This window comes from Bufo bufo, chromosome 1, assembly GCF_905171765.1.
Source record: "Bufo bufo chromosome 1, aBufBuf1.1, whole genome shotgun sequence".
NCBI classification, from domain to species: domain Eukaryota; kingdom Metazoa; phylum Chordata; class Amphibia; order Anura; family Bufonidae; genus Bufo; species Bufo bufo.
This window is the reverse complement of record NC_053389.1, coordinates 95,296,843-95,368,931: the sequence shown is the minus strand read 5'-3', so window position 1 is coordinate 95,368,931 and position 72,089 is coordinate 95,296,843.

Below are 72,089 nucleotides of genomic sequence, written 5' to 3'. Positions count from 1 at the left end.
AATAAGGCCTTATATGTGTTGCTGTGGAACAACAGGTCCCATCATGTCCTCCCAGACATCAGTTACCTGTGTGCTGCTGATATCTGCAGATAAACTATATCCAGAAGCTTTCATTACTCGTGGCTTTACGTTAGAAACATAGGGAAAAAAAGATCTTTTACAGGTTCTCTCTGCATGGCTGAGCGGTGAATAATGTAGGAAGACCCGGGCCCCCTCCCAAAGCCTTAGTTAAAAATTATTCAATGAAAAATTCCTGGCCTGGAAAGCAAAGAGAGAACACTACTGTACCAGGCAAAGATTTTCACCAACAATCCATACCCCGGCCAAGGCGAGAGATAACAGACGCTGACAAACTCTCAGTGAATAACAGCTCGTTACTAGCGAAACAGCCACTACTCCGAAACTTGCTGAGAGGATCCTAATATCACTTTATGGAAATCAGGCCTCACAATGGAGTCACTCACCTCCCGGGACACTGCTGGAAATAAGGTAATCTTTACACCGTGTTATCAATATCTAATAGATCATCAGAAAGTCTTATGTAACTGCAGATAAAGTCGATCGGATCAGTTCCCTGAGATGCCTAGAAGGCCTTTATATCGCCACGTAGGCTGTGTGGTAGTATACGCCGGGCCTCGTGTATTGTGTCGCAAGTTAGACACTGCTGTAAGGGAATCCTGCACTCCGCATTTATCATATATATATATACATGTAGGCCTCATTCAGACGGGCATAGTGTACCTGTCTTTAGCTATATGTATTCTGGATTAACACCCAGCCCCCTCCTCATGGTTCTACTATACGGTGCAGCAACATAGGGCTCAGTCTTGAGGGTGTATACTTGCACGTATACAATATAATACCTAAAACAGTCTAAAATCTAGCTTCCCTGACTGTGGTAGTGTACTCCAGGGGGACATGCCATGTTTCTGTGGGGTCCTTGCTGTTCTTTACATAGGCAGCACATTGACTGAACATAGCCTCAGAAGCTCCTTTATCCCCCCCCCCCACCTACCACATGCTAATACTAGTGTCTTCTCACAGGTCGTTGTGTCCCTCAAGACACCAGGGCCCAGGTGCGACTGCTGCCTCTGTATCCCTAGTAGCGAGGTCCCTGTTAATTTGTTTGAATAGTGGGTAGGAATGTCATGTTAATATTGCTTACCGTGGGATTTTACATATGACATTGGTTTCCGCACGTCAGACCATGAGTCATTCATTTTTGGAAGGTCACCTTGCACGTTATTATATTTGCAGATAATTACTATTTTTGGACTTTTGTGCAGTAACCACCTTATAGTGAAGATACCTTAGATGCATGCCGTATTAAACACTTGTACATTTACAACATTGGATGAATGTGCTGTAATTATAGCAAAGATAAGTGACCTGTATAGTGTATGTCACATGTGCCTTGAAGGGGTTTTCTGGTTTGCATCCACACCTTATAAAATTAGTCGCTGTAATTTTGTAATGTATTTCTTTTACATTAATGGCTCCTGTGTTCCATTGTGGGCTGTGGTCATATGACCATGTCCATGCAGCTCTTTCCTATTTTCTGTGATGTCGTGTCCGTGGGCGTGTCAAAACTGGAAACGGGGCAGTGATAGGGGAGTGTCTATGTAACTAGCTGGGCATTTTTAGGGGCGGTGTTGGAGCTATGGCAGAGAATGGAGATGGTCATCAGGGGTTTGGTTGGATACAGCAACAGAAAGTGCCACCTGTAGGATGGAAACAAGCCAGATGGATTTATTGATATGGTAAAAACGGATCAGGAGCATCTAAATAAAAAAAAAAACATGGGGAAGATGTACATGAGGTAAGCAATTATATAAGCATAAATCTTAGTCCATAGTAATCCAGGAAAACCGCTTGAAGGCCTCATGCACATGAGAAGTTTTGGTCTTAGTCCAATCCGCATTTTTTGCGGTTTGGAAGCAGAGACATTTATTTCTATGGGACTGCATTTCTATGCACTGATGTCATTGCGCCTGCTGAGCAGAGCCACAAACAGCACAAACTAGAGGAGACCTGTACAGTGATATGTTCCATTGGTTGTGGGAACAGAGCTATGTATTCCTTTGTTATGGATGTTGTTTCTGTGTGGGACACTAAGAGGGCATTATACTGTATGGTTGCCCTAAGGGGGGTATTATACTGTGTGGGGGCACTAAGGCATCCATTATACTGTGTGGGGGCACGAAGAGGATATGTGGGGATACTAAGCGGTTTAATATTGTGTGTCGGGGCACCTCTGTTCCCCTGCTTACCGCCGAGGTCTAGTGTGCCGTGTTAAGCGGTGATCTGCGGCCGGTGCTTCCCATCCTGGGCTCTGTCTCTGTGGGTGCTGTAGTTGTGGGATCCACTCCACAGTTTGCTCTCAGCCCTGGTCACAGCATGATTGATGTTTGTTTCCTGCAGCACTTCCTTAAGCCCGGCGCGCGTTACTTCCTGGACTTTATGGGTTAGGTCATGTGACCTCGCTGACCTATCCTAGCCCTCCTGCGCATATATAAGTGGCTCAGCCCCCTTCCCAAATGCCTCTGTGTCAAGGGCCTTGTGCCCTGCTAAGGTTCCTGTTTTCAGCTTGTGTTCTTGTGTCCTTGACTCGTATCTGTATTCCTGGACTCTGCTACCTGTTATATCCCTACCTGCTTGCCTTGACTTTCCTGTTGCCAACCCGATTTCCTGACCTGTACCTGTGCCGCCTGCCCTGACCTTTTGGCTATCTGACTACACCTCTGCCTCATCCTTCGGTCCTGCACCTCTGGTACCTTTCTCAGGTACCTCCTGGTCCTCCTGGACCAGCTGCTTTGTGTGCCTATCCTCCTCAAGAGGTAGTGACCTGGTGTTCCCCTCGGGAAAGTCTATCCCTACCATCAGGGGTACTGTGAAGATCCAGGGGTTCACTAAGACAGCGCCCTTAGAGGAGGTAGGACACGTGGCACAGTGGGTTCGCACCAGCTGGTTCGTGACACGGTGCCTTCAAAAATTATTCATGCCCATTCAACTTTACCACATTTTTTCACATTACACCCGCAAGCTTAAATTTATTTTATTGGGATTTCATGTGATAAACCAACACAAAGTAGCAAGTATGTTTAAAGTGAGAAGAAAATGATATATGGTTTTCAAACATTTTTATAAATAAAAATCTAAAAAGTGTGGTGAGCATTTGTATTCAGCCTCCTGTACCCTAATACCCCTAAATAAAATCCAGTGTGACCAATTGCCTTCAGCAGTCACCTAATTAGTAAATAGAGTCCAGCTGTGTGTAATTTATTATCAGTATAACTACAGCTGTTTTGTGAAGGCCTAAGGTTTATTAGAGAATGTAATTGATCAAACAGAATCATGAAAACCAAGGAACACACCAGACAGGTCAGGGATAAAGTTTTGGAGAAGTGTAAAGCAGGGTTAGGTTGTAAAATAAAATATCCCAAGCTCTGAACATCTCACATAGCATTGTTCAATCTATCACCCAAAAATGGAGTATGGCACAGCTGCAAAACTACCAAGACATGACTAAACCTAAACTGACAGCCATGGCAAGGAGACTACTTATTAGAGAAGTAGCTGAGAGGCACTTGGTCATTCTGGAGTTAGTGCAGAGATCCACAGCTCAGGTGGGAGAATCTGTCCATAGGATAACTATTAGTCGTGTTCTCCGCAAATCTGGCATTTATGGAAGAGTGGACATTTTTGAAAGCAAGTCATAAGAAGTCCCTTTTTCAGTTTGCCCCAGCCATGTAGGTGCACAGCAAACATGTGGAAAAAGGTGCTCTGGTGAGATGAGACCAAAGTTAAACTTTTTTGCCGAAATGCAAAACGATATGTGTGGCAGAAAACTAACACTGCACATCACCCTGGACATTCCATCCCTTTGAAACATGGTGGTGTAGCATCATGCTGTGAAGATGCTTTTCGTTAGCAGGGTCAGGTAAGCTAGTCAGAGTTAATGGGAAGATGGATGGCGCTAAATACAGGACAATCCTGGTGGAGGCTGCAAAATACTTGAGACTGGGGTGGTTCTAAACATACAGTACAACCAGAGCTACAATGGAATGGTTTAGATCAAAGCATCTTCATGTGTTAGAATGGCCCATTCAAAGTCCAGACCTAAATCCCATTGAGAATCTGTGGCAAGACTTGCATCCAATCTGACTGAGCATGAGCTATTTTGCAAAAAAAGAGTGGGCAAGAATTTCAGCCTCTAGATGTGCAAAGCTGGTAGAGACATACCCCAAAAGACTTGCAACTGTAAATGCAGCAAAAGGTGGTCCTACAAAGTATTGATTCGGGGGGGGGGGGGGGGGGGGGGGGTGAATACAAATGCACGCCACACTTTCCAGATTTTTATTTATTAAAAACTTTGAAAATCTTGAATCATTTTCTTTTCTCATCTCAAACACTTGATACTTTGTGTTGGTCTATCACATAACATCCAAATAAATTACATTTAAAGAGGACCTTTCACCGATTACCCTATGAACTAACTATACAGATATGTAGAGCGGCGCCCGGGGATCTCACTGCACTTACTATTATCCCCGGGCGCTGCTCCGTTCTCCTGCTATGCCCTCCGGTATCTCCGCTCACTAAGTTATAGTAGGCGGAGATACCAGTCCCTAAGTTATGGTAGGCGGAGTCTGCCCTAGCGCTGGCCAATCGCAGCGCAGAGCTCACAGCCTGGGAGGTTATTTTCTCCCAGGCTGTGAGCTCTGCAATGCGATTGGCCAGCGCTAGGGCAGACTCCGCCTACCATAACTTAGGGAACGGAGATACTGGAGGACATAGCAGGAGAACGGAGCGGCGCCCGGGGATAATAGTAAGTGCAGTGAGATCCCCGGGCGCCGCTCCACATGTATGTATACTTAGTTCATAGGGTAAGAATCGGTGAAAGGTCCTCTTTAAGGCTACTTTCACACTTGCGTTGTTGTTTTACAATATTGATATCCGGCGGAGGATCTCAATACTGTTTAGTCCTCAACATGCATTGTGAATGGAAAGAGATCTGTTCAGGATGCATCAGGATGTCTTCCGTTCCGGCATCATTCCATTTTGTGACACGAAACCGTTGCAAGCTGCAGTTTTGTGTCTGGTCATAAAAACGGAAAAAAACGTATCCGGCACTGAAAACAATGTAAGTCAATGGTGACAGGTTTTTTTAGGAGCCTAAAAAAACGGATCCGTCACCCATTGACTTTCAGTGTATATAGTGACCTGTTACATGTGCGCTTGGCAGCTGAAAACATCTGTGTTGGTCCCATGTTTATATGTGCCTTCAGCTGCCAAGCGCACATGTAACAGGTCAGACAGTTTCATAGGGACTAATCTGCTGACAGATGCCCTTTAACTGCTTTACACCTATCTAGGGCTTTCAGCAGTTTTGAGTGGTCAAACTGCTGACAGTCTCCCTTTTTTTAATTGCTAGTTTTGAGGGATCGAAACTGCTGACAGCCTCCCTTTAATTGCTTGTTAGGCAGTAAGTAATTAATCAGCGCAGCATTACGGATTTATTAAGATGAAAACTGAGTGAACATGCACTCTAAGTGTGCCTTAACTGATACTTATTAGGGTACTTTCACACTTGCGGCAGAGGATTCCGGCAGGCATTTCCGTCGCCGGAACTGCCTGCCGGATCCGTCAATCCGGACGCAAACGGATGCATTTGTCAGAAGGATCCGGATGCGGATCCGTCTGACAAATGCATTGCAATACTGGATCCGTCTTTCCGGTTGTCATCCGGAAAAACGGATCCGGTATTTATCTTTTTCACATTTTTAAAGGTCTGCGCATGTGCAGGCCGCAAAACCGGATCAGTTTTTCCAGAACACTTGGGGCCGGATCCAGCAATAATGCTTTTCAATGGAAAATAATGCATTCCGGCAAGTGTTTAGGATTTTGGGCCGGAGAGAAAACTGCAGCATGCTGAGGTATTTTCTCCAGCCAAAAAACGTAAGAGGGACTGAACTGATGAATCCTGAACGGATTTCTCTCCATTCAGAATGCATTAGGATAAAAGTGATCAGTTTTTCTTCCGGTATTGAGCCCCTGTGACGGAACTCAATACTGGAAAACAAAAACGCTAGTGTGAAAGTACCCTTACTTCCCAAAATGATATAGCCATGCATTGTTTCAGATGGGAAAATTCCCTGCTCTGGCACAAAATGATCTCATCTAGTATCAGGTGCTGAGGAGAAGGGCTGATGTCACACATCCCTATAGCCGATCAGTGTGAGACACACCTGGGAGACTACGGTGACTCTGCAAAACGGAAGTGGTGATGTTTATTCAGGGAAAATCAATAGGATTACATTTTAACTGAACAAGCTTTGCACTGCCAGTCTGTGACTTCTCTGGCCTAGATAATATTTGATGGCTGGAGTGGGAAACTGACATGAGCTGGCTACGTCTCCTAAGAACGCTGGTGACATGGACGACTAACTACCTGCCACTGTAATGAAGATCTTCTAAAATACTAGTAAAATGAAATAATTAGAGATGAGCAAACAAAGTGGAATTCGATCCGAATTTCAGGAAAAATTTGATTTGCATCGTATCCGAATTTCCTCACGCTTCGTGGTAACAAATCTCAAATCTTTTCCTAAAATGGCTGCTGCATGTGTTGGGACATGGAGCAAGGAACTCTGGGAACCAGGGATCACCCACAATGCCATGCATGCAGTCAATCAGCAGCCAGCCAGCCAGCCCTGTGATGTCACAGCCCGATAAATATCCTCAACCCTCTTGGATTCAGCCATTTTCCAGTGTACTTAGTGCAGGGAGAGAGACGTCAGCAGGCGCTAGGGAAAGTGCTAGGAAATACTTAATTGCGCTGAAAAAAAGATTTACAAGTTCAGGGAAAGGATAGGGAGGCATCATCCACGCTATAAAAGGAGAACAGGTTGCAATGGGAGCGTTTCTATTACACCTTGCTGCACTTATTGGGGATCCAAATTGCTTTTAGGTTGTTTGCACTATATGACACATCACTAATTCCAGCAAACCTTGCTTGTGATTGGGGTGCAAGTTCTGTGATACAGCCATTTACGGGGTGTATTAATAGGAAAGATGCGTACATCCTATTAGCTGTTCTGCGTTGATTTTAAATTGTTTTACTTTTTTTGGGGGGGGGGGTGTATTAATAGAAAAAAAAACAAAAAAAACTAATATATATAATAGAAAAAGTAAGGCAGCACCAACCTAGAAACAATACTGCGGGTGCAAGCTCAAAAGGGCAAGCTTACCCAAAAATACAGTCCAAAAAATAGAGCAGCACTCCAGGATAATGTGGAAAATAGTGGTTTATTCACCCATTGGTGACACAACGTTTCAGCTCCAACATGAAGGCTTGAGAAAGGCTTCATGTTGGAGACGAAACGTTGCGTCACCAATGGGTGAATAAACCACTATTTTCCACATTATCCTGGAGTGCTGCTCTATTTTTTGAACTATAAATATATATATATATATATATATATGTCATAAATGCCGTTCGGCGGTGAAGTTACATTGTACTACAGCCATTTATGTGGTGTAGAAAAAGAAAATATACGTACGTCCCATCACCCGTTCTGCGGTGAATTGTGATTGTCATATTTCTTATTTTGGGGGTGTAGAAATAGGAAAAATAATACGTCTTAATTGCCTTTCTGCAGTGTAAATTTAGAGAGGCAGTCTGACACTGCTAGATTTATCACAGTAGTTGATGCCGGATGATAAATATGGCGCTCCGTTAAACTGCTAGTCTAGCTTTACGCTACATCTTTGTAGGCTTAGTCTATACACAAAAGTGCCCCAAATATTTGGTGCATTTTTTGGAAGCACAGTGTTACCTCTAAGCCATATCTCTTTCCTGCTAAGCCATGCCCATTTGTTTGACAAGACTCAAAAAGTGTCTAGCAATGTCTAAAACAATAAATGTGGTATAAAGCCTGTTTATAATTTTTTGCCACAAGTTGAGCCCATTTCTGGCCCATGAGTATATAGAAACTGCAGCACTCAGTGATCCATAAAAGCAATCCTTTATTTCATCTACTAGGACAGACATAACAGAAATAGACCAGTTTCACAATATGCATGCTTCATTGTGGCCCTGATAGAGGAAAGCCCAACATAGGCTCCTAAGAGGGGTGTCCAGTAGATTACAAGTTTATATATAAGGGACAGAATGGGACAAAAAAGCATTATTCACCCCAATGATCCACTTTCTTTGACATTGTAAATTCTTTGATAATCTTCTCCTGAAGGGTGATGACCGCTGCTGGGCATTTGTACATCGGTCCATCACTAATTAGACAATAATGGCATGGGCAATTGATACACCATTGCTGCCTATGGTGGAAAAAAACCATTTAAGAGAACATTATGATGTACCTCAAGTTACTGTCTTTTTTCTGCTACATGCAAAAATACTCCAAATCATATGCACATAAGACTCAGATGGAGGTGTATAGGTCTGATTTCAGATGGGTTTTCTATGGGTGCATTTGAGGCGACTGCCTTTGGGGACATCTGAGGTAGAACATCTGAGGTTATGGGTGGACACCTCTGGCCAAGGCTGCATTCACACGAACGTATTTTCAGTCTGTGTCCAATCCGTTTTTTTGTGGATCGCACACAGACCCAATCATTTCTTTGGGGCAGCAAAAAATGTGGACAGCACCAGATGTCATCCATGTGCTGTCCACACATGGTGGAGCTGCAAATTATAGTACTTTCAACACATGGTGGAGCCGCAAATTATAGTACATGTCCTATTCTTGTCCGTTTTGAGGACAAGAATAGGCATTTTTACAATGGGGTCAGCGAAAAGTACGGGATACACATGGAAAGCATCTGTATTTTGCGGCTCTGCGATTTGTGGACCGTAAAACGGATATGGTTGTGTGAATGTAGCCTTAGACCTTTATTGGTGAACATCTGTTGCCAGTGCACTTAGAAAGGGTATGTGTGGTTGAGACACTTTAGAGGGACCTGTGTCACAGGAACTTAAGTGGGACTGACTGTGGCTGAGGCATTCAATGAGTTGTTCCGGGACACTAATTTATCATCAAACCACAGAATAGTAAAGGAAAGATGCAAACACACCTTAGCTATCAAATGCCAGTGGAGAAATAATGAAAGCATAAGATATCATAATACATCAATATGACATCATAATAATTTAATTATAACATTATAAGGAATCATTATGATATTATAATACACACATACATTATATCCTCTGGATGGGACATCAGTATCTGATCGGTGGGGGTCCAACACCTTGGTCCCCCACAGATGGTCCCCCACAGATCAACTGGTTAAGAGGGCACCAGCTCTTGTAGTGTCACCTTGGCATTGTCTCAGCCCACCAAGCACACTAAGCACACTATTGTACATTGTATAGTGGCTGTACTTGGTATTGCGCTCTGCCCCATTTACTTCAATGGGACTGAGCTGGACCTAGGCAATGTGACCGATGAATGTGATGTCGCTTGAAAACCATTACAAAAGCCATATGGCGGTCCTTCCCTTCTGAGCTGAGGTGTGCCCATATTCAGGAAAACAATTTGTGGGGTGCTTTTTCTCCTGTTTCCTCTTGTGAAAATTTAAACTTTGGTGCTAAAGCAACATTTTATAGGAATAAATGAAATTCATTTTCACTGCTAAATTACTACAGAATTTTATGAAATGCCTGTTGGGTTAAAGTGCCCATTATACCCCTCGTTAAATTCTGTGAGTGTATAGTATCCAAAATGGGGTCACTTTTAGGGGGTTTCCACTGTAGGGGTACCTCAGGGTCTCTTCAGATATGACCTGGTGCCTTAAAACCATTCCAGCAAAATCTGCCCTCCAAAAACCATATGATGCTCCTACAGTTCTGAGCTCTGCCATGTGCCCAAACAGCAATTTACAACCACATATGGGGTGATTCTGCAAATTGCAGAATCAAGGTAATAAATATTGTGGTTTGTTTTGCTGCTAGCTCTTGCTGTGTTACAGGAAGAAATTGATTGAAATTAAAAATCATCAAAAAAAAATTATGAAATTGTATCTAATAACTGCTTCTCAGCATAATTAATATGGCAATATATTGTATGCCTACCCCCATGTTGCATACTATACATGAGGCATTGGTATACAATTTGATCAAAAAGCATAGGCCCACTCACCACGACAAGGTTGCCTCCCTGAGTGAGAACCTACTCTAAATTTGGCGTGGTGACCACCGGCGCCGCAGCACCGCACCAACAGGCAGCGGGACCCAGTAGTCAAACAGCACCCTCACTGTCTGGCAAATCCACCCTGGCACTGGGCCCCACCAATCCACCAGCACAGCACCAAAGCAACAATGGCCATGTTAACATGGTGCAGTGCTGTGCGGGGGCCATTGTTTCTTTGGTGCTGTGCTGGTAGATTGGTGGGGCCCAGTGCCAGGGTGGCTTTGCCAGACAGTGGGGGCACTGTTTGGCTGCTGGGTCCCGCTGCCTGTTGGTGCTGTGCTGCGGCGGCGGTGGTCGCTGCGCCAAATTTAGAGTAGGTTCCCACTCAGGGAGGCAACCTTGTCGTGGTGAGTGGACCTATGCTTTTTGATCAAATTGTATACCAATGCCACATGTACAGTATGAAACATGGGGTAGGTATACAATAAATTGCGCTGAGAAGCGATATTAATTATGCTGAGAAGCAGTTATTAGATAAAAGCATAGTACTGTGGTTGTGCAATCCAGTTTCACTCTCACATTTTACAAAAATATTAAAATTACATACAATGTAAACTTTTCAAATGTGGAGCCCAAACATAATAAACTGTTGTATAAAAATGCAGTATAAGTGATGTAATTGTGTCACTTCATTATATTATGGAACCGCAATATAGGGCCAAATAGTAATACTAAACATAAGAAATATAAGTTCAAATAATGTCCATTTAAAGAGGCTCTGTCAGCATGATCAACCCTATTAAACCAGGCATGCTGCCTTTTAGGACTCATCCTGCTGATTAAAATGATACCTTTCTTTTGTCTGTATTCTAAACAGCTGCAGAGATATTTTTGTTTTCATTCGTATGCAAATGAGAACATTGTCGCATTAGGGGGCTTGGCTAAATCCTTGGGGCACTGCTTTTGTAACACCCCCTGTGCTCTGCACACTCCCCCCTCCACATGATTGACAAGGCTAGACATCAGCATGCTGAGGGCAGATCTGTGTCCTAGAGCTGTGTTCTAGCATGTACACATCATATTCACTGCATACTATAGCATTATCATAAATGAGAAGAGTGGATTTCTATGTTTAGAAAGCTAGTATACATATTACTGCTTTATTCACAGGAGCAATATGTGGTTGTTATGAAATTAGATTTCTAAGTATAGAAAAATATTCTTCTCTATGTGCAACCCATAATAAAAGGCTATGGCCTTACTATATTGAGAATAGTGTTCTTATGCTTAAAAACCTAAAACATATTACTGGTTTCATTATGATCATTTATTGTGCCTGTGAATGAGGCAGTAGTATATATATTAGCTTTCTACACATAGAAATCAACTCTTCTCATTATATAAGTAGTGTATATGATATGTACATGGTAGGACACAGCTCTGCCCTCAGCATGCTGATGTCTAGCACTGTCGATCAAGGGGCGGGGGAAGTGTGCAGAGCACAGGACATGTTACAAAAGCAGTGCCCCAAGGATTCATCCCCCTCCTGTGGCTCCAATTTTCTAATTTGCATATGAATGCAAACACAGATATCTTTGCATCTGTTTAGCATACAGACAAAAGAAAGGTATCAATAATCAGCATGATGAGCCCTATCAGACAGTATGCCTGGTTGAATAGGGTTAATCATGTTGACAGAGCCTCTTTAACCATCTCAGCCCCTATAGCTTAAACACCCTTAAAGACCAGGCCACTTTTTACACTTCTGACCTACACTACTTTCACCGCTTATTGCTCGGTCATGCAACTTACCACCCAAATGAATTTTACCTCCTTTTCTTCTCACTAATAGAGCTTTCATTTGGTGGCATTTCATTGCTGCTGACATTTTTACTTTTTTTGTTATTAATCGAAATTTAACGATTTTTTTGCAAAAAAATGACATTTTTCACTTTCAGTTGTAAAATTTAGCAAAAAAAACGACATCCATATATAAATTTTTCTCTAAATTTATTGTTCTACATGTCTTTGATTAAAAAAAAAATGTTTGGGTAAAAAAAAAAATGGTTTGGGTAAAAGTTATAGCGTTTACAAACTATGGTACAAAAATGTGAATTTCCGCTTTTTGAAGCAGCTCTGACTTTCTGAGCACCTGTCATGTTTCCTGAGGTTCTACAATGCCCAGACAGTACAAACCCCCCACAAATGACCCCATTTCGGAAAGTAGACACCCTAAGGTATTCGCTGATTGGCATAGTGAGTTCACAGAACTTTTTATTTTTTGTCACAAGTTAGTGGAAAAAAAATTTTTTTCTTACAAAGTCTCATATTCCACTAACTTGTGACAAAAAATAAAAACTTCTATGAACTCACTATGCCCATCAGCGAATACGTTGGGGTGTCTTCTTTCCAAAATGGGGTCACTTGTGGGGTAATTATACTGCCCTGGCATTCTAGGGGCCCAAATATGTGGTAAGTAGTTTGAAATGACCGGTGAAATCCTAAAGGTGCTCTTTAGAATGTGGGCCCCTTTGCCCACCTAGGCTGCAAAAAAGTGTCACACATGTGGTATCTCCGTATTCAGGAGAAGTTGGGGAATGTGTTTTGGGGTGTCTTTTTACATATACTCATGCTGGGTGAGAGAAATATCTCGGCAAAAGACAACTTTTCCCATTTTTTATACAAAGTTGGCATTTGACCAAGATATTTATCTCACCCAGCATGGGTATATGTAAAATGACACCCCAAAACACATTGCCCAACTTCTCCTGAGTACGGAGATACCACATGTGTGACACTTTTTTGCAGCCTAGATGCGCAAAGGGGCCCACATTCCTTTTATGAGGGCATTTTTAGACATTTGGATCCCAGACTTCTTCTCACGCTTTAGGGCCCCTAGAATGCCAGGGCAGTATAAATACCCCACATATGACCCCATTTTGGAAAGAAGACACCCCAAGGTATTCAATGAGGGGCATGGCGAGTTCATAGAAATTTTTTTTTTTTGGCACAAGTTAGCGAACTTGATTTTATTTATTTTTTTCTCACAAAGTCTCCCTTTCCGCTAACTTGGGACAAAAATTTCAATCTTTCATGGACTCAATATGCCCCTCACGGAATACCTGGGGGTGTCTTCTTTCCGAAATGGGGTCACATGTGGGGTATTTATACTGCCCTGGCATTCTAGGGGCCCTAAAGCGTGAGAAGAAGTCTGGAATATAAATGTCTAAAAAATTTTACGCATTTGGATTCCGTGAGGGGTATGGTGAGTTCATGTGAGATTTTATTTTTTGACACAAGTTAGTGGAATATGAGACTTTGTAAGAAAAAAAAAATTATTTCCGCTAACTTGGGCCAAAAAAATGTCTGAATGGAGCCTTACAGGGGGGTGGGTGATCAATGACAGGGGGGTGATCAATGACAGGGGGGGTGATCAGGGAGTCTATATGGGGTGATCACCCCCCTGTCATTGATCACCCCCCTATAAGGCTCCATTCAGATGTCCGTATGTGTTTTGCGGATCCGATCCATGTATCCGTGGATCCGTAAAAATCATACGGACATCTGAATGCAGCCTTACAGGGGGGTGATCAATGACAGGGGGGTGATCAATGACAGGGGGGTGATCAATGACAGGGGGGTGATCAGGGAGTCTATATGGGGTGATCACCACAGTCATTGATCACGCCCCTGTAAGGCTCCATTCAGACGTCCGTATGCGTTTTGCGGATCCGATCCATCTATCAGTGGATCCGTAAAAATCATGCGGACGTCTGAATGGAGCTTTACAGGGGGGTGATCAATGACAGGAGGGTAATCAATGACAGGGGGGTGATCAGGGAGTCTATATGGGGTGATCAGGGGCTAATAAGGGGTTAATAAGTGACAGGGGGGGTGTAGTGTGGTGCTTGGTGCTACATATTGCTGAGCTATCTGTGTCCTCTGGTGGTCGATCCAAACAAAAGGGACCACCAGAGGACCAGGTAGCAGGTATATTAGACGCTGTTATCAAAAAAAAAATCACATCTCCAGCCTGCCAGCGAACGATCGCCGCTGGCAGGCTGGAGATCCACTCGCTTACCTTCCGTTCCTGTGAACGCGCGCGCCTGTGTGCGCGCGTTCACAGGAAATCTCGCGTCTCGCGAGAGGACGCGCCGGCGCGTCCAGGCGGAATCAATCAACCACCTCCAGGACGCGTCGCTGCGTTCGGCGGTCCGGAGGTGGTTAAGCTTTTTTACGTGACTTGAATAGCAGTGAATGTGAGCTACAGCAAGCACTGTGACTCAGGAGTTATGCAAAGGACATAGCACACTGTGTTATACTATTTATGTTGCTCCTTTTCAATGCTATGGGATGGGAGTTACTGAAACAGCGTAGCCGAGCCCACTCAGGCGTTTCCTGAACTCTCCCCACTCTGGAAGCCACTTAGGAGGTTTGTTCCGATCTTGACCATGAGAGGCTGAGATGGGAATAATGCTTTATTTGGCATACTTCTGGCTGGCATACACTAGGTAGGTTATGTCTGTGAAGGTTCTCATTTATCCAGGTCATGGTATATCTGTAAAGAATAAATCAAGGCAACTGGACTTACTGTAGATTTCTTGAAAACGTTTCACTCGTTCTTCCAACGAACTTTCTCAATTGATAATTTTTAGGGCAGCCATAGATGTGGTGCTCATGAATCATCTCAGAGAGATAATCAGCCCATCTTAAAGATGTAAACAGCCATTTCTGGGTATATACAGTATGTGCTGATTTTACAAGTATAATCAAATTTATGTAGCCACAATTTCCTCACCCAATTACTGAACCAAAGCTCGACTCCCTTTCAGAAAAGATAAACTTGCTGGCAACAAAATGTGTTTTTAGCTTAGAAAAGTTTGTTTGTGGGCAACAGACCAAGAGCCGTCATCATGGGAGAATCGAAGTGCATGGCATCTGTATGTGATTTCATTCCTTAAGTACTCACATCTTCTCAGCAGCTTTACCTGCAGTGACCTTGAATGAAAAAAGTACAGTAGGATGAAGGGGAGGATAACAGAGAATTCGGGTCAGGGTTGGCGGCTGCCTAGAGATACACACACTGTGAGGTACTGCTCATCCTGTAATGACAGGCTCGTACAATGGATTATTTAATACAGTAGATTATTTTTGAGTCATGTTGTGTGTCACATTTATAATTTATTACGAGGAATATATTATGGATGGCGTGAGGTGGAGTAAATGCCACAGGCAATGCATACCTTTCCACATACGTGTTTTCCTAGGAATTCTGAGTTGCATAAAACTATGTATGTAATTACACGCTGTTCAGTTTTATAGGAACTCCCACATCATAACCGGGCAGTCTTCATTCAGCTAGAACCCATGGAGACACAAGTCACATAATACTCTAAATAAATAAATAAGAAGACACCCAAACATATATTTGGATAAAAGGCCATGTTGCTTTATTTTGGGGTTACCAATAAAATTGCACCAATAAAGGCAACACGACTAGAACAAGGGAGCTGGTCCTGATCTTCTTCAACTGACAGTTACTAGTGGTGATGTCCCTTCTTTTAAATCCCTAGATTTCCTGCCGCCAGAGGATCCAGCCAATCAGCTGAGAAGAATTCTCCCCCCTCAAAACATCTGGACCAATGGACAGCTGAAAACATCTGGAACCGTCGTTAGGCAGAAGAACCGAGACCGGCTGGAACTGGATTCACCTCAGGTAAGACCTGTGAACACAAAACACAAACGTGTGTGTGTGGGGGGGAGAACATACAAACCACCAAGTAGCCACAACATTAAAACCACACTAAGCCCCAGTGACTGTGTCCCCATGCGTCCCCCAAGCTATATGCTCTGGGGGGGCCCCGTACATTTTTCAGGTACCCAGTAGGGGAATGGATCATTTATCTGGAGTCAGTTTTGCTTGAGTCTGCATTGGCGTACATTGTGCCATATTGATCAAACTGTGCGCAATGTTTGTTGAATTGGGGAATCTTAAAAGGGTATTCCAGTTTTTATTTATTTTTATTTATATCTTATATTTCTTATATTAGGCGGTTGACCCCTATATGCAGTAGAATGCTATAGCCCATGTATTAGTCCTGTGTAATATATCCATGTCCTAACTGAAACATGGTGTAAGTAATGTGACACTCTTCACATCATATAATCCCTGACATTCAGTAAGCAACAGTATAACATGACAAACGTGCTGGATCAGCACACATCCATGTGATAAGTAAATAGAACTAGTGGTAGAGTCATGATTTCTTTGTGGTTATTACAGTAACTACATTATTGTGTATTTACATGGCTGCCTGTCTCTAGGTGATGTTGCAAAAAAATGTCTGCCTGTCTCTATTTGATGTTGTTATGTGGTTAATAAAGTTTAGTGTTAAAAAAAAGCACACGACACACAGATCTGTATCTACACAGACACTGACAGACATGATGAGATACTGCAGGTAGTAATTGTTTTCTGCTCCTCAATACATTACTATTTACCTGTTAGATACCGGGGAAGTTAACTGAAATCCAGGTAACATGATACTTGTGAGGGTCACATGACAGCTCACATGACTGATACCATATGTTTAGGCTCCATTCAGACATCCGCAAATGGGTCCACATCCGTTCCGCAATATCGGGAACGGGTGCGGATCCATTCATTCTCAATGGGGCAGAACGGGATGCGGAGAGCACACTATGTGCTCTCCGCATCCGCATTTCCGGAGCGCGGCCCCGAACTTCCGGGCCGCGGCTCCGCTAAAAAATAGAACATGTCCTATTCTTGTCCGCAATTGCGGACAAGAATAGGCAGTTCTATGGGGGGTGCCGGCCAGGTGTATCTCAGATCCGCAATACACCACGGACGTGTGAATGGACCCTTAGTCCTATCCAGCTCTCCTATGGATGCATTTTACAGGCCTAAAATGGCCCGTACCATTTTTTCTACTACTGTGCAGAATTTAAAATTTAAAATTATTCAACATCCTATTCTCTAAATAAATAAATCTAATCAGTAAAACTGGAATACCTCTTTAAGGATTGGCAATTTTTTTTATTTTTTTTTTGACCTCCACATTTCAAAAGCAATAACATTTTATTTTCTTGTAGGGCAAGTGTATTTTGGCATTATTTTGGGGTACATCTACTGTACTCTACTGTATAACTTTAAAAAAATTCAAATGCCTGTGGAAAAATAACACAATTTCACCATTGTTTTTAGTGTTTTGTTTTTACAATGTTTACTGTGTGTAAAAAGGACATGTTAACTTTATTCTGCGGGTCAGTATGATTATGGCAATATCACATTGATATTGTTTTTGTTATTTTATTATTATTTTACTATAAAAATAAATGAAAATGCTTTTTAAAAAATAAATTTAAAAATTCCCTTGTGTTCCCATATTCTGACACCCATAACTTTTTAATTTTCTGCTGATGAAGCTTTTGGAGCGTCACCCACAATGCTAGGGAGGCTCGTCCCTATCCCCGCCTGCCATTGGCTGCTCTCCCTGACACTGGATGTTTTCATCTACGCACGGGGAGAAGTGTTTTGCACACTCTTGGCATTCTCTTGATGAGCTTCAAGAGGTAGTCCCCTGAAATGGTTTTCACTTCACAGGTGTGCCCTGTCAGGTTTAATAAGTGGGATTTCTTGCCTTATAAATGGGGTTGGGACCATCAGTTGCGTTGAGGAGAAGTCAGGTGGATACACAGCTGATAGTCCTACTGAATAGACTGTTAGAATTGGTATTATGGCAAGAAAAAAGCAGCTAAGTAAAGAAAAACGAGTGGCCATCATTACTTTAAGAAATGAAGGTCAGTCAGTCAGCCGAAAAATTGGGAAAACTTTGAAAGTAAGGGCTATTTGACCATGAAGGAGAGTGATGGGGTGCTGCGCCAGATGACCTGGCCTCCACAGTCACCGGACCTGAACCCAATAGAGATGGCTTGGGGTGAGCTGGACCGCAGAGTGAAGGCAAAAGGGCCAACAAGTGCTAAGCATCTCTGGGAACTCCTTCAAGACTGTTGGAAGACCATTTCAGGGGACTACCTCTTGAAGCTCATCAAGAGAATGCCAAGAGTGTGCAAAGCAGTAATCAAAGCAAAAGGTGGCTACTTTAAAGAACCTAGAATATGACATATTTTCAGTTGTTTCACACTTGTTTGTTATGTATATAATTCCACATGTGTTAATTCATAGTTTTGATGCCTTCATAGTCATGAAAATAAAGAAAACTCTTTGAATGAGAAGGTGTGTCCAAACTTTTGGTCTGTACTGTATATATAACACTATTACATATCAAAAGTTTTCCCAAGTTATAGTGCCAGTTTAAGTCCAGCATAATTTACAATCTACACAATCCCTACAGGCTGTTGACAGCTTTATAAATGCAGTGTGAACTGCAGTCTATCTTGTTAGACCAAACCTGGCAAGGAACTGTAAAGTGCCAGTGTAAACTTGTGGTCTGCTAAATTGTCCTCTAAAATCTTACACCTTAAAGGGAACGTATGAAACATTTATTAACAGTACATTAATAGAAGATAAAATAAAAGGTAAGATTTATCATACCTCCTGTGCTAGAACTGTAGTTAAAAAAAAGCCACACATTTTTGCCCATTCTCTGCCACGCATGGCACTTTTCCAAAAAGTGGGAGTGGCACGTCGAGGAGGGGGCAGGATCTACATTTTCTGGTGCAAGTAATGTCTGAAACCCATACCTGCTCCTAGCTGGCATAGTTTTCCATTTGTGGCACATGAGCCAGCTGAGCTGCACCAGGATGAGTAAGCGACGTGCCTCTTAATAATTTTGGTGCACTCAAGATCAAAACTGGAGTTATAAGTGCCAGTCTTGATAAATCTCACCCAATGTCTTTACAACTTTGTAACTTTGTACATTTATATTTTTTTAAAAGATTAGAGGTACACACTTCCTTCCTGTTGTGTGTATAGACCTTGTAGCATAATGTGTGTGCTTTATGATGAAACTAGAAATGTCTGGGCCCCAATTTTTTAAATGCCTACCCACAGTGGCTAGTGAAGACTCAGCCATGTAAAAAATACGCATATAAAATTCTTACTAGCACTGTACAGCTAGAGGAGTCAAGAGTTTACTTCACAGTATGTGGTACTTCACAGTAGAGATGCCCCGTTAGTGCCCCCACACAGTAGTTATTCCCCCTATGTGCCTCCTTCACAGTAGAGATGCCCCGTTAGTGCCCCCACACAGTAGTTATTCCCCCTATGTGCCTCCTTCACAGTAGAGATGCCCTATTAGTGCCCCCCATAGTAGTTATTCCAACTTAGTGCCCCCTTCATAGTAGAGATGCCCTTTGTGCTCCAACATGATGGAATGCCCTCTTAGTGCCCTCATCACCGTTGTTATGCCCCCTTTGTGTCCCAAAACAGAAGTTATGCCCCCTTAATGGCCCCATACAGTAGTTATTCCCTCTTTGTTTCCCCTTCACAATACAATGCTTCGTTAGTGCCCCCTTCACAGTAGAACTACCCACTTAGTGCCCCCACACAGTGGAATGCCCCATTTATGCCCCACACAGGAGTCATGTCCCCTTAGTGCCCTCATACAGTAAAATGCTCCCGTTCAGTAGTTATGTCCCCTTAGTGCCCCCACACAGTAGTTATGTAATGATGTCCCGTTATAACCCCCCTTACAGTAGTGCTGGTCTCTTGGTGCTCCCCTTACAGTAGTGCTGGTCCCTTAGTGCTCCCACTACAGTAGTGCTGGCTCCTTAGAGTTACCCTTACAGTAGTGCTGGTACCTTAGTCATCCACTGCGCCCACACTGCCTATTGTCACCTTCTGTGACAGAAATTAGAAGATCTGAGAGACTGACTGCACGTGAGGTTAACTGACAGTCTCTTGATTCTCAGTGTTGTGGTTTGGTAATGACCACACCTCTTGTCAGGTGCAGCCCGTGGTGATTACTGCATTCCTTACTTAGTTTGGTCTCACACTTCATACCATGCGGTTGATATTCTCTGCTTGGATTTGGACGAGTTGGTGTGTGGACCTTACCTGTGTTCCTGCTCATCCATTTTCTATAAGATAAGTTGTACTGCTCTTTGTATTTGGTTGTTTCCCCTGTGCTTGTTGTTACTAGGCCTCAGGGAGACGCTGGGTCGTTCACCTAGGAAAGAACCAGTAGTCTCATTCCCTGCCATTACCTAAGGCTCCTGGGGTCTAGGTTCCGGCGTATGTATTTTCCCACCTTCAGGGTCTATACATACTGACAGGAGTCAGGGCCAGATTTAGGGGCTTCCTAGAAGGTGACCTTTTCCCTCTGCCTAGCCTTGAGGCCTAGTTCTGTGTCCCTCCCCTCCCCTGTAATTGTGACAATTTCAACCGACCAAAAAACGCCATTTTGTTAGGATCAGTGCAGCTATGGATCCTATGTCTGCACTGGTAGGACAGCTGCAGGGTCTGTCTTTGGAAGTAGCTGACCTCCGCACGACCGTCTTGCAGATTCAGAGAACACAGGCGGCTGGTTCCGGTGGTGAGTACCAGGCCTACCCTGAACCTAAGGTTGCCCTCCCGGACAGATTTTCCAGGGGTATTAAACTGTATTAAACTGAGTGTACCTTAGCTTTGAAAATAAAACGTAACTTTTCTTTTTTCTTTTATAATAAATGAGACACAAATTCTCTAAAAAGTTCTTTAGTCACTTCCTTTGTAGGAAGGAGAGAGGATCATGTAATTACAGTTGGCCCTAGTGTCCTTCTCATTTAATTGTGGGGGGGGGGGGCACCATTTAGGATTTTCTATGCTCGAGTGCTCAATCTTACAGTCTGCTGACCCTAATCAACTCGTCTAGTCAGGGAAATTACTGACAGGCTGTAGTCGGAGCACTCGCCCTGAGAAGGACGACCCCCAGCCGCTGGAACCTCGGGCCTGATCTAAGAATCCCTTATTCTCCTATCTTATTACAAGCACCAAAAGTATCATCTGACGCTTTTCGCCAGTCAGTGGCTCATCAGGGAAAAAGGTTTAGTGCTATGTAGCGCATCTGTGCAGTGGCAACGCTACATCATAATTAAGGCAGTGGCAGCGCGTGTTTGAAATTGCCTCCTTTTTATTGCCCTAACCACACCATAGTCCCAATGAGCAAGGGGGGCGCAGTTGAGCCCTCCACTACTCCTCAGCTGCGTCATCCAACCTTAGGAGGCGGGGGAAGGGTCCCGTGGTACAGCACACGGCTATCCCGATCCGCCTACCGCTCCTCTTCACTTCCGGAGGTAACGCGCTGTGTGGGAGTGTTCGTTGCTATGGGGATCTATAGACGGGTCCCCGACTAGGTTTCTGCCGCATGCTTTTATTTACATGTTGTTTCTGAAGTGATTACGGGGTGACAGCGCTGATTCTAGATGACCGCACTGGGCTACAAGTTTATGCGCAGCGCTGTCATCCTACATACTTAAGGATCTCTAAATGACCCATTGGGGCTTCGGATCCATTGGCAACAGCACTGTCACCCTGCATATTTGATGGCATATTAATAATGCCTCTTGTAATCCATGCATTACTCTGTAGTACTGAATACAATAAAATATTGTATTCTCATGGGGCTATCATATGGTTCTTTCTTATTTTTTAACAGAGACTTTTTTTTACAGTATGTAAATGATTATTACCTATTGATTACAGTAAGTCTACTGATTCTTTCGCTTATTCATTTACAGGTGACCAACCACACCTTTTAGTTGGGAGGGTAATTGCTTATGACTATCTATTTTGCAAGCATTTCAAGATATAGACAAAATAAAATGAAAGAGGACAGAGTAGTGTGAGGCCCTTATGTTTTATAGGCTCTAATTAGGTCTCACACTATAAAAATGGTTTATATGACAGATACTCATTTAGTCCATTTGGTGTTACTGATTTTAACCTAAATATCCATTTCGCCTCTCCCCTCAAGATTATATTGTTCCAATCTCCTCCCCTCCTTGGTTTTGAGATGTGTTGTATGCCTATGAATTTTAAACACGTAGCGTTAGCTCCACGTACCTGGGCTATATGTCTTGCCACTGACGTGTCTTTCTCTTTATAGATGTCATTAATGTGGTCCCTTATGCTCCGTCTGAACTCCCTTTTGAAACCCAGTGCGGTCATTTAGAATCAGCGCTGCCACCCCGTAATCACTTTAGAAACAACATGTAAATAAAAGCAGGCGGTGGAAACCAGCGGCTGGGGGTCGTCCTTCTCAGGGCGAGTCCTCCGACTACAGCCTGTCAGTAATTTCCCTGACTAGATGAGTTGATTAGGATCAACAGACTGTAAGATTGAGCCCTCGAGCATACAAAATCCTGGATGGTGCCCCCCCCCTTTCCACAATTAAATGAGAAGGACACTAGGGCCGACTGTAATTATATAATCCTCTCTCCTTCCCACAAAGGAAGTGTCTAAAGAACTTTTTAGAGAATTTTTGTCTCATTTATTATAAAAGGAAAAATAAAAGTTATGTTTTATTTTTAAAACTAAGGTACAATCAGTTTAATACAGTTGAGACCACTGAGGATTGAAAAGTGAGGTCGCACCAAATTCACCACCTCACACTGTGCTTTATTTGATTTTCCGTGGGTAGCGACAATTTCCTTCGGTTCAGGGAGTCATGTAAATTGTACTTTAGGCTGCGTCCATACTCTTCTAGGGATGAGAGTCAACGTGTGTGTGTATGATCATTTCATTGCTTAAAGGTCACGCCCAGTCTTGGGCTTTATCTCTGCCGACCGGATCACAGTCCCTCCAGTCGGTAGATTAATTTTTTAGAGCCTTGGGTCTTATTTACGATGACCCGGATCGGATCTCTCAGGCCGAGACCAAATTACGTGGTTTGCGGCAGGGAGAGCGCTCCGCGGAGACCTATTACTCTGAATTTAGGAGATGGTCTACGGATACGTAGTGGAATGATTCTGCTCTCAGTTTGTTCATATGCATGGTTTGACAACAAATGCATTAGACAAAAATATTTTGGTGTTTGCAATTGATTCCGCTCCACTCACTCAAAAATATTTATCACAAATTGTGCAGGACATCCGTTTAAAGGTGGGTGATTTTCATCAAGAATCCATCTCGTGTTTTGTGCTGGAGGGTCTGCCTGCTGTGGGGGTGCTAGGTTTACCATGGTTAAGTAAACATAATCCTACCATCGATTGGCAAGCGAGACAGATTCTTGATTGGAGTGATTATTGCATAGACAACTGTCTTAGCACATCGCTTTCTGTTGTAACCACTAAAGCTGTACCTTCCTTTATTTCTGATTTTGCTGATGTATTCTCTGAAAGTGGAGACCAGGAGGTACCCCCACATCGAGAGTATGATTGCCCTATCAACCTTATTCCCGGAGCTAAATTGCGCAAATCTCGGTTGTATAATCTTTCTGAACCCAAAAGAGCAGCCATGCGAGAGTATATCACCGAGAGTTTGGCTAAGGGACATATTAGAGCTTCCAAATACCCAGTTAATGCAGGGTTTTTCTTTGTTAAAACTCTTAGGCCATGTCTGGATTTCCGTGAGCATAATCGCGATCCCTATCACCTTCCTTTGATCCCAGATTTATTTAATCAGATTGTCGGTGCCAAGGTGTTCTCTAAGTTGGATTTGAGGGGGCATATACTCTGGTAAGAGTGAAGGAGGGGGACGAATACAATATGACCTTTAATACCCCTGAAGGTAACATAGTAACATAGTATATAAGGCCGAAAAAAGACATTTGTCCATCTAGTTCGGCCTGTTATCCTGCAAGTTGATCCAGAGGAAGGCAAAAAAAACAACTGTGAGGTAGAAGCCAATTTTCCCCACTTGAGGGGAAAAAAATTCCTTCCTGACTCCAATCAGGTAATCAGAATAACATCCTGGGTCAACGACCCATCTCTAGTAGCTATAACCTGTAATATTATTACACTCCAGAAATACATCCAGGCCCTTCTTGAACTCTTTTAGTGAATTCACCATCACCACCTCCTCAGGCAGAGAGTTCCATAGTCTCACTGCTCTTACCGTAAAGAATCCTCTTCTATGTTTGTGTACAAACCTTCTTTCCTCCAGACGCAGAGAATGTCACCTTGTCACAGTCACAGGCCTGGGGATAAATAGATGATGTTAGAGATCTCTGTACTGACCCCTGATATATTTATACTTATTAATTAGATCTTCCCTCAGTCGTCTTTTTTCTAAAGTGAATAACCCTAATGTTGATAATTTTTCAGGGTACTGTAGTTGTCCTTAGTTGCCCTCCTCTGTACCCTCTCCAGCTCTGCTATGTCTGCCTTGTTCACAGGAGCCCAGAACTGTACACAGTACTCCTAAAGTGGTAGGACTATGTTCTCATCACGGGCATCTATGCCCCTTTTGATGCAACCCATTATCTTATTGGCAGCAGCTGCCTGACACTGGTTTTTACAGCTGAGTTTGCTGTTCACTAAAATTCCTAGGTTATTTTCCATGTCAGTGTTACCGAGTGTTTTACCATTTAGTATGTACGGGTGACTTGCATTGTTCCTTCCCATGTGCATAACCTTACATTTGTCATTGTTAAACCTCATCTTCCACTTATCTGCCCAAGCCTCCAATCTATCCAGATCCATCTGTAGCAGTATACTGTCCTCTTCCGTGTCAATTACTTTACACAGTTTAGTGTCATCTGCAAAAATATTGATATTTTACTGTGCAAGCCTTCTACAAGATCATTAATAAATATATTGAAGAGAATAGGGCGCAATACTGACCCCTGAGGTACTCCACTAGTGACAGTGACCCAATCTGAGTGTGTAGAGTTAATAACCACCCTCTGTTTTCTATCACTGAGCCAGTTACTTACCCACATACAGACATTTTCTCCCAGTCCAAGCATTCTTATTTTATATACAAACCTTTTATGCGGTACAGTGTCTAATGCTCTGGAGAAGTCCAGATATACGACATCCATTGATTTGCCGCTGTCAAGTCTAGAACTTACCTCCTCATAGAAACTGATTAACTTAGTTTGACATGACCGATCCCTCATGAAGCCATGCTGATATGGCATTATTTGCTTATTTTCCTTGAGGTACTCCAAGATAGCATCTCTTAGAAAACCTTCAAACAGTTTACCCACGACAGATTTTAAACTTCCCGGCCTATAGTTTCTGGGCTCTGTTTTTGGACCCTTTTTGAATATTGCCACTACATTTGCTACAGTATGTGCCAAAGCTGTGGAACACTCCCTGTCAGTTTAGAGTCCTTAAGTATCAGAAATAAGGATCTGGCTATGACATTACTTAATTCTCTTAGGATTTGCGGGTGTATGCTATCTGGTCCTGGCGATTTGTCTATTTTAATCTTTTTAAGACGCCGCTGTACTTCTTCCAGGGGTCAGACAGGGCACTTTTAATGGGGAATTAACTTTTACATTCTGCATTTTATCTGACAGTTTATTTTCTTCAGTGAATACAGTGGAGAAAAAAATATTTAATAGCTTTGCTTTCTCCTCATCACTCTCTGCAACTGCCCCCTCATTACTCTGTAGAGGGCCGACACCTTCAGATTTATACTTTTTACCATTTATATAATTGAAAAACATTTTAGGGCTAGTTTTAGCTCTCTTTGGCAATTACTGTAATCTCTCAGTCTCTAGTTTGGCAGCTTTTATTTGTTGTTTACATATTCTATGTTTTTCCTTTATAGTTTTTCAGTGCTTCCTCGCTTACCCTCCTGTTTTAGTGATTTAAATGCTTTCTTATTGTCATTTATTGCTTTCTTTACAGTTCTATTTATCCACATTGGTTTTTTCTTGTTCCTTAACCTTTTCTTCCCATAAGGTATGTACCTCTCATAATTAGATTTTAGGATGCTTTTAAAAATATCCCATTTTGTGGCTGTATTTTTATTTTTGAGGACTTTGTCCCAGTTAGTTAGGCCTATGGCCTCTCTTAGTTGGCTAAATTTAGCTTTTTTTAAGTTTGGTATTTTTGTTTCTCCCTGAAGAAACACTCTTTTGTGGTCACTATTACTTCATGGTCGCTATTTCCCAGGTGTCCCCCGACCTGCACATCTGTTGTTCTGTCAGTTCTATTGGTTAATACTGAGTCTAGTATGACCGTCTCTCTAGTCTGGTCCTAAACCAATTGGGAAAGGTAATTGTCTTTGGTTATTGCCAAGAACCTGTTTCCTTTATGAGATATACAAGTTTCAGTTTCCCAGTCTATATCTGGGTAGTTGAAATGCCCCATAATAACCACCTCATTATGATTTACCGCCTCGTCTATTTCATTTAGTAGGAGATTTTCTGTGGACTATTAGTAATTTATTATTGTTTTTGCCTGCATGTATTTCTACCCACACTGACTCCACATGTTCATGTCCCTCACTTATATCTTCCCCGAGTGTAAGCTTTAGACAGGACTTTACATAAAGGCCTCCCCCTCCCCCTCTCTGGTTTTGGCGATATTTTCTAAACAGACTGTAACCCTGTGCATTAACCGCTATCGTCCAGCCATGTCTCAGTTATTCCCACTATGTCATAGTCCTCCTCACACATTACTAATTCCAGTTCCCCAGTTTTATTAGTCAGGCTTCTGGCATTAGTATACATACATTTAAGAGGTTTATGTATATTTTGTACCCTACACTTTTCCTTCTGAGCTGTTCTAGTCCCTTCTTCCATTTCTACCCTTAGTCCCATTACCTTGCCCCAGGTCTCTATCTGCACTATCTTCCCATCCTATAACATAATTACCCTCCCCCAGTCCCTAGTTTAAACACTCCTCCAACCTTCTAGCCATCTTCTCCACCAACACAGCTGCCCCCTCCCCCATTGAGGTGCAGCCCATCCCTATAGAGCCTGTAGCCAACAGAAAAGTTGGCCCAGTTCTCCAGGAACCCAAACCCCTCCTTCCTACACCAGTTCTTGAGTCACTTGTTAACCTCCCTAATCTCCCGCTGCCTTTCTTGTGTGGCTCGTGGTACCGGCAATATTTCAGAAAATACTACCTTTGAGGTCCTTGCCCTAAGCTTTTGACCTAAATCCCTAAAATAATTTTTAGGACGCTCCACCTACCTCTAACTTTGTCATTGGTTCCGATATGGACTATGACCCCTGGATCTTCTCCAGCCCCTCCCAGTAATCTGTCAACCCGATCCGCAATGTGTTGAACTCGAGCGCCAGGAAGACAACACACCGTTCGACGATCCCAATCTTTGTGACAGATTGCCCTATCTGTACCTCTAATAATTGAGTCATTTTGAGAATTTGGTCATGCCTTTTGGGTTGACCAATGCTCCTGCTGTTTTTCAACATTTCATCAATGATATCTTTCATCATCTGGTAGGCAGGTTTGTGGTGGTGTATCTGCATGATATTTTAATTTATTTCCCCGACATGGAGAAGCATTAGGATCACATGAGACAGGTCTTACAGATCCTTAAGGCAGAATAAATTGTATGCTAAGATGGAGAAGTGTGCATTTGCGGTTCCGGAAGTGTAATTCCTGGGTTGCCTACTCTGATCTTCGGGTTTGCGTATGGATCCGGAAAAAGTCTAAGCTGTGTTGGACTGGGATCGAACCGAAAATCTGAAAGCGCTCATGCGATTTTTGGGGTTCACCAACTACTACAGTAAATTTATCTTAAATTACTTGACTGTTGTTAAACTATTAATAGATATGACTAAGAAAGGTGCGGATTTCTCAGTCTGGTCTGATGAGCAGTCTTGTCGCAGGGTCCTTCACCTAGTAAATGGCACCCATGTGCTTTCTTTTCTAAGAAACTCTCGGCTGCTGAAAGAAATTATGACGTAGGCAATAGAGAATTGCTGGCCATTAAGTTGGCTTTTGAGAAATGGCGTCATTGGTTGGAAGGAGCGGTTCATCCCATTACGGTAATTACTGATCATTATTCGGAAGATCCTGGTCCTATCTTGTCTGAAGGGGTAGTAATATCTGCTCTTTATCCCGACCTTAAGGCAGAGGTGTTGAAGGCCCAGGGAGATGCACCGGATTATTGTCCTTCAGGAAAGTTGTTTGTTCCTTCTGAAATACGGCACAAGGTGTTCGAGGAACATCACTGTACAGTTCTTATAGGACACCCTGGGAGCAGATCCACAGTCGATCTTATCTCTCGCAGATTCTGGTGGCCGGGGTTGCGTAAATGTGTGGAGGGCTATGTGTCAGCCTGTAGTACTTGTGCACGTGCTAAGGTGACACATACTCGGCCTTCAGGATCTCTACTTTCGTTGTCCATCCCGTCCAGACCTTGGACTCATTTGTCCATGGACTTTATCACAGATTTGCCGAATTCCTCAGGAAAAAACTGTGATTCTGCTACCTAATGCTAAAACTCTCGCACAAGTGTTTGTTGACAACATCGTGAAGCTACATGGTATTACCTCTGATGTGGTGTCTGATAGGGGGACTCAGTTTGTTTCCAAATTCTGGAAGGCATTTTGCACTCGCTTGTGGGTACAATTGTCCTTCTCTTTGGCCTTTCACCCTCAGTCGAACGATCAGACTGAGCGCACTAACCAGAATGTGGACACTTATCTGAGATGTTTTGTCTCAGAGAATCAGGGGGAGTGGTCTTCTTTTTTGTCTTTGGCCGAGTTCGCCATAAATAACCGTAGGCAGGAGTCCACTGATAAGTCACTGTTTTTTGGGGCATATAGGTTCCATCCGCAGTTTGGCACATTTTGTGGTACTGAGACTTCTGGTATACCTGAAGATGAAAGATTTTCCTCTTTTTTGTCATCTATTTGGCGGAAAATTAAAAATAATCTGAAAAAGATGGGCAAGAAGTATAAATGAATGGCTGACAAGAGACGTATGAGTGGTCCGGACCTGAGAGTGGGTGATTCTGTGTGGCTGTCCTCAAGAAAATTAGGTTGAAAGTACCTTCGTGGAAGTTCGGCCCAAGGTTTATTGGTCCATATAAGATCTCTTCCATTATTAGTCAGAAGAACAAAGATAATGACCCAGCGTGTCCCAGGGAAGGGTAAAGGACAGTGCCCACCCAGTACAACCCCAAGGGACACACCAAGCGAATAACTCGGCACAAGCTCCCGAGTACGACAGTAGAAATACAAAGAAAAGGAGCTCATAGTACCAAAGTAATAATATAATTTATTCAAGCATGATTAAAATTACATAAAATAAAAAGGACAAATAGATATGATGCCGGAAACAAGAAAAAATGCGAGCAGAGGACAGACAAGAAAAAGCGCCACCCTGGGAAGGAGCACACAGTTCAAAAAAATACACAATGTATCTATGAAACATGGGAAAAAAATATTGGGTACAGTGCCCGACCCATGCAGTAGAATAATGGAAACAATGAATGCCAGGTGAGACAGTGGTCAACACAGACACTCCCACATGGCGATAGACGGTATGCAGAAGCGAATGCAAGCTGGAAATATACTGCAAAACAACCAGTGAGAGACCCGGCGTAATGAACCGCAAGGTCATGTAGCCAGAGGGGAGTGAGAGGGGACCAGAGCTCACCTAGGACGAATCGTGTGCAAAGAAACCCAGGGTAGCGCCACCAGGGCCAGGTTTATGGGCCTCCTAGGAGGCAGGGGCGGGCTGGGCCGGGGGGCAGGGAGGCAATTGCCCCCCAGGCCGCCCGTCTTTAAAAAAAAAAAAATATATATATATATTTTTTTCTTCAGGGCCGCACCACCGATCATCACCACAGGCGGCGCGGCCCTGGATATCATTGCGGCCGTGCTGTGGCGCAGTGGAGGGAGAGGCGTGTCCCTCCCCTGTTCTTCTGATAGGCCGCAGGCACTAATGCCTGCAGCCTATCAGAGGCCGCCTCAGGCAGTGCGATGACGTCATTATCATCGCGACGCCTGAGCCTGGCAGCACACAGCAGGGACACAGGCCAGAAGAGGCTTGCATCGCTGCTGATGGAGGTAAGTATTAGTGTGTTTTTTTTTTCTTCTTTGGGGGGATCTGGCACTATGGGGGGGGGATCTGGCATTATAGGGGGGATCTGGCACTATAGGGGGGGCTTGCACTATGGGGGGGCAGGCACTATGGGGGAGCTAGCACTATGGGGGGGCACTATAGGGGGATCTGGCACTATGGGGGGGGGATCTGGCACTATGGGGGGGGGGAGCTGGCACTATGGGGGGGATCTGGCACTATAGGGGGGGCTTGCACTATAGGGGGGGCTGGCACTATGGGGGGGATCTGGCACTATGGGGGGGATCTGGCACTATGGGAGGGGATCTGGCACTATGGGGGGGCTTGCACTATAGGGGGAGCTGGCACTATAGGGGGGCTGGCACTATGGGGGGGGGATCTGGCACTATGGGGGGGATCTGGCATTATAGGGGGGATCTGGCACTATAGGGGGGCTTGCACTATAGGGGGGGCTGGCACTTTGGGGGGGATTTGGCACTATGGGGGGATTTGGCACTATGGGGGGATCTGGCACTTTGGGGGAGCTAGCACTATGCGGGGGCACTATGGGGGAGCTGGCACTATGGGGGAGCTGGCACTATGGGGGAGCTGGCACTATGGGGGGGGGATCTGGCACTATGGGGGGAGCTGGCACTATAGGGGGGCTGGCACTATGGGGGGGAGCTGGCACTATGGGGGGGGATCTGGCATTATAGGGGGGATCTGGCACTATAGGGGGCTTGCACTATAGGGGGGGACTGGCACTATGGGGGGGATTTGGCACTATGGGGGGGATCTGGCACTTTGGGGGAGCTAGCACTATGCGGGGGCACTATAGGGGGAGCTGGCACTATGGGGGAGCTGGCACTATGGGGGGGCTGGCACTATGGGGGGGCTGGCACTATGGGGGGGCTGGCACTATGGGGGGGCTGGCACTATGGGGGGGCTGGAAATATGGGGGGGCTGACACTATAGGGGGGCTGGCACTATGGGGGAGGAGCTGGCACTATGGGGGGGCTTGCACTATAGGGGGGCTTGCCCTATGGGGGGGCTGGCACTATGGGGGAGGAGCTGGCACTATGGGGGAGCTGGCACTATGGGGGAACTGGCACTATGGGGGGGCTGGCACTATGGGGGGGCTGGCACTATGGGGGGGCTGGCACTATGGGGGGGCTGGCACTATGGGGGGGCTGGCACTATATGGGGGAACTGGCACTATAAGGGGGATGGCACTATGGGGGGAGCTGGCACTATGGGGGGAGCTGGCACTATGGGGACATTTCTTGCTGGCACATTATGGGGGGGCACCATGGGGGAGAGGAGCACTATGGGGGTATCTGGGGGCTCTAAAGGGGCTTTTTTTTTAAATTATTGGCACATTCTGGGGGGCACTATAGGGGAGAGCAGCACTATGGGGCATCTGGTGTTACTATAGGGGCATTATTTGGGGGCACTATGGGGAAGTGGGGGCTCTAAAGGGGCCTTTTGTATTGGAACATTATGGGGGGCACTATGGCATTTGGTAGCACTAAGGGGGCATTTTTTACTGGCACATTATGGCAGGCACTATAGGGGAGAGCGGCACTATGGGACATTATTTGGGGGCACTATGGGGGAGTGGAGCACTATTGGGGCATATGGTGGCACTAAGAAGGGGAATTTTTTTACTGGCACATTGTGGGGGAGAGGAGCACTATAGGGGCATCTGCTGGGGGTACTAAGGGGCATTTTTTTACTGGCATATTATGGGGGACACTATGGGGAAGGGGGAGAGGAGCAGTATGAGTGCATTTACTGGGGCACTATATAGGGGTATTTTATACTGGCATACATTATGGGGACATTAGCTCAACTGCGGCACTAAGCGGGGGTATTTCATGTACTGTCATATTATAGGGAAAATTAGTACTACTAGGGGGTATTATGGGGAGCTTTACTACTACTGGGGGTTTATGAGGAACATGATTACTAGGGCACTATAGGGGCATTATTACTACTAAGTGTGCTCTGGCAGAGAATTATTTCTATTGGTGGGATTTTGGGGGGCACTGTTACTTTGGGGGCACCCTGGCATAGTATCAGGTTGGCACAATTATTTTTGGGGGACATTATCTTTATACTATTAGTGTCTGAGCGCAGTTATTTTTTAGAGCACTGTGTGCCAATAATTGTTTAAGGGGGCACTATCTGTGTGGTAGTATTATTTCCAGGGGGACTGTTTCTGCAGTATAGTATTGGGGGTGGCAGGAAACTAATGTCTGTTTCTCAATCTCTGCAGAGACGGGAGATGGCAGAAAAATCATCATGGCGGTCTGGTCTGAATGGAGAAGATGAGGAAAGAGTCTACAACAAAGGTGACATCACTGGATGTAAGAGGTATGGGGCGCTATGTAGGAGAGGAGATGCTCCGGCTCCCCCCCCTGCCATTTGCAGAAGGAGGATTCAGAGCTGGGTGAGGACGGCCAAAGGGGCAGCAGGCCACGGGCGGGTGGCAGATGGTGGGGGGAACCACAGGCCTTGAGCAGGATCAGGGGAGGGAGGAGAGCGGAGGAGCTTCCTGGCTGTAGCTTGTTATATAAGCAGGCAGTGCAGCCAGGACAGACCCTCCCCTCTTCGTATGATGTGTAGAGACAGGCCGCAACTATAGAATGTCAGCTGTAAAGTGTGTGTTGGGAGTGGCCTATTGAATGTAGGAGGGGCTTTTAATAATGGGCGGGGCTAAAAATGGGCCACTTGACTGGATTTGCCCCCCAGGACTAAGGCTGCCAGCCCTCCCCTGCTAGGAGGTGACCTTTTCCCTCTCCCTAGCCTTGAGGCCTAGTTCTGTGTCCCTCCCCTCCCCTGTAATCATGACACCTGTACATCGGGAAGTGTATTACCACCTTTAGTGTTAGTATCCTACCTTATCTAGGCCTGCAGCAGTATTATAGAACTCCACTAGCCAGAGATGAACTGCACTAGCCAAAGATGAACTCCACTAGCCAGAAATGAGCTCCACTAGCTAGAGATGAAGCCAGGTGTACAACAGGGCTGTGCAAAATCTGATCCCCCTGTGTTGGATTTGAAATATCTAGGTGACATGATGTCACATACATGTGTTGCGGAAAAGTAACTAATGATGTTGCATGCTGTTATTTTGTGTTCGATGGAAAAATAAAAATTGTTTAGACGTTTAACCCTCGAAATCTATGAGTTTGTCGACTCAACCATAAGCACATAGACCCGCCACAATAGCTACTGTTTTTGTCTATTACTAGCCCTCAATGCCGAAAATTCCCTCGCATAGACTAACACTTCTTGATGACTTGCAGGTGAGCAGCCAATAGAAACTAAGGGGTCATTTATCATTTGAGGTTGTTTTGTGTCAGTTTTAAGTCTGGCCTTGCTTTGTGTGCCTGCACCAAATTTATGAACCAGTGCACCTTAGTAATATATCTGGCGTGAATCCAATGTGGTTTATACCTGTATGTTTTAAAGTAGACCAGTGGGTTGCCTGTTGTATGTTGCGACTTTGCTGTGACTTTTGCAAAATTCGCACATCGTAAATGAACCATAATCCAGGTTTAATCTCACTTTTGTCGCAGTTGCCATGATTTGTGAATTTGTTCCCCAAACTGTTTAGCCTGACACAGAGAAATCCTATCTCGTAGCTTAAAGAGGACCTGTCACCACTCCTGACATGCCTGTTTTAATAGCTTTATGCATTTCCCATGTAATAACAATTCTGGAGCATCTATTCTTATGTCTCTGTTGTGATATTCCTTTATTATTTCTACTAGAAGTTATGAATGAATTTCTAACAGTCTGCAGTAAGGGTACAGAAGGGAGGTAACCAGTTTGGGGGCGGGGTGGGGGTGTAGCTGCACAGTTGAAAATGGCAGCACTGATTGGGTAGACTGAGACTGTGTAGGTACACACCACCAACTGGTTACCTCCCCTCTGTACCCTTACTGCAGACTGCTAGCAATTCATTAATAATTTCTAGTTGAAATAAGAAAGAAATGGCACAACATACAGACATAAGAATAGATGTTCCAGAATTGTTATTACATAGGCAATGCATGTAGATGTTAACACAGGCATGTCAGGAGTGGTGGCAGGTCTTCTTTAATAGCGAATATAACCATGACATATTTTAATAGCTCTCAAAATAACTTTACAGAATTCTAATCATGACTGCAATACTGTGTCTTTTAATAGTTGATCTAATTCTAATGGTTTCATTCTATTTTTTTTACCAGGGGTAAACATATCTTCCTGTAGTGTGGGTTAGAGAAGAATCACAATATACCTATACAGAATATACCTAAAGTAAATTATGTAAGGGGGTCACAGATGCAACTGAAACAAGTTTTCATGTTAAACAATATTTTATTTATTTTTTTTATTTTTATTTTTTTATTTTTTTAAATTTGTGGTGATTTTTTTTAAATTTTCAATGTCCTTTCTATATCCTTAAATCATGCAATTTTCAAATAGGCCCAAACTATGCCATGACTTCCTGTTCTTTGAGAGTTGCTACATGAGCTATGGCCACAATGGACAGGAGGGGAATCATTGACTTCTATGGAAGAGTTTTCTGGGCAGGAGGGAGTAGATAAGCTGCAATATCTTCTATTGTGAATGATGGGTCTATCTATCTATCTATCTATCTAATATATTTTTATTGTAATCCTACCTGTGATTATAACATGATGGCTTCTGAAAAACTTCATCTGAACAGAACAGGAATTCTCAACATGCAGGGTGATTCAAAAGGGATGGGGCAAAAGTAAAGGCCTGTAGTTAAACAACGGTCGTGTGCATGAGGCCTAAGGTCTCACAGCTGACAATGCATATCAGAGCAAAAAAACAAGCCATGAGGAGAAAAGAACTGCCTGTAGAGCTCAGAGACATGATTGTGTGGATGCATAGATCAGAAGAAGAGCATAACATATTTCTGCTGCACTGAAATTGCCCAAGAGCACTGTTGCCTCCATAGTTCTTAAATGGAAGAAGTTTGGAACAACCAGGACTCTTCCTAGAGCTGATGTAGTGTCCCACTAGGTAAAGGTGGGCACTCCACAAGGGTTAACAAGTCTTTTTGCATTAATGTGATGTTTAATGTTCATTTCCCTGTGTTGTCTGGGTGTCAGGCCTGTTAGGGTGTAGTTTAGCCTCCTAGACGTTAGAGGGAGCTATAGGTAGGCCCAGACAGGGGAGTGTTAGTGTATGCCAGGGAACTAGAAGTGTATCCTAGTCATCCTGTAGTTCCTGAGTCTAAGCTTAGCTCAGAAGATTACCCCAGAAGAAGGACTTACCTCCTGGGAGAAACCTGCAGTTATCCTCCAGCAAAGCAAAGACAATACAACCAGCTCAGACAAGTAAGCTGATGGGCAGAAGTACTATAAAATAGAAGCAAGGGTCAATACGGGAGGAAGATTTATTTACCAAGGATTAAAGCCAGCATTTAGGCATCCGGGCTTTGGGATACAGCCAGCCAGAATAGCTGTGGAGATAGTGCAGCCGGGGCTGTGAAGCATTAATTGTGTACCCTCCAAGTATCTTGCAAGATTATACCTGCCATTATTGAATGTAAGCCTGCTTGTGGAACATATGCTGAAAGGAACTGCATCATTATCAGCTGTATGTACAAAGTTGGACTGTTTTAAAGGGGTTATCTGAGTTAACTTAATTTCTCTCTATGGCTTTATTTCCCCTATACATTAGTTTTCCTAAATAACTTGCAGTACCTATCTTGTGCCGTTTCTCTGCTACACTAAACAGTCATGTGACTGCCCACGTCATCAGCTGTGACGTTCCGTTTACATGGAGCTCTCTGCTTGTCGGAGTGACTAAGCCATGTAAACGGAACGTCATCAGCCTTGGCCACGCCCCCACCTCTCTGGATTACAGTCCGTGCGGCTGTGAGTTGATCGCGCATGCGCGATCCTCACTTGTGCCGCGGCTACCTCAAAGTTCCTCCCTGCGGCTAATAGGTGATCGCATATGCGCGATCATCAGGCCAGGCAAAACCAGCAATAGCTTGGGGACCGAACTGGTTGGGGCCCCGAGCTGGCCAAGCAGAGTAAAAGTCAGAAGATCCAATGGTATAAAATATTCTATCCCCCAGGCGTTCCCATGGTGACGGGGACGCTTGCCTGGTTAGAATATACCATCGGATCTGAGTTTTTCGAGCTCAGTGAGATCGTAAAAAAACTCAAATCCGATGGTATATTCTAACCCCCAAGCGTTCCCATGGTGACAGGGACGCTTGCCTGGGGGTTAGAATATACAGGGCGCTGTAGTGAGCTCTTTACTTGCATTCTTAGCTCTGTACTCCGGTAATAGCAGAGCAGGCAGTTCGGGGGGCGGCGCTCACTCACTGTCACTGACGTCACGCGCCTGCTCCTCCCACTAGGCGGAGCAGGCGCATGACGTCAGTGAATGAACGCTGCCTGCACTGCCTGCTGTTGTTACCAGAGCTCAGCCAAAGTAAGAGTCAGAGACTCAGAGATTTCAAAATAATAAGAAAATAGCTCTGCATTGAGAAATGAAGTGACTGATTAGTACTGCTGCTGTGAGCGTCGGGGAGGGGGATCTGTGGATGGCACTGTAGGGGGATCTGTGGTCTGTGGATGGCAGGCAGTGCCATCCACAGATCCCCCTACAGTGCCATCCACAGATCCCCCCTCCCCTAAACAGTGCCATCCACACAGATCTCCCCCCTAAACAGTGCCATCCACAGATCCCCTCCCACAAATATTCATGAGGGAGAGATGAGTCATTGTTGTTACTGCTGCATGTAAACACAGCAATAACAGAACCTAGAAAAGGTGTAAAGATCGTTTTGTTTTTTTAAAAATCAAGCTTGACTAATGTATATGTATATCCTGATTAATTTTGTTAGGTTTTATTTTTTTTCCCATAACTCGGATAACCCCTTTAAGTAAAGCAACGTTTGGTTCACTATACCACCTGTGTACCTCACTTATTGCTACTGGAAACCGCTGTGCCACCGTTACAGGCACTGGCGTCACGATCCTTAGAGGGACCTTGCCCCAGGCACTCAAAACACCTGCAACATCCAGGGCACCTCATCCACCATCAGGCCTGGTCCCTACATACAGAGTGTGGCCCAGAGGAACTTGTGTCTACCTCTCCTTCACTGCCGCATGCCTGCCCAGGGTTCTCCAATACAGTGAGCAACCCTCGATTGCCCATAACCGTGACCTCACTATCGCAATACCCTGCAGAGTCTGGCGTGCTGCACTGACTGCCTTTCTAAACTAAGTAAAGAGCCTTGGTAAGAGAGGTGTTCAAGAACCCAATGGTCACTCGGACTGAGCTCCAAAGATCTGGTGTGCAGATGGGAGAAACTTCCAGAAGGTCAACCATCTGAACCATCACTGCAGCATTCCTCCAATCTGGGTTTTATGGCAGAGTGGAGAGAAAGAAGCTCAGTAAAAGACACATGCAAGCTCACATATAGTTTGCAAAAAATAATCTAAAGGACTCTCAGACTGTGAGAAACAAGATTTCTGGTCTGTTAAGACCAAGATTGAATATATTGGCCTCAATTCTAAGTGTCGTATTTGGAAGAAACCCGGCCCAGTACCATCCCTACAGTGAATCATGGTGGTGGCAGCATCATACTGTGGAGGTGTTTTTGTGGCTTGGAGAGGGAGACTAGTAAGCGTTGAGGGAAAGCTGAATGGACCAAAGTACAGAGATATTCTTAATGAAAACCTGATCCAGAGTGCTCTGGACCTCAGATTGGGCTGAAGGTTCACCTTCAAACAAGACAATGACCCTAAGCTTAGGCACAGCTCTGTGAATGTCCTTGAGTGGTCCAGCCAGAGCCCTGACTTGAACCCAATGAGACATCTCTGCAGAGATCTGAAAATGCCTGTCCACCAGTGGTCCCCATCCAACTTGACAGAGCTTGAGAAGATCTAATGAGAAGAATGGCAGAAAATCCCCAACTTCAGGTGTGCAAACCTTGTGGCATCATACCCCAGAAGACAGGAGGCTGTACTTGCTGCCAAAGGTGCTTCAACTAAGTACTAAATAAAGAGTCTGAATACTAATGTCAATGCAAGATTTTAGTTTTGCATTTTCAATGATTTAGCAAAGATTTTAAGCATTCTGTTTTCACTTTCTCATTATGGGGTATTGATTGTGGATAGATGGGGGGAAAATTGTCCTCAGTATAACAAAATGTGAGGACCGTCCCTCCCACAAAACATATATAAGACATTGATCCTCCTCCTTACTGTATATAAAGCACAATACTATAATAGTCACAGGTCTTCCTCTATACTGTATATAAGGCTAGAAATCCACCCAAACATAATATGAACCCTTATGATTGTGAAATCCAGCACGCCCAAGCCTTTTGTTCAATTTCTGCCATCGGGAAGCATTCAGAACTTCCCCATTCCTATTAGATGTTCAGTCCATCACACTGAAGTTGGCGGGTTCAACTGACATTCACCTAATGTTTATTTCCACCCTAAGGACAGCCAGGACAACTGCAGAGGCTTCAGCTGTGATACACATCTTTATATTTAATACATCTTGTATGCAAATTTTATGCAGTACATCATTTTATGCAGTACATCATGCTGCTGCTCAGATTTCTTGTCTGTATCCCATCGAGTTGCTGCAAATATTGCAGTTCTTTTTATTTCATGGGAAAAAAATTGTGCTTAGATAAAAAGGTGAGGTAATTGTCAAGAGGTGGTGTAGAAAGGTATGTGTGACTCAGCATTACACAGAATGGCACATGATCCTTGTCCTAGATGTCTCACCCACACAGAAATCTTTAATATACATGACTGCGCCTTTCTGGGAGGGACCAAGCTTGACAAGAACAAGCAATAAGTGTGTGCAAGAAGGAGGGTGATTGCCATTACGACTGTACTATGTCAGCACTGATCATACATTTTCTTTGAATTCTTTGTATGCTTTACATTGAGGCCCAAAAATTACAACTTGTTTAAGTTATGCATGATTGACTGTAGAGGAGATAAAATCGATAATACAAGAAATGAGAAATTACACTCATATATTTAATAAGAAAACTCATGGTATAAGAACATCATGTTAGTACATTCATTGGAAAAATTATCCCAACACAAAAACTGGTTCCCCATTACATTAAAGGGAATCTATCACCAGGAAATTCACTGTTAAACCAGACACAATGGAGGAAATTGATCAATGTCTTTGATATCCCCTGCGCTGCTGGAGGATGCGCTTACCGTATTTTACTGAATATAAGATGCACTCCCCCCCCCCCCCCCAAAGTTGGCGGGAAATGGCAGTGCGTCTTATGGTGTAAATGCAAATCTTGGCTTCCATTATGGAAGTGGTTATCAGTATGCAGGAAGCGCGGAGAGCAGTGAGGGAAGTGCTACATTGGCTGTACACACCACTCACTTGTTTCCTTCTGGCCACGCTCTGCAGTGTCATGACTGCGTACAGTGTTAATACGGAGTGCACAGAGGCAAGCACTATGACCTGATGCTGCGCAAAATCACGTCACAGTGCAGTACGGGCCTGGAAGAAGACCAGGGAGTGGTGACTGCAGGAAGAGCATGCCGTCTGGATCAGGAGAGGAAAGTTCTTTTATTTGTCTGATGGAGCTTATGGGTCTGATCTGAGGTTTGATGAGTAATGGGGGTCTGATCTGTGGTCTGATGGAACTTGAGGGTCTGATCTGAGGTCTGATCGAGCTTTGGGATCTGATGAGGAATGGGGGTCAGATACAGATGTCTGATCGAGGTCTGATCTGAGGAGGAATGGGGGGCTGATACAGAGGTCTGATGGGGGTCTGATCTGATGTCTGATGGAGCTTTGGTGTCTGATCTGAGGTATAAGAAGGAATGGATGTCTGATCAGAGGTCTGATGGTGCTTGAGGGTCTAAACTGAAGTCTGATAAAAAAAAAAAAAATGTATACTAGGTGCATCTTATGGTCTGGTACATCTTATAGTTTAAAAAATATAGACATTTCTGGCATTATCATAGTTTAGGTGTATCCTCTGGCAGTCCGTGTGCCTAGACTGAAATCTACATCTGCCGTAAATTTTAGTCTTCTTCCCACCAGAAATTTGTTGTAAAAAAGATAAATGTGGCTTGCCTGCTTGCCCCATCCCCTCTCCACCCTCACCATGGCCCCATCTTGCAAAGTGGCGAGGGCAGCATAGAAACACAACTTATACCTAGATTAGGTGCAATGGCATTTGAAAAGTTTCAAACATGGGCTTTGTGCCTTTTCCCCTTTTGTATTACCCCAATGCCTTGTAGGGTTAGCTTAGTTACCTTTCACTGAGCAACCTGTTGCTTCATTTTGGAGAAAAATGCTAAAAGTACTTAATCCATATGTAAATGAGTAGTTAAGTGCACCACGGGCAGACTCAAGCCACTCTGTGCATCATTGTGCCTCCTGCTTCCTCTGTCAGCCCCTTCCTCCCCTTCTTAGTTGACAGGGTCAGGAGAGATAACTATGCAGGAACTTTACCCTGTCATTTAAGACTGGGAGGGGCAGCAGAGGAAGAGTGTCTTGAGCTCGCCCAAGATCACCTTGAACACAAAAGTGGATACAAAGAGAGGATAGTTATAAATCTCTCCTTTCTATTTTTCCTTCCTTTTGGATTCACTCCTTGCCTTTCTAAAAATGCATATGTGGGTCCAGCCTAAAAGGGTTGTCCAGGATAAGAAAAAAAAGAGTCTATTATTTTTTAAAAATAGCACAATTCCTGTGCATGCACTGTGTCTACAGCAGGGCATTTACATTCAGTAGCTGTCGGATGAATGATCTTGACTCCTTCATAACTCCCCCATACACATCTATGTTGAGCATAGCCAGCGCTAGTATGTCTGCACTAGCGCTGGCTATGCTGCATGCCACATGTGCAGTGGACACTGCTCGTTCCTATTATTAGGTAGATTATCCCTTCTGAGTGCCAATGTCCTAGTTCCAGATGAGGTGCCCATATGATGGACACATGAAACGCGTAGAGCAGGATGAGAAACCAAGCTAGATAGGATATCTTTGTAGCGGTCACTGACGCTGGTCCCCCAGGGGTTCATAGCTGTTTAGTCCACATGAGACCCAGTTAATCCAACCTTTTAGTTCATTTTAAGACACTGGGGGATACTTAGATGGTATCCAATGCACCTTAATTTACCAGGGCGTATAACTGAGGCTACTTTCACACCAGCGTTTTTGCTGGATTCGTCATGGATTAGCAAAAACGCTTCTGTTCTGATAATACAACTGTCTGCATCCGTTATGAACGGATCTGGTTGTATTATCTTTAAAATAGCCAAGACGGATCTGTTTTCTGTTGTGTCAGAGAAAACTGATCCATCCCCATTGACTTACATTGTCTTGCTCCGCACCACATCGCGGACAGAAAAACGTTGCTTGCAGCATTATTCTGTCCACGATGGGAACGCAACCAAACGGAACGGAATGCATTCTGGTTCATTCTGTTTTGTTCAGTTCAGTTTTGTCCCCATTGACAATAAATGTGTTTTCCCCGCTATCGAGATCCTAAAACAGATCTCAATAGCGGAAAGGGAAAGCGCAAGTGTGAAAGTATCCAAAAACAAGAATAAACCTGGATCACACCTCCTCATGCTATGCTTTGATCTAATAACTGCTTCTCAGCATAAGTAAAGGGAAACTGTAATCAACTTTATGCTGACCTCACTGTGGGCAGCATAAAATTGTGACAGAAATGCTGATTTCAGTGGTGTGTCATTTATGAGTAGCGTTGAGCGCGAATATTCGAATAACGAATATTTATCTCGAATATCGCAACTTCGAGAATTTGCGAATATTTCGAATATAGTGCTATATATTTGCTATATCAAATATTCGTCATTTTTTAACATCTGAAAACATGATTCCTCCCTGCTTCTTGCTTGTGGGCCAATGAGTCATTGGCCCACAAGCAACTTAAAGAGGACCTTTCACCGATTCTTACCCTATGAACTAACTATACAGATATGTGGAGCGGCGCCCGGGGATCTCACTGCACTTACTATTATCCCCGGGCGCCGCTCCGTTCTGCCGCTATGCCCTCCGGTATCTCCGCTCACTAAGTTAAAGTAGGCGGAGATACCAGTCCCTAAGTTATGGTAGGCGGAGTCTGCCCTAGCGCTGGCCAATCGCAGCGCAGAGCTCACAGCCTGGGAGGTTATTTTCTCCCAGGCTGTGAGCTCTGCAATGCGATTGGCCAGCGCTAGGGCAGACTCCGCCTACCATAACTTAGGGAACGGAGATACCGGAGGGCATAGCAGGAGAACGGAGCGGCGCCCGGGGATAATAGTAAGTGCAGTGAGATCCCCGGTTGCCGCTCCACATGTCTGTATAGTTAGTTCATAGGGTAAGAATCGGTGAAAGGTCCTCTTTAAGCAGGGAGGAATCATGACTTTAGATGGGAAAAATGACGAATATTCAAAAAAAACGAATATATAGCAGTATATCGAATATATTTGTTTTTTAGAATATTCGTTTTTGTGTTTTTTTCAATCTGTACAGTTGTTCCACTTCGGCATACTCCTCCCCGACAAGCGTCCCTGTCACCATGGGAACGCCTGGGGGTTAGAAAATACCATAGGATCTGAGTTTTAGACCAATATTCTAAAAAACTAATATATTCGATATAGTGCTATATATTTGTTTTTTAGAATATTCGTAATATTCTAAAACAAGAATATATAGCAATATAGTGAATATTCAAAAAAACAAATGTAGAGCAATTTAGGTAATATAGTGCTATAATCTTCTTTGTCTAATATAATCTTCTTTGTCAGATGGAAAAAAATGACAAATATTCTAAAAAACGAATATATAGTGCTATATATTAGTTTTTGACCCACGCCTGTATTGATCGCGTAATATTCGCATTTTACATGATCATTACCTTGCCTATTTTACTAGTAAAAAAAATGTGGAATATAACGAATATTCGAATTCGCAAATATTCTACAAAATATTGGCAAAATATCGCGAATTCGAATATGACCCCTGCCGCTCACTATTTATGAGCCAAAAGTAAGTAGTTGCCGAGAACCAGCATCATAATCATTGCAGCCCAGGCCTTGAAAAGAGTCAAATCTACCTGAGAAGAGTCATGGTTATTCCTGATCTCCTGCTCTCTCACCCATCTGCTGATGATTGGCAGTTCTCTCCTAGAGAGAAAGGGAGAAAACTCGGTAGAGGACTGTCAGTCATCAGCCGTGACTCTTTTCCAGGCCCAGTCTTCAATGATTGTGATGTTGGTTCTGGGCAACCACTTACTTTTGACTTATAAATGACAGATCGCTGAAATTAACCTACCTGTCTCTACTTTATGATGCCATTAGTATATGCAGCATAAAGTTGATGACAGGTTTCCTTTAATCAGTGCTATTGCAGTACCCCCAGAGCAAATAGTTTTGTTCATTTATGTTATGTAATTTTAAGTTTTGCATCCCCAGTATGGTAATGTATGGGAGTGATGGAGTTAACCATTTTTGATACGGCACTTAGGAAAACTGAGGTGTGGACTGTTATCCACCCCTAGCTCAATCTAGTAGAGGAGTCTAGTTTTAGAGGGAAGGGGAGAAGAAAAAAACTCCATGTGCTCCGCTCCTCAGTACTAGACCTTCAGCTACAGAGACTAACCATTTCTGCATGATCTGTCAAGAGAGAATAATCTTTACAGATGGTAAGGAGAGAGAGTAAGGAAATTACATTACACCCTGCATCCTTACATTTTTTTTAAAACCCTAGAAAATGGAATCAGTAAGGTACACTGCTATCAAAAGCTAAAGTTATTGCTGTGGTGAGCTGATTATTGCCAAGATACCATCCACACAAGACCTGGTTGGTCGTTTCCCCGAATCTGCACGCTATAGTAGCGTATTACAGCTATCTTACCAAAAGTATTATTGTCAGCCTCAGAATCTGCAGAGGAAGAGTAAAGGAGTACACTGAATCTAAACCTGGATTATACCCATACAAAACCATCCAAAGAAAATGTGCTCTGTACATTGTTGGAACAAGGATCTTCCACTGCTTACCTTGATGGCAGATACCTGCAGCTGTCACTAGGAGTAGCTCACTGCATACAGATTTTTACATGTTGTAGTCATACATCTGAATAAAACGTATTGTAACAACCCATGTTATATGGGATAACATTCTCCTACCCAAAGAATCTAAAGAAGATCTGAATCTTCTACAAATTATAATGTCAAGGTCAATTTTAACCACATAGAGTTCTACCCCTATTTGGTAATATAACTGAATTACGGAAGACGATACAGTAGTCACTACTGAATAGTGTCAAACCAGTTAAACTAGTTTTATTCATTGCACACAAAAAAAGAAATATTAGATATAATGAAACAAGATTGTTCAGGTTAGATAATACATACAGTCCACTGAAGGAGTTGTATAAAATTAGAAAAACACGTCTGCTTTTTTCCAAAAATGGCATTGCATATGTCCATGGCTTTGACTGATATTGCCCTTCAACATTATTCATCTGAAAGGGACTAATTGGCCATAGTCTGGAGTTGTACTGTTTCTTGTAGAAAGCAGATATCCTGCATAGTATAATGTATGAAGACCCTCCTACAGATACAGGACACTTCTAAAGCTGGCCATATGCATGAAATAACTGTCAGCCAAACACTTGTCCAGCCAGGAGCTACCTCTCAAGATCCCTCATACATCTTTGTTTGGGGCAATCGCCCTTGGCCCCTTTACGCTGCCCGATGCTCGGGCAGTGTAAAGGGGCCTTAACTTGCAACAGGCTACAGTGCCAACAGAAACTTACTTAGAACTTGACAAAAGGTCCCACCAAGTCTGTCCACATCTAGATACCTGTGTATTGTCACCTGAGTGCATCCGGCACCGAATCCTCCAACAGGAACGGGGATGACCTGAGTATCTAGAGCTCCTTCCCCATAGCAAGCAGGTGACACAGGTCTAAAAAATGGCTAGCCACTACTGCAATAGACTCAGCCCTTTATGGTAATTGTACCTGAGTTTTAAAAAAAAAGTTTGCATAATGGCTGTGCTTCTTTGTAAAATCATGACTGTGAAGGAACAATTATTTTTGGGCTTCCCTAAAGTCTCTTTCAGCCATATTATTCTTTGTTTCAGCTGCACAGCTAGATGCATTTCTCTCACTACCAGTGGGTGTCTCCCTGTCTCCCTTCTGCCAGTACTGTATGCAGTGACTTCACTTCCCACCACTTTTTTTCTAAGAAGCTCAAAAAACTTTTATAAGGAGGGACACATCACACTTACAGAAAAAAAAAACAGAAGGCTCCTGTGATGTTTAGAAGCATCAGACTCATTATCTCAGCTAGCCGGGACACCCCCTTTTTAGTCTCTGTTACCAGGGATGGATCTTGCCTGACAGCAGGCAATAGACTGCAAGTTAGGTGGAAGTGAGACCCCTAGTAGCCATGACTTTACAGCCTTTTTTCATGTGGATGCAGGCAGATTTTTTTTAAATGAAGTCATTTAGAAATGTGCTAGTTACACTATTCTCTATTAAAGGGAACCTGTCACCTGGATTTGGGGTATAGAGCTGAGGACATGGGTTGCTAGATGGCCGCTAGCACATCTGCAATACCCAGTCCCCATAGCTCTGTGCTTTTATTGTGTATAAAAACCGATTTGATAGATATGCAAATTAACCTGAGATGAGTCATAGCTTGAAAATATGACTCTTCTCTGGTCACACAAGTAAGATATGACTCTTTTATGTTAATTTGCCTATGTATCAAATCGTTTTTTTTACAGAATAAAAGCACACAGAGCTATGGGGACTGGGTATTGCGGATGTGCTAGCGGCCATCTAGCAACCCATGTCCTCAGCTCTATACCCAAAATCCCGGTGACAGGTTCCCTTTAAATTAAATAAAATTGTATAAAAGTACAGTGACTTATTAAGGGTTGTAAATTCAACCAATTATAGGGGTTGTCTCACTTCAGCATATGGCATTTATCAAGTTAATACAAGACACTTACTAAAGTATTCTGATTGTCCATATTGCCTCCTTTGCTGGCTTGATTAATTTTTCCATCACATTATACACTGCTCATTTCCAGGGGTTATGACCACCCTGCAATCCAGCAGTGGTGGCCATGCTTGCACAATATAGAAAAATGCATCGGTCTCTCTGGTGGCCGGGGCCATGGGAGTGCACATAGATCATAATTTTTTCCTATAGTATGCAAGGCAAGGCCACTGATGCTGGATTGCAGTGGTGGTCATAACCCCTGGATACGAGCAGTGTATAATGTGATGGTAAAAAGAATCAAGCCAGCAAAGGAGGCAATATGTAATTAGTAAGTGCCTTGTATTAACTTAGTCTATATGATAATGCTGAAGTGAGACAACCCCTTTAATGGTTCTTGTAATAGTTTTAACTGAACAGTCTCCATCAGTTTGTAACCTGACTTGCATGATACCTAGCTTCATGTCCCAGTTTGCAGGGCGGCGCAGGACACCACTCTCGAAGTCACACCAGTGCGACCAGGTGTTCGGTTGGATTGCAGCAGATAATGCTTCCAGTCAGTTAAGCACCACCCTGTCTTCCACAAAGTCCAGTCTCAGTAGCCAAGAGTCTGGTCAACAGAATCCTCACACTGATCCTCCTTCCTCCCACCAAGAGAGTCTTGGCAAACAAGTGATCCAACACTCAGATATTCTGAGGAGCTCTTTTCAGTGCCATTCCTTGATTTGGACCTCTCGCCAAGCCCGCCTGAAGAGGGACATGAGGAGATCTTGTGCACTGATTCCCAAACTCTTGAGCATCCACAGTCAGAAGAAGATGACGGTGGGGAACGGCAATTAGTGTTTCACAAGGTGGATGATGATGATGATGAGACACAGTTGCCAATAAGTCAAGGGCAATTAGTGTCTCAAGAGGTTGATGATGAGGATGAGACACAGTTGTCAATAAGTGAGGTTCTTGTTAGGTCAACAAGTCAGGAGGATGACCAGAGTGAGGAAGTGGAAGAGGAGGTGGTGGACGATGAAATCACTGACCCAACCTGGGAAGGTGGCAAGTCAATCGAGGACACCAGTACAGAGGGGGAGGGATCTGCAGCACCGCAACATGCTGGAAGAGGCAGTGGGGTGGCAAAAGGGAGAAAGTGGGCCACACCAAACAGGCCCCCAACTGTTTCCCAGAGCACCCCCTTGCGTAAATCTCCCTTGCCAAGGGGTAGGTGTTCCGCAGTCTGGCGCTTTTTTGAGGAAAGTGCGGACGATAAAAGAATTGTCATTTGCAACCTGTGCCGTACCAAAATGAGTAGGGGCGTGAACACTAGCAACCTCACCACCACCAGCATGATCCGCCACATGGCATCAAAGCACCCTAATAGGTGGGCCGAACGCCTGGGTCCACAATCAGTGTCTGCGGGTCACACCACTGCCTCCTCTTCCTCTGTGTTACGTGCTGGCCAATCCGCTGTCCAAGACGCAGGCCCGGATGCCTCCCGCAAGCACCATCAGCTAGCACATCCACTTTTGTGTCCCAGCGCAGCGTACAGATGTCAATATCCCAGGTCTTTGATCGAAAGCGCAAATACCCAGCCACCCACCCACACCTTTCCAAATTGCTGGCCCTGGAAATGTTGCCATTTAGGCTTGCAGACACAGAGGTTTTCCACAGCCTGATGGCGGCGTCCGTCCCTCGTTACTCAGTCCCCAGCCGGCACTATTTTTCCCGGTGTGCCGTCCCCGCCTTACACAAGCATGTGTCCTGTAAAATCACCCATGCCCTGACCAACGCAGTTATTGGAAATGTCACCTTAACGACTGACATATGGGCAAGTGCTTTTTGCCAGGGATGCTACATTTCCCTGATGGCACACTGGGTGAATGTTGTGGAGGCCGGGAGCGAGTCGTACCCTGGAATGGCACAGGTGCTTCGGACGCCAAGGATTGCGGCCCTAGTTCCATCAGGATTTCCGCCACACCTACATTAATGGCTGCAACCCCCTCTTCTCCTCCTCCACCTCCTCCTCCACTTCCACCTCTGAATTCTCATCTTGCAGCACCAGTCAGCCATAAGTCAGTAGCTGGAAGCAGTGTAGCACTGCAGTGGGGAAGCGGCAAGAGGCCGTGCTGAAACTAATTTGCTTAGGTGACAAACAGCAGACTGCCGCAGAGCTGTGGCAGGGCATAAGGGACCAGACTGAGCTGTGGGTCTCGCCACTCGACCTACAACCAGGCATGGTTGTGTCTGATAATCGCCGTAACTTGGTGGCGGCTTTGAAGCTCGGCAAGCTCACACACATACCATGCCTAGCCTACGTGTTCAACTTAGTGGTTCAGCGGTTTCTCAAAACCTACCCTAATTTGCCTGAGTTATTGGTGAAGGTGCGCCGCGTGTGTGCCCATTACTGAAAGTCATCTACAGTTGCCGCCGGTCTGGCAATGCTGCAATCGCAGCTCACCGACTGTTGTGCGACGTGAGCATGCGCTGAAAATCCACGTTCCACATGTTGGCCAGTCTTTTTGAGCAGCAGAGGGTAGTAGTGGAATACCAGCTGCATGGTCGTCGCCTTTCCAGTCAGCTGCCGCTCTTCACAAGCAACCAGTGGGCATGGATGTCTGACCTCTGTGAGGTTTTACGCAACTTTGAGGAATCAACACAGATGGTGAGCAGCGATGCCGCTATTATCAGCGTAACCATCCCACTTCTGTGTCTACTGAAACGCTCGCTGCTCACAATGAAGGCGGGCGCTTTGCATGTGGAAGAGGTGGAAATGGGGGAAGACAGTACACAGGTTGATAGCCAGACCACCCTTAGTTCGTCTTCTCAGCGCAAATTGGATGATGATTAGGAGGAGCAGGAGACGGTTGCCTCCTCTACAGAGGGTAGTACCCATAGCAGGTTTATTCCATCTGTTCAGTGTAGATGGGATGAAGAGGAGGAAGAGGATGAGAGTATTGAGAGTTATCCTCCTTATGAGGACAGCGAAGTCTTGTCTGTTGGGACTCTGGCACACATGGCTGACTTTATGTTATGCTGCCTTTCCCGTGAACCTTGCGCGTTACGCATTTTGGCCAACACCGATTACTGGTTGTTCACCCTTCTCGACCCCCGCTACAAAGAGAACTTCTCATCTCTCATTCCTGTGGTGGAGAGAACTAGCAAAATGGTGCAATACCAGAAGGTCTTTGTGGAAGAATTGCTCGAAAATTTTTTCCAGCTGACAACGCTGGCGGCAGAGTACGTAGTTTCTTGGGCAACCGAGGAGGGGAGACTAGGGGAACACACAGGAGTTCCAACAGAGGCAGGGCAACACTCTCTAAGGCCTGGGACAGTTTCATGACACCCGCCAGCACCCTCACCCTGATGCGCGGCCTAGTGTCACAAGGAGGGAAAAGTTTTGGAAAATGGTGAAGAAGTACGTAGCAGACCGTGTCAGCAGGGGCGTAGCTATAGGGGGTGCAGAGGTAGCAGTCGCTTCCGAGCCCAGGAGCCTGAGGGGCGCAAAGACCCTTGTGCCACATAAGACACTGGCATTATAGAAAGTGCATGCTGGTCAATTTACACCTCTGGCTGAAGGGAAGGGGTTAGGTCAAGAATTTGGCATGAGGGGGTGCCCTTTCAATGTTTTCCTTAGGCAGCAGGAAGGCTATGTGCTCCCCTGCCCCTTTCCAACAAGCACTGAGGGAAGGGGGGCCCAAGCTGAACTCTTGCACCAGGGCCCATGAGCTTTTAGCTATGCCCCTGCGTGTCAGCGTCCTCAGTGATCCCTCTGTGCCTTACAACTATTGAGTGTTACAAGCTGGACACGTGGCACGAACTGGCGCTCTACGCCTTGGAGGTGCTGGCCTGCCCTGTCGCCAGCGTTTTGTGAGAGCGGGTATTTAGTGCTGTGGGGGACATAATAACTAATAAGCGCATCCGCCTGTCAACTGAAAATGCTGACCGGTTGACTCTTATCAAAATGAACAAGGCCTGGATTGCCCCTGACTTCTCTACTAAAAATATTTTTAACCAAAAGTTGTGCTTTTGGTGGGCTTTGAATTAATGGTGGTCTGTGCATGACACTATTATGGGGGACCTGTGGATGACGCACTGTCATGTGGGGGATCTGTGGATGGCACTGTTATGGGGGACCTGTGGATGGCACTGTTATGGGGGATCTGTGGATGGCACTGTTATGGGGGATCTGTGGATGGCACTGTTATGGGGGATCTGTGGATGGTGCTGTTATGGGGGATCTGTGGATGGTGCTGTTATGGGGGATCTGTGGATGGCACTGTTATGGGGGATCTGTGGATGGCACTGTTATGGGGGATCTGTGGATGGCACTGTTATGGGGATCTGTGGATGGTACTGCTATGGGGTGGGATATCTGTGGATGGCATTGTTATGGGGTGGGGGGATCTGTGGATGGCATTGTTATGGGGTGGGGGATCTGTGGATGGTGCTGTTATGGGGGATCTGTGGATGGCATTGTTATGAGGTGGGGGATCTGTGGATGGAACTGTTATGGGGTGGGATATCTGTGGATGGTACTGCTATGGGGTGGGATATCTGTGGATGGCATTGTTATGAGGTGGGGGGATCTGTGGATGGAACTGTTATGGGGGGGATCTGTGGATGACACTGCTATATGTCATCCACAGATCCCCCTCATAACAGTGTCCCCCAATACACCGGCCCTCTGCTCACCGAAGTATTTATAAACATGAATCCTTATCCTGTTATTAAGTTGAACTAACGCTGCGCTCTCCCATGTTCCCATGTTCCCCTGTATCCCCACAGCACTTACGAACACGCTTCCATAGCAGGCAGAGCGGACGGCACCAGTATCGTCACTCACTGACGTCGCGCGTCTGCTCCGCCTGCTTCATTCATAAAGTGGGCGGAGCAGGCGCTCGACGTCAGTGAGTGACGTTACTGCTGCCGGCCGCTCTGCCTGCTATTGAAGCTTAAGTAAGTGCTATGGGGATACAGGGGAACATGGGAACATGGGAGAGGGCAGCGTTAGTTCAACTTAATACCAGGATAAGGATTCACTTTTATAAATACTTTGGTGAGCGGCGGGGCCCGGTGTAAGAGTACAGTGACTGCACCGGGCCCCGCCCCTAGTTACGGACTCCAGCCCCTCCTCTCTCCCGGCTCATACATAGCAGTCTGCGATGCTGCATCTTTGCCGGGCCGCAAAGATATTCATTGCGGGCCGCATGCGGCCCGCGGGCCGCATGTTTGACACCCATGTTTTAGAGGGTCAGCTCAGCAGCAGACCCTCATCCCTAATGTTTTAGAGGGTCACCAGTGGGCCCTCGCCCATAATGTTTTAGATAGTCAGATCAGCAGCAGGCCCTCACCACTAATGTTTTAGATGGTCAGATCCAGGGGCGGACACAGACAGCAGAGGGCCCCTGTGCAAAGAATGTGCCTGGGCCCCTTCCCCAAACCACACATACAGACGTAAATATATACAATAGATACAGTGACCCCTTTAAGGCTACACAGTGCTTTTGGCCAACAATGTGTCGTGCAACCAAGGATCACAGCAGACACAATTCTGCAATGCATTGAGTTAAAATGAATGGGGTCGCATTGTGAACTTGAAGTTTCTTAAAATCACAATTGAAAAGTTGCAAGAAATTCAGCAGGTTGGATCTTTTTGTGACCATAAGGTCAAGACCTCATTTACATTTACTAGTTGTGATGTATCGTAGTATCGCTGCAATCTTTGGCTGCATCTTCTGCGTACCCATTGAAATGATTGGATCCACACCCATTTTGCTAAATTGCAGAACAGATGCGGACTCCTTCATATGGCCATCTGAATGAGCCCTAACACACATACTGGACTTTCATACATGCAACCGCTCTTTTTCACACATCCTCACACATGCAGGCACTGTCACACACTGTCAAATATGCAGGCGCACACACACACACACACACACACTTGTACACATGCAGGCACTGTCACACACTCACTGTCACACATGCAGGCACTGTCACATACACACGGTCATACATCCTCACACATGCAGGCACTCACATACACATTTGTACACGTGCAGGCACTGTCACATTCACACACTGTCATACATGCAGGAACTATTTTACACTACGTTACATACAGATCCCTTCCTCACCTCCTGGCTGTATTGCTGTTTCTCGTGTCCTCAGCCAGGCTCCTCCCCCTTCTTGCAGCAGGGCTCGGTCTCCACACAGCAGCAGTGGGTCCTTCCTTCCTCACTGATTAGCAGTGCTGGCCCATTGGAGGAGAGCCTGTCAGTGCTTTTGAGTGACAGTTTTCAGACCAATCAGCTCTCCTGGTCAGTAAAGTTGGGTCCACAAGGTCCTATTTTCAAGAAAATCACGTAAAAATCCGGTGTTTTTTTGCCGCAATTTTGTAAAAATCAGACCCTGTGGACACAGCCTTACTGACCAGGAGAGCTGATTACACTAAAACCTGTCAGCCCCTGAGCAGCACATTATCTTTCAGTCTAAAGTTCAGGAAGGGGCCCCACTCACCAGTGGACCAGTCCAAGCTGTATGGGCCCCCTCGCACGCTGGGCCCCTATGCAGCTGAACCAGCTGCACAGGCGTCATGTCCGCCCCTGGTCAGATCAGCAGCAGGCCCTCCCCCCTAATGTTTTAGGTGGTCAGATCAGCAGCAGGCCCTCGCCCCTATTGTTTTAGAGGGTCACCAGCAGGCCCTTGCTCCTAATGTTTTTGAGGGTCACCAGCAGGCCATCAATCATAATTTTTCAAGGGTGTGTATGATGCCCTCCTTTATGTGATATACAGGTTGTATCGGAGTGCTTCTTCCTTTTAATTTTTGGCAGCACTTGCACTTTATATACAAGTAAATATACAGGAAAGAATGTTTCCTAACAATTTTTCCTCTAAAATCGATTTTATCTTCGGTTTTGTGTGTATTATTGTCAGTCTGTAAAAGTGGCGTACTACTCGGACAATATCGTTTTCAGCAGCGACCTGGGAGTCTAAGATGCATCCTGACATCCTCCCCATGCTGTTCACAAACCATTTCAGTGGTGTTTCCATAAATTTCTGACCTTTTCATGTGAACCAGACACCCTCTCCTCTTCAGAGCAGGCGGTGCCTGGTTTAATGATCGGGTTCTCCCGTTGACTTCCATTGTGCTCGGGTGCTCTGTAGAGCACCCGAGCATCCCAAAGTGTTCTACTCGAGCACCAGAGCACCCGAGCACTTTGGGGCTCGATCAACTCTAGTATTGACCTTGAACACTAATCACGGTAAGTTCAAATGTTAACTCACAGACTCAGAATCAGTTCAAATCAATACTTGCTGTTGGTAAACCAGGGTCCATCTTTGTAGTGGTCATATTCTCAAGGATTTGATATTTGACAGGGTACAGGCCCGCCTGGCAGCACTTAATTTGTTCCTGAGGGCTTGTAGGTGCTGCTAAGCAAATTAGAAGGCTATTTCTTATGTCCCATAGCAATCTTCTTTGGTCTCTGCAATCCTTCCTCCGTCTACCGCCGCTCTCCTCCACCATCTTGACCTCACACTATTCTCCTGGTGGCGCCTCCTCTCCAACATCTTCATGCTTCCCTCTTCCTGCCCCAACCAGAATTCAGCAGTCCCCCTTCTGTACCTTCCAATACAGGTTACAGTACAGTTTCCATGCGTGAGAAATAGAATGATTTGCGATTTGGGGTCTTAATGTTCATAAATATGGCGTATGTTACCTGATGGTCCATTCATTGAATGGGTGCTGTGTGATACCACATTACCCCTGCAGGACCATCTTTATCTGGAAGTTTTAATTAGTTGTGAACAAATGAGGAATTACGTTCACTGTGGCTCAGCGGTGAATACTAGTCCATTTTGCAGATCAATCAACCATCAACATGTAGAAGAAGTTCCTAATTTTCTATCCTAAAAGTGGTGGATGTCTCTAAATTTTTGTTAGTGTGCCTATTAGGGTTAGTGTCAGAAATATATCCTACTAAATATGGAAGGAAGATGCTCCGTTTACTTATGTTCTATGGGAGGAAAACAATCCTTTTGCATTGGAAACCACCAAAGACCCCTACCCTTGGTTCTTGGATCTAACTGATAAACGCTGACCTGCAGATGTACAAACTCACTTTTGCAGCAAGGGGGAATCCTGACAGATTCGATCAGATTTGGGGACTTTGGTTATGTGTGCAGGGTACTATTTGAGCTTAGGTGCAAGGTTCTGGGACTCCAGGTTGTATGAGTGTGTGTTTGAATGGTTGTTGGGTCCTGTACTCGTAATTATGCCATGATGTATTACGGGACTGCTCATTTGTTTAACAACATATTGCCATTGACCTATTCGGATGTACTTCCCAACTAGGGATCCTTGTATGAGTACGGGTCTTCGGACTTGTTGTCTGGCTGTCTTCGTTCTTGTATCCCTTTGGGATAAGGAGAAGTTCTGTAAAATTTAAAATGCTTTCTATAAATAAACACTATTAAAAAAATAATAATAATTTATTAGGACACACAGGAAGATCAAATACATATAGTGCAAAATAATTTTATTATATAGTAAACGGATTTAAAGAAATACAGTGTCCCCTGCTCCTTCCAATTTCATGCCAACAGGACTGGAGAGGGTCAAGTGTGAATAGCTGATATTAAGAAGGTATTGGTACCGCGTAAGCAACATGGAAAAGCAATATCTCAGGAATAATGTACATTCTGCAAATGTCCTCTCTCTGTGTGACCAGAAGCAAAATACATTATAGGAGCAACGTGGATTTCTAGATGTATGATTTCACATAAATTAGCCATAGAATATTTCTCTTAGTACAGCTGAGGTGATCTCGCTGAAAACACTACATTCCTGTGAGATAAGGTATCCAGGGACAGCAGAACCATCAAAACAAATTATAGAAAGAAATCTGTGAGATGATGAAATATAAGCTGGAAGGTGCCCTCAGCACCTGAGCGTTGTTTCCAGCTGGATGCATAGGTAACAGATTTAACTCTTGCTGCCGGTAAGATTTCTTATAGGATCTGCCTACTAATACTGCAAGGTATTGAATCTACAGATCTCACGAGGATGAGGCTATAGATGCAGTTGTCGATGACATTTAAACATATCTCTTGAACGCTCATACATGTGTGGGCCGGCTTTTAAAATAATGACATGTGATCACACATTACACAATGTAGCTAATAGGCCATATGGACATCATTGATGGGGGTTCCCAGGCCAGGACCTATCTTTAGTGTCATGGCGACACTGCCCGCCGTCATCTCGCATTACTTCTCTTCTGCCTGGACCTGGCTGCCAGACCCCGATGTCCCACACAGCAAGCTCGCTTCTACGCCTCTTTCTGTGTGTGTATTGGTGTTTATTCATTGACTATCTCCCTGCAACACTGCAAGGGTTAATTCACCTTTATGCTCTGTGTTCATCTGTTTGACTAATGAGCCCTACTATATATGCTGGGCTGCCTGTTCCACCCTTTGGCTGAGCAATTGTTTCTTTTAGTTTCACTTGCTTGCTTGGCCCTGCAAAAGAGCTATAATCCATTTGTCTGTCTGCATATCGATTTCTGCTTGTGTAAACCGTGTACCGGGGTGGGCTCCCCAGGATACAGTGAAGTCATGAACGAGGAAAGCAACCCCAACACCAGCTTTTGCCAAAACAGAATTTTACTTAAAGGTGGCAATTAACACAACCACAAATGCTGGGAACATACAATAAATTTACATACACCCAGCCCGAAGGCTGCACAGCACGGCGCCCTCCGATGGATGCAGGAGGAAAGTGCAGTAATTTACCTACTGGCGGGCACAACTAAACTGCCACACCTTACCTGTTATTTCCCTAAAAAAACGAACCATTATATGGGTGTGTGGTACGGGCTAGCCTGCGATGCAGCACAACAGCTTACAATCTTACAAAGCTCTACAGTATTCCCCCTCCCATAACTGGTCCTGTAGCACGTGCATGAGTATTCCTTCTGAGCAAAACGCCAGCATGGCTTGTGTTTGTGGGAATTTTATCAACTCTCCAATGTGAAATGTCACTTTAAGTTATGGAGTTCTTTCAATGAACAGTAGTAATACTTGTGGCCTGACACAAACAGAAACCCTAACTAACTACAGGCCTGGTCTCAGTCTCTAGGTGCCAACACTGTAATGAGGTGCGTGCACGATCTTACCGACCCGGATCTGCTCTGCATCCACTGGTGACTCTGAACAGAACAAATGCTTCTCCAACAAGCATGCGGTACCATAGTGTATTTAGCTTTGTTCCTCAGGTCTTATTAGCATTCCTGGAAGCAATCCTCGTTCCTCTGGACAGGATCAGGGTCTTGAACACGATCATCTTCACTTAGCTGCAGCCCTGGTCACTAAGGGATGCTCTCACACCTGGATGCCGTCGGATTCTCTGTTCACACAGTTCCTCAGTCTCAGCTTCCTCTAAGATGGCTGCTTCTTTTTCTTCCCCAGGCTCTGAAACTCCACCTCTCATGAATATGAAAATATATGCAGTCTGTTAGCTGTGTTTTGGAAACAGCGGCATCTGGTGGCCAAACAGCAGAATGTCAGTCCAGATCATTTAATTTTATCTATACAAACACTGTTCAGACAATGAGAGCTGTTTCCCCATCTCACACTTGTTTCCTGGATCCTGACTTTCTGCCATCTGTCCTGACCTTAGCCGGTTCACCATAACATAAAACTTAATTCTTCTCAGCAATGCGGGCATATATGAACATGGGACCAACACAGAGCACCCATGTAACAGGTCAGCCATGTTCCTAGGTACAAATCTGCTGACAGATGCCCTTTAAGGAACTATACACTATGAAGAAGGAGCAAACAATAAAACGAAATATCAAAAGGCAAAACTCTCCGGAATGTTAGCTATCAATTTAAACTGCCGGTGTGAGAGATTCTAAGCAGGAGCAGCTCTTCACATTGCTTCCTACTTAGCGATTAGGAATGAAAAACTGATTATGGATTAGGGGATATGGATGGCGAGATAAAGCATGAAATCAGCTAGGATTTGATAACCCTATTTTATCAGCATCAAAAACAAATTCTTACACTGCCTGACAGAGAACTTCTACTTTACACTGCGGGGAAATAAAAGCTGCAGAATATTCAGCAAATCAAGTCATCCCCGTATCCTGGTCCTTGAAAAGTGTCACCAGTAACTAATGGCCTGCCGGCATACTCTATTAGTGACTAATTAATCATCACAGATAATATGAAAATAATGAAATTGATCCCAGCAAAAGAGCAGGTTAGGACTATACTAGTGCAATGGAGCATGTCTGCGCTCCCAGGGCAAACATATTCTCATCTTCCAACTGAGAGGCTGAAAGGCATTAATTAGTCTCCAATTACTAGGACTCCACGGGGACTCCTGCACTGCAACAGGTGAGGAAGAGTCAAAAACAAAGCAGGAGGTACTGGAATAAAATAATACCGCTATCTTTTCACAGTATGTCCACTATACGTTATAAGACATTATGTTGTGTTTTTTTTTTCTTTTGGTTCCATTTTATGTTGTTCTCTACTGTTGAAATGCTTAAAGGAGTTGCACAGAAGTAAAAAGAAAAACAGAAGCACCACACCTGGTCATGGGTTATGTCTGGTAAAGAAGCTCAGCTCTATCAAAGTAAATGGAGCTGATCTGTAATTCCACACACAACCAGTACTGCACCTTCTAATTTTTTGAAAAAAAAAAACAAAACACTTTAATATTGGTGGTAGCCTGCCATTACAGATGCTATTGGAGTTGTCCTGAATGCTAATCCTGCCTAAATATACTTCCTGTGATCGGCTGGTAGTTCTGCCACTCAGAACCCTAGGAAATCTGCAGTCACTATTGATTGATAATGGACATTCTCAGAAATGCTTAGATGGATGGAATTTTTAGCTTGTATTCACCCTAGCTTCACGGCTTTTGTTATTAAAGGGGTTGTGGCACTTCAGCATATGGCATTTATCATGTAGCGTTAGTTAATACAAGGCACTTACTAATGTATTTTGTGATTCTCCATATTGCCTCCTTTGCTGGCTGGATTCATTTTTCCATCATATTATACACTGCTCATTTCCATGGTAATGACTACACTGTAATCCAGCAGCGGTGGCTGTGCTTGCACACTATAGGAAAAGGCGCTGGCCTCTCTGTTGGCTGGGATTATGGGCGTGCACATAGGCTGATGCTTTTTCTTACGGTGTGCAAGCACGACCACCGCTGAGCAGTTGCAGGGTGGTCGTAACCATGGAAATTAACTGTATATAATGTGATGGAAAAAGAATCTAGCCAGCAAATGACAAAATATGGACAATCACAATACATTAGTAAGTGCCTTGTATTCACTTCATAAATTCCATTTGTTGAAGTGAGACAACCCCTTTAACCCCTTAGTGACAACCCATACATGTTTTTACAGCGGTCACTAAGGGGCCTTAGGCTGGGACACCTGCTCTAACAGCCCGGACTTTGCTGGCGTCTGCTGCATGTAAAGTTCTGACGGAGGAAGCAGACTCCCTCTGTCTCCCATCGGCACCCCGCAAATGCAATCGCGAGGTGCCGATGTGTGTGAAGGCAGGCTTGGGTCTCATGTAGGCCCCAGTCCAGCCTTGAGTAATTTCCATCAGGCTGCGCCTCTCTGGCGCAGCCTGCTTGGTCAATATCAGAATAACATTGACATTAAAATGCAATACACTATAGGGATAATGCATTGCATTTTAAAAGCAATCAAAATACTGTCTTTTATAGTGGTAAAAAAAAATAGAAAAAAAACACATTATTAAATAAAAAAAATCCATAAATAAAAAATACACTTCTTTTTTCCATTTAAAATACGCTTTTCAATGAAAAAAATTGCAAAAAAAAAATCTCCCCCATATGTTTGGTATTGCCGCGTCCGTAACAACCCGGAATTCATAAATATCACGTAAATTATCCCCTACGGTGAATGCCTTAAAAAAAAAATAAGAATAATTATAGAATTGCTAATTTATTCTTAGTTGCCACCAAAAAAACTTAATAATAAGTGATCAAAAAGTGTAATTTACTTCAAAATGATACCAATGAAAAATACAAGTCATCCTGCAAAAATCAAGTGCTCACACAACTCCATAGAAAGAAAAAGGAAGGAGCGATGCGTTTTTTTCCTTTAAAAAAAAGGGGTTTATTGCAAAAAAGGAGTAAAACTTAAAAAAACTATATGTAATTGGTATCACTGTAATCGTACTGACCCAGAGATCAAAGATATTATGTGATTTATACCATAAAATCAACGCCGTAAAATTTATAACGTAAAAAACTCTGAATTTCTGCTTTTCCCATCTCCCTGACATAACTAACATGACCTAACCACTTAACATAAATGTAATGCTCCTTCAAAGCTATTTCATCTATGAAGACATTATGATGTGTTTATTGGTTTGTTTTTTACTTCTGGTAACCACAAGAGTTTCTCCTGAATACCATGTCTTTATTTCAGGTCTTTAGTCTTCACGATGATGTGTTCAATTTTATTTTGTGATTATCTCCTTATTCTTCAGTCCTCCCTATCATAATTGTCTTGGGTTTCTAATTACAGTTGAATTTCTTAATACTCAGTACATCCTAATGACCCCACACTTAAACTGAAAGTAATATGTCTAACCCTCTCAAACTTAAATGAGGCATAATTATATTGCCTTAGTAAGTAGGACAGATGTTATGACCAGGCTGTTGAGGTCATAACAATTGAGAGATATTCCGTTTTAAAAAAGAAAAATTCTGTCCAGATGGCAGTGTCTAGGTAATTCAGAAAATGACAGAACTCCTGTGGGATGGTTTTGGAGCATGGGAATGACAGGTGCTGAAGGTCATTGCTTAAATAGTCCTTCGTGTACTATAGGGGTTTATTAAACTGTTTGGGCAATTTTATGGGTAGATTGAGCTCTGGGGAGACATTTGGCTGTGTGGGCCTATCTTATTTTTGGAGACTCATTGACAGGATAGTCATGTCTCGCTTTGTTTTTTTGAAGAAAAAATAAAAGCCACCTTTAGCATGTCTCGCATAGGTTCATACATTTTGGCCTTCTGCACATGACTGTTTCCGTTTTGTGGTCCACAAATCACAGATCTGCAAAATACAAATAGTGTCCGAGTGCATGTACATTTTTCTGTGGACTCATCAACTTCAATGGGTCCGTGGTCTGCTTCTGTATTCTATAATTTGTTGAACAGACATACGGATGTGGACAGCACACGGAAAACATCTGTGTGCTGTCCACATTATTATGTCTGTTCCACAAATTACAGAACATGTCCTATTCTGGTCCGCAAAATGGAGTCCACAGACCTATTGAAGCCTATGGGTCCACAAAAAAATGTGGATGACAGACGGATGGTATCCATATTCTGCGGATTTGCGGTTTGTGGGCTGCAAAACAGATACAGCCATGTTCATGAGGCCTTATTTGCAATTCATGTTTTGGTTATGTTATGGTACATTTACAGGATCATTGTGATTTTTGCCTAGATTTTTGCTGCAGTTTTTTGTGGCAAAAGCACAAACAGTCTCATGGAAACATACCTTTTATAGATGTGAGTTTTTCATATAGGCATATGTTAATCTGCCTTGTAAAGGTAGTAACCACCTGTAAACATGAGCTGTGCTTGTCTTGGATTGTATGTGATTTATAGTTTACATGGCATTTCAGGGCCATGCAGATGAAATACTTGTGTTTCAGTATTTGTAATGACATGTACATGTAATTTAGCTTTACCTCATTAGCATCTAGATTGGTAGTACCAACAACTATATAGAGATTTTATTCTAATGCAATACAATCATATCCTATTCAGTTCCCAGGGGTGCAATTTTATTCTGGGCCCCATAGCAAAATCTGTAACAGGACCCCCAGGTACCATGTTCCATTTATGTTACTGGACGCCTCTTATGTGCAGAGGGGCTATTGATGTGACTGCTACCTCTACACACCCTAACGTTATGCTTCTTTCTACCTAAATGTATCTTCAGACACATCATAAGTTAAATGCAGAAACCCTTTAAGGGCACCCTAGAGATTCAAGTCACCCTAGAAAAATTACGTCCAGGGTAGAATACGGTGCTCTACAGAGGCATCATACAGTGCAACACTGAATGTCTTCAATTATACGGAGGCTTAAATATCCTGCTAAAGCAGAGGGGCTTGTGGGAGACCACCGGGGCTCTGAACACCTGGGTCAAATGCCCTGTCAGCCCTGGTTTGTCAACCCCCAGGCTATCCTGATATTTTCATCACTCAATAATAAAAAAAACATAATTGTAATAGGTGACACTGCACCTCGGATGGATGAGGATACAAGCACATCTTCTACCATGTCTTGTTCCATGACTGAAGATTAACTGAGTTCTCAGGGACTGGAATTTTGATGATCTATCCTTTGGACAAGTCATCAATATCAGATCGGTGTGAGGCTAACTCCCAGCATCCACGCCCATCTACTGTTTTGCAGTACCTCTGATGCCAGGAGTTGCCCCCACCTAATCTGATATTGATGAACTATCCTAAAGATAGGTCATGAATAGTTCAGTCCCAGGGAAACCCTTAAATTATTTCTTTGTTATAGGGTTTACTCCAATGATGTCTAACCTCCAGCACTCCAGCTGTGGTGAAACTATGACTCCCAGCATGCTCTGCTCATTTCTATGGAGCTCTGAGAACAGCCAAGCAAGTTTTCATCTTGGGGGTTGTAGTTGTACCACAGCTGGGGTGCCGGAGGTTAGCCATCACTGGTTTACTCGTCTCAGCATTTATGTCATATTGATAGAATATGAACGGCTTTCTCCAATCACTGCCATGGGGCTTTCAAAAGCAACTGAGCACTGGTTCGGTTCTTTTTGAAAGTACCATAGCAGTGAATGGAGGGGGGGGGGGGAGTACGCATTCCCAGGGCCCTCTCTATTCACTGCTATAGGATTCCATTCACTTGTTCAACTATTTTCCGAATCCCCAGGGCAATGAATGGAGTGGATGCATATGCGCTGAGTGCTCTCAATGCACAACTGCCCCCCATTCCTGAGACAGAAGCACCTGATGGACATTTATGGCATATCCTATTAATATGCCATGAATGTCCAGATGGGACGACCTCTTTAAGGTCGGGTTCACATCTGCGTTGAACTCCGGCACTGTAATCTGGTCACTGTATCTGGTGTACATGCCGGCTTTCAGCTAGACAAGTAATGCTACATGCAACACTTTTTGTTGGGCTGAAAGTCAGCATATATGCCGGATACGGTGAACTCCAGCAGTCAGTTCCTCCGCCGGAACAGACTGCCGGTGTTCACAGCGCAGATGTAAACCAAGCCTTAGAGCTCATGCACATCAATGTAATTTTTGTCCGTGTCGTTTTTTTTGCGACCCGTATTCGGAACCATTCACTTCAATGGGGCCACAAAAAAACGGAAATTAGTCCGTGTGCATTCAGTGTCCAGATGTCCGCATGTCCGTTTCGTAAAAAAGTAGAACATATCCATTATTGTCCACATTAAAGACAAGGACAGGATTGTTCTATTATGGGCTGGCTGTTCCGTTCTGCAAAATACGGAATGCATACCCCCGGTATCTGGCCACAAAACATCCAACGGTCATGTACATGAGCCCTTAGGCTGAGTTGACATCACTGTTTAGATTTCCGTCAGGACAGAAAAAAAAACGGATCCGTTATTTTGGGGATCAGTTATGATCCGTTTGTGTCATTTCCGTCAGAGATCAGTTATTTTTGACAGGAGAAAAAGACCTGTGTGCAAAAATAACTGATCTCTGACGGAAGTGACAAAAACTCATAATAACTGATACTCAAAAACACAATAGATCACTTATTTGTAGTGCAAATTGATGCTAACTGAGATCGACTGATGCTCAAACTAAAGGTCTCGTTCACAGGCCCGTATGGCTGTGGACTGTGGTGCCCGAATTGCGGTACCGCAGATAGGGGGTCCACAATACACGGGCACCGGCCGCGTGAACGTGCTGCGGATGTGAACCCATTGACTTGAATGGGTCCGTGGTCTGCAAGATGAGGAGCGGAGGCACAGATCAGAAGCCCACGGAAACACTTGGAAGAGCTTCCGTGGGATTTTAGGTCCATGTCTCAGCACCGCAAAAGATCCTATCTTTTGCTGTATTTTGTGGATCGCAGACCCATTTAAGTTATTGGGTCTGCACCAGAGCACAGCGACCATACGGTTGTGTGAATGGGCACTAACAGATCCATTTTTTTTTTCCTGTTCTTCTGACGGATCAGAAGAACGGAAAACAAAACGATGATGTGAACTACTTGCCCAGTGGGATCATGTTGCAAGATATGAAATGGATAATTTGTAAGAATTTGTCTCCTTCCTTTGCTGTGTATGGGAGTAATTTGTGATTCAGGTGTTATTTTTGCATACATGGAATACAGTAAGGCTCCATTCACACGTCCGTGGTGTGTTGCGGACCTGCAACACACCCGCCCAGCACCCCTATAGAAATGCCTATTCTTGTCCGCAAGCTGCGGACAAGAATAGGACATATTCTACCTTTTGCGGAGCTGCGGACCCGAAGATCGGGGCCGCGCTCCGCAAATGCGGATGCAGACAGCACACTGTGTGCTGTCCGCATCCATTCCGTCCCCATAGAAAATGAATGGGTCCGCGGACCCATTTGCGGACGTGTGAATGGAGCCTAAATGTCAGAGCAGTCTTTGCATTCCCTGCACTGTAATGTAATTAGCTGTATGACGCACGCTGTATATACATATATGATGTAGGTGCATACCATCAGGGGCGGATTAAGTGCATGATAGGCCCGGGGCTGTCTACCCTTCCCTTCATTTTAGTTTTAGTTTTTTTTTTCTGTATGAAGAGGCTGCGGTGCTTCGTGAGCCATATGACATCGTTCACATGGTCTTGGTGCAGCTCTGTCCCATCTGAGTGATTGGGGCTGAGCTGCAATACCAAGTGCAGTGCTATCAAATGGACAGAACTGTGCTTGGTAAGGAGCAAAGAGGCTGCGGCACTCACTGGGACATCGCGGTCTCCTGAGTTGGACCCCCACCATCTCATAACTCTATGAGTACAGATGTCATAGATGTTACCTGCAGTCCTATGTAACACCCCACATAACACCCCACATAACACAGTGAACTATTGTGTAATGTGGGGTGTTACATAGGACTGCATGGAACATCTACTAAATTATCTGCACACAGAAAGTTATCACTGTTATCTGGGCTGTTACATAGGACTGCAGGTGACAAATTAAATTTTTTGTTGCCAAATTTAAAATACATATGATTATGATAAAAAGGACTTGGATGAGAAGATGAGACACAGGTCCCAGTAGTGAGCCAGCTCTACATATAGGGGAATACAGCACCACATACCTGTTACGTCCAGTGACATCGCCTGCCATGTAGACCTTCTCTTTCCTCTTCTCCTCCGTTTGACCCAGACCGCCATGACAAATTCTTTTAGCCACATCTCGTCTCTACAGAGTTTGTTACACAGACACGTTAGAGTTCTCATAATTGGGGTCATTTATCAAACCGGTGTAAAGTAGAACTAGCTTAGTTACCCATAGCAATCAATCAGATTCCACCTTTCATTTTCCAAAGGAGCTGATAAATTACCCCAAAGGTCCCTATAGTGTCTGCAGCAATTATAATGTCCCCTAGAGTGGCAGCATGGTGGCTCAATGGTTAGCACTGGTGTCTTGCAGCGCTGGGGTCCTAGGTTCGAATCTGACCAAGGGCTAGATCAGCATGGAGTTTGTATGTTTGCCTCCACCTTTCATTTTCCAAAGGAGCTGATAAATTACCCCAAAGGTCCCTATAGTGTCTGCAGCAATTATAATGTCCCCTAGAGTGGCAGCATGGAGTTTGTATGTTTGCCTCCACCTTTCATTTTCCAAAGGAGCTGATAAATGACCCCAAAGGTCCCTATAGTGTCTGCAGCGTCTTGCAGCGCTGGGGTCCTAGGTTCGAATCTGACCAAGGGCTAGATCAGCATGGAGTTTGTATGTTTGCCTCCACCTGGTGTCTTGCAGCGCTGGGGTCCTAGGTTCGAATCTGACCAAGGGCTAGATCAGCATGGAGTTTGTATGTTTGCCTCCACCTTTCATTTTCCAAAGGAGCTGATAAATTACCCCAAAGGTCCCTATAGTGTCTGCAGCAATTATAATGTCCCCTAGAGTGGCAGCATGGAGTTTGTATGTTTGCCTCCACCTTTCATTTTCCAAAGGAGCTGATAAATGACCCCAAAGGTCCCTATAGTGTCTGCAGCGTCTTGCAGCGCTGGGGTCCTAGGTTCGAATCTGACCAAGGGCTAGATCAGCATGGAGTTTGTATGTTTGCCTCCACCTGGTGTCTTGCAGCGCTGGGGTCCTAGGTTCGAATCTGACCAAGGGCTAGATCAGCATGGAGTTTGTATGTTTGCCTCCACCTTTCATTTTCCAAAGGAGCTGATAAATTACCCCAAAGGTCCCTATAGTGTCTGCAGCAATTATAATGTCCCCTAGAGTGGCAGCATGGTGGCTCAATGGTTAGCACTGGTGTCTTGCAGCGCTGGGGTCCTAGGTTCGAATCTGACCAAGGGCTAGATCAGCATGGAGTTTGTATGTTTGCCTCCCCGTGTTTGCGTGGGTTTCCTCCCACACTCAAGACATACTTATAGGGACCTTAGGCCATATGACATCGTTCACATGGTCTTGGTCTAGGGACCTTAGATTGTGAGTCCCAGTGGGAACAGTTGGATGCTAATGTCTGTAAAGCCCTTCGGAATATAGTAGCGCTATATAAGTGCATATAATAAGTAATAGAGTGCCCCCAGTAATAATATTGTGCTCCAGGTAATAATGTCCCTTAATAGCAACACCCCCAAACTGCCCCCATATAGTTACACATATAGTAATTTATTCCACACTGCCCCATTATAGTAATTCCCTCCACACTGAAGTAATTTGCCCCACTGTCCCTCCATGTAGTAATATGAGGCTAATTACCTGTGTCCGGAATAGTGAGGCAGGCGCGCATACGTCAAAGCCCTACACACGCCGCTCTGGGCTTTTACCACCAGGCTTGAAGCCTATGGTGGTGATAGGCGGCGGGGAAGGGAACTATGCGCTCCCGTTCCCTGCCGTAGCTTGTGGGCGTTTGGGTTGGCGTTGGGCCCCCCAGCGATGCCGGGCCCGGAGCTACAGACCCAAACGCCCCAATTATAATCCGCCACTGCATACCATACAAGCCTTTGAAAGCAAAAGCACCATCTTGGTAAAAAACAATAATTTGTTTTACAAAGGTCTAGACATTTTTCTTACATGATTCTATAGTGAGACTCCAGTAGAGAAAGAGGTTTTTTCCATCTATGAGGCAAAATCGGTCACAAGCACCCAGGACATTTTGGCCCACATTTACTCATCCTATTAGATGGCTGTCTAAACCTGCACCAGATTTATCACAGGGGCTCAGGCTGGACAGTAAATCTGGCACAGGGATAGACACTTTTTTTTTTTAACTCTATACCAACTACTGGTTGGGTTTATTCGAGACCAGGGACCCAGGCGGTAACTCACTGGCCAAGCCGGTAAGTTAGTGCCACTGCCAATGCAGGAATTTTTTTCTTCCGGCAATGATAATTGCCAGCATTTTCCTGTATGGAAGGCTGTACTAATGGAAGCGCTCATTAGTACAGCCTTTAGCTCCCGCCCCCTCCCCTACGTGTTAAGGAAAAGAAAAAAAAAGAGAACTCACTTCATCCATTTGATCATTTCATGGCACCGCTGTGAACACTCGCTGCTGAGTGGATGTGCAGGACAGGACCTGCAAAGCATCATCACGCTGGAGCGCAGGTCCTGTCCTGAGCTTCCAGTCAGCAGCGAGTTTTAACCCCAGCACAATCAAATGAAGGAGGTTACTGGTGAGTTCTTTTTTTTACACAAGCAGAGAACGGGGCACTATTAACTTTGGGGGGTTCTAATGGCATTATTAATTCTGAGGGGCACTGATGGTGGCATTACTGTTATTGAAGGACACCAATGAGCGGATATCCTTACCAGAGGGGAGAACTCACTCAAGCATCCCAGACAGAGACAACAGTCCAGTGTAGGTGGTGGTCCTTTACCCCCTCGTTGGATCTCAGGGCCTCTACCTTTCTCAGCAGGCCCAGCTCCAACTATGGATCCTTCTCAATGTGCACTAATCGTAAGTGCCCTCTGGCTAAGCAGTCATACACACTCTAAAGGCCCCTTTACACCGGCCGAGAATCCGCCAGATAAATGCTAACGAGGGTTCATAGAAACGCTTGTTAGTGATTATCTGGCGGTGTAAAGGAGCGGTTTGCCGATAGCAGATCGTGCCGTCTAAGATGCAAACAGTGAAGTGTCTACATATGTGACCTGATCTCAGTCAAGCTGCGTATCCACCACTACAGTCCTAAAGGTACAGTACATCCAAATACTATGCCTAAAATTGAAAATGTGAATGCTGGTGAAAGCTGGACCCACGAATCCAGAGAGGTAGAGAGTAAGTGCTCATCAGGTCTGACAGAGCCAGGAGCTGTGTTCCTGTGGGCTGAGAAACATATCAGCTCATTAAAACCGCCTATATAGTGCGGATTTATCATACCTTCACTCCAGAATTCTGGCATCAAAAAGTCGCAAAAGTAGGGCTTTTACAACTTTTTGCACTCGCTTGTGTAAAATGTAAGCGATTGCGCAAAATGTTGCAACTTTTTGCATTTTTACACCACTCACTCCAGTTTTGCAATGTGGGTGGTTAGCTATGTTACTGAGTTTCACTCCAGATTTATCATTGAGACTTTTTTAAAAGACGGACACAATCTCACTAAAGGAGGAGGGTGGAGAAGGAAAAGAAGGAGTAGCTTCTGTAGACCAAGGTGTCAGATCTAAGGATAAGGCCTCATGCACACGACTGTATGTATTTTGCGGTCCGCGTGTCCGGAGTACCTTCCGTTTTTTTTTGCGGACCCATTGAAATGAATGGTTCCGTATACGGTCCACAAAAAACCCCAGAATGGACACGGAATGAAAATACATTTGTGTGCAAGAGGCCTAAGACCAATTTATCAAGTAACATAAGGCATTTGATAAATGTGGCACAAAGTGCTCCAACGCAGACTCAAGCAAAACTAACTTCACATTTTCCCCTCGTGATAAAATCCCCCCACTGTGTTATACCAAATGCAGGACCTGACTAGACCATATATGACACAGGGAGTTCCTAGTCTTCTTTGACCTCCTGTGTCATGCTCCTCCCCCCTCAGGCCCTGCTTTAGGCACAGCGCTGAGTATCCGCTTTGTCCAGAGTGTTCCTTTAACAAAACAGCACATACAGATATAATTATTCCAAACTAAATTTACAAAAATGAGTTTACACTAGATCTAGAACTGAATTCAGAATGTTTGCAGCAGACCATGATGTTATTGAGCAAGAGAAAGTTAACTGTTAATCTGTTTATGGCATTTTCCATTGACAAGAACGGTCTTTGTCATCCTGCCATTTGTAGACGCCTGGGAAAGCCTGGTTATTATTTGATGATTTACAGCCTCTGGAGTCTAGATGTATAACAGATATGAAAATGCTTCTGTCCAAAGGTCATCTCGGCGTGTCCTGGCGCTGCTGGTAGGAGATTATACTGTAGGCTCACGGCTGTCTTTCCTGTAGGTGTAATAGTCTGTAACACTGCCTCTCGTCATATAGATTAATAGTTTGCTAAAAGAGACTTATCTTTGGACTATTACGCGACAATGCCAATTCTTATTTTTGCTAAATGATAGATCGAATGGGCTGTACAGTACATTATAAACCTGGTTAATGCCATGTACTTGGAAACTGCAGTTCTCTAATTTGCCTCTAGAGGCAGTGGTGTACCAACTGTTTATTAAATGGGTTATCCCACGAAAAGTATTACTATGTGATAAATAGGGCATTTTAAATGAAGTGTTATTGCAGTATACATGCAATGAAATTATTGTTTTGCTTGTTTTTTCATGTACAGTACATTTTCTGGTAGCGCCTCCTGCTGTTTATCCATCTGGTCCACCTTCTCCTGTATTTACATGCATGCTCATTAGCTTCCCTGCTCCCTCCCCCACCCCTCATTGCTGGCGTAGTGAGCTCATAGGTACACACACATCTCATTCATCCCTCCATCCATCCTACTTCTAAATCCATAAACTACATATACATATAATACATTTTTGGCTATCCTGCTTCCGCCAGAGGCACAAATAAAGACATGCACAATCTTAAAGGGGTTGTCCTTTGTCCTTCTAAACATAAAAAAAACCCTGTCCATGGTCAGTCCTGCCACTGCTCTATTCCTAGTCAAAGTACAAGGAAGCTGCATAGTCTCATTACCACTGCAGCCAATCACAGGCTTCAGCGGTCACAGCAACTTAAACACTATGTCCCAGCAGTGATGTACCGCTCAAGTTGCCGCAAATGATCGCAGCGATCATGGGACCTAGCCACTTCCTGGTCCAGCGGGGGAACTGAAGCAGCTAGGAATGTAGCAGCAGCACGACTGGGGACAGGTGAGTGGGTATTTTATGTTCAGGGGGACAGTGTAGGACCCCAGTGATTGTCATCTCTAAGGCTGGACAATCCCTTTAATTCTATTTGATGAATGGGGTCAGTCTCTGGTTTAATTTCGCCTTTTTTTCCCCGCACATAACATATTTTAGAATCATAAGAGGTGTGCAGACCATCTGACTCTGGAGTGTGCAAGTCCACCTTCACATCATCCCATCCCATCATCACATAATTTTCTTGATGCTTGAGACACAAGAAATGGGTTGGAATACCAACTCAGCCAATCAGTGGCCAAGGCAGATCACTGCTGCAGCCAGTAATTGGCAGGGAGTGGGCAATCCAAGACATTTTCTGTGGGTTGAGCCCTGGAAGAGGAGATCAGTGGAGATAGGAATAGCGTCATAATGACAGCGGTGGAAACTGGCGGGGTAACGATTGGTTTTAATAATTTGTAACCCATTTTTTGGTTTTTCAAAGAAAAAAAGCATTATAACTCTGGAAAATCCCTTTTAATCACTGACCACCAGCTGTGACACAGACGAGGTGCGAAGTTTCAGAGAAGGTAGCTGGAAAGAAGAAAAAGGGTATACAGGTACCCAGCCCTTATTACACCTCAGGGGTGAAAACCAAGTATGCAATCTTTGGGGGTGGGGCGGGATCATGGCCACATCAGCTACTAGGCTACTGAAGACCTTCCTGTAGGAGAGGAGTAAGTAGATGTATCCCGGGATCAAATTAGAGGTGAGGCTACCAGGCAATAACCCCTTTGAGCTTGAAGGGGAATGGCTCATGGAGTGAGGGATGCTATTCCCTACTTCTAGTGTCTGACAAACTCCAGGTTTATTACTATGGCTTACGGTACCCAGTGTAGTCACTCGCTGGCTATGGCATTGGTTACTAGGCAACACCTGAACATATTCAGATATCTGCATGAAACCTATTCTAATGAATAAAGACAGTGGGAAACACTGGACTTCACCTTAGTTTCCCCTTAAGAAAGCTTCAGCTTTTCCTTCCTGGAAATCACTTGGATTTCGGACAGGTACTGTAGCTTTCCTCTGCACATGTGATCTTCTGGATCTGGCAGTTGAGTGTTTACTTAGCTACGTTGGCGTCTTTTTGCTAGGATGTAGGAGTGTATGTCTGCTCACAGCCACCTGTTGTAAGCCTAGACAAAGAGCGAGGGCGTGTATAGAGAACGGGCAAGGGATGGGTTTGACCAAACACATCTCAGAAGGACACGTGAAGGTGAAGTCGGAGTGGCTGCAGAGCTGACTAACACAGATATCTTCCAGGCAAGGAGGTGTAAGAAGAGATTATTCACACTGCTCTGCAATGTAAATTGCCTGAAGCTCCAACCAGACAATGGCTGGAAAATTCAGGAGACTCTGACACACAAATTGTGATATAAATGAAAAATAGTTTTTTTCCAACCTTACCTCCCACAGTTATAAAAGCTCAGAATGCAAGGCTCAAGAAAATTATTTGGTTGTCACCGGCATCTACATAGAAATAGATGTTATCCCCCTGATTAACATGTTATAGTTGCAATGCAAGTGGTCACTTGGATATAAAAAAGTTAAAAAGAGATAACCATAGACTTGTTCATCTTTATACTTGCCATAGAGCCTGTCCATGCTGCTGCTTTGGACCCAGGGCCGGTGCAAGGATTTTTGCCGCCCTAGGCAAGATAAAAATTGCTTCCCCCCCCCCCCCCCCCTTATCAGATGATCTGCCCATATCATGACATCACATATGTTCCACCCCTTTCTCAGCTTTTAAATTAAAAGAACTGCTATGTTTCCCTCAGGGTTAATCCAGCTTCTTGTAGCCATCTCTTTTTGCGGAACGGAATTGCGAACCCATCCGGAATTGCGGACCCGGATGCGCAATTCCGATCCTGAAAAAAAATAGAACATGTCCTATTCTCTTAGTGCCGGCAATGTGCGGTCCGCAAAATGCGGAACGCACATTGCCGCTGTCCGTGTTTTGTGGATCCGCAAAACACACACGGATGTGTGAATGGACCCTAAATGTGAGGTAAATTAGTTTCCAATGTAGTATTAATAACTAAACAATTACATAATAAACATATTGCATTGTCTACTTACCACCAGGACAATAAGATGATCTGGTCTCTGGCTGCAGTCTGGCTCTTGGTCTGGCTCTGGGGACTCCCTTGTCACTTTCCCCCCCCCCTCCCTTGTCACTCCCCCCCCCTCCCTTGTCACTCTCTTCCCCCCCCTCCCTTGTCACTCTCTTCCCCCCCTCCCTTGTCACTCTCCCCCCTCCCTCCCTTGTCACTCTCTCCCCCCCTCCCTCCCTTGTCACTCTCTCCCCCCCTCCCTCCCTTGTCACTCTCTCCCCCCTCCCTCCCTTGTCACTCTCCCCCCCTCCCTCCCTTGTCACTCTCATTCTACCTCCCCCCCCTCCCCTCCCTTGTCACTCTCATTC